General features: G+C 38.5%; 3 protein-coding genes across 6 annotated transcripts in view; 2 read left to right on the forward strand and 1 right to left on the reverse strand.

The window, feature by feature from the left end:
- Positions 1–12,548: 12,548 nt before the first annotated feature.
- LOC103711349 (methylcrotonoyl-CoA carboxylase subunit alpha, mitochondrial) lies at positions 12,549–28,267 on the reverse strand. 2 transcript variants are annotated; one of them, XM_008797459.4, is made up of 16 exons: positions 27,852–28,267; positions 25,417–25,538; positions 25,162–25,309; positions 24,430–24,567; positions 22,685–22,780; positions 22,546–22,605; positions 20,948–21,040; positions 20,635–20,746; positions 18,706–18,810; positions 18,483–18,619; positions 17,588–17,819; positions 17,330–17,496; positions 15,558–15,674; positions 15,150–15,392; positions 14,962–15,057; positions 12,549–12,827 (listed from the first exon to the last, which is right to left on the reverse strand). In XM_008797459.4, the coding sequence occupies exons 1-16, from the start codon at positions 28,209–28,211 to the stop codon at positions 12,819–12,821; spliced, it is 2,235 nt and encodes a 744-aa protein (XP_008795681.2). In that variant the 5' UTR covers positions 28,212–28,267; the 3' UTR covers positions 12,549–12,818. The 2 variants fall into 2 exon arrangements, with proteins under 2 accessions (XP_008795681.2, XP_008795683.2); XM_008797461.4 differs by having other exon boundaries at positions 25,162–25,299; positions 27,852–28,265.
- A 16,206-nt stretch (positions 28,268–44,473) lies between these two features.
- On the forward strand, positions 44,474–54,439 carry LOC103707333 (protein tesmin/TSO1-like CXC 2). 2 transcript variants are annotated; one of them, XM_008791772.4, is made up of 11 exons: positions 44,474–44,855; positions 46,153–46,310; positions 46,402–47,167; positions 48,103–48,575; positions 48,659–48,733; positions 49,784–49,964; positions 50,083–50,178; positions 50,256–50,322; positions 53,393–53,564; positions 53,649–54,055; positions 54,141–54,439. In XM_008791772.4, exons 1-10 carry the CDS (start codon positions 44,802–44,804, stop codon positions 54,052–54,054), a joined length of 2,448 nt encoding a protein of 815 aa, XP_008789994.1. In that variant the 5' UTR covers positions 44,474–44,801; the 3' UTR covers position 54,055; positions 54,141–54,439. The 2 variants fall into 2 exon arrangements, with proteins under 2 accessions (XP_008789994.1, XP_038981982.1); XM_039126054.1 differs by lacking the exon at positions 44,474–44,855 and adding an exon at positions 45,018–45,229.
- A 13,059-nt stretch (positions 54,440–67,498) lies between these two features.
- The window catches only part of LOC103707334 (protein NETWORKED 1A-like), a 9,753-nt gene continuing 5,162 nt past the window's right edge, over positions 67,499–72,089 (forward strand). Inside the window, exons 1-5 of one of the 2 annotated variants that reach the window (XM_039126055.1) lie at positions 67,499–67,831; positions 68,090–68,366; positions 68,481–68,552; positions 68,631–68,935; positions 71,251–72,089. The exon at positions 71,251–72,089 is cut by the window's right edge and continues 939 nt beyond it. In XM_039126055.1, coding sequence (XP_038981983.1) covers positions 68,833–68,935; positions 71,251–72,089 — 942 coding nt within the window. In that variant the 5' untranslated portion in view covers positions 67,499–67,831; positions 68,090–68,366; positions 68,481–68,552; positions 68,631–68,832. The remainder of the gene's footprint in view (positions 67,832–68,089; positions 68,367–68,480; positions 68,553–68,630; positions 68,936–71,250) is intronic. The other variant, XM_008791773.2, reaches the window with a different exon arrangement.

Below are 72,089 nucleotides of genomic sequence, written 5' to 3' on the forward strand. Positions count from 1 at the left end.
CATTAATCTAACTAAGAATCCAATTCAGCACTCAAGAACTAAACATATTGAGATAAGACATCACTTCATAAGAGATCATGTACTGAATGGTGATGTGACACTTCAATTTGTGTGTACTGATGATCAACTTGCTGATATCTTCACAAAACCCCTATGTGAGGATCGATTTTGCATACTTAGAAGAGGGTTAGGAGTGATTGATCCATTCTCGTGATACTCTCCTCTAATTCATAGATTTTGAGGATTAGTCTAAGGTAAACATAGGACTTCTTATCTATGATCATCAATTCAGCTCCTAAATCATGGATAAGTCTATAACTATCTCTAGTGGCACGAAAATAACATGATTTTTGGGTGCGTGCCAGAGTTCGAGTCGACTCGGATACATTTTAGAGTCGGCTCATGGGGGAGTCGACTCGCGCATATTTCGGAGTCGACTCGAGGTCGATGGCATCATGGGGGGAGTCGACTCGCGCATATTTTGGAGTCGACTCGAGGTCGAGTCGACTCGCGACTTACTGGAGTCGACTCGAGGTCGGAAATCCGATGTTTTAACCCTAATCGAAATGTTCAATCGACACTTCTATTCACCGCCGTCACTGTTTCAAAAACCCTAGAGTCGTCTCCGACCCTTGTTAGGCCATTTCCGTCGAGTTTCCCTCCGTCCCTCGTGTCCTTTCCCCCTCCTTAGGTCTAGGATGCCTCGCAAAGCCACTGTCCCGAGCCGGAAAAGGCCCCATTCCGCGAGCGGCACCGAGCGACGGTCAAAGGCTCGGAATGAACCCGCGAGGCCACAACCTCTGGTTCCTTCCCCGCCGAGGCCGGTTCCTCGCGTCCGTGCGCCGGGAAGGCGGTCTCCACCGGGAGAAAAGTCAACTTTGACTTCCTCTCCCGGGAAGGCTTTACCCTAGGGCATCGGTTAAGGGCTCAAGGGTTAGAAAGGTTTTGTTCCCTAGATCTCCCTACTTACCCGGGGTTAGTTAGGAAATTTTACGGTACTGTAGCTAGGGGTAATGGTGGTATTCAGGGAACTGTAGCGGGTGTCCCTATATTTATTTCGGAGGACTTCATTGCTCAAGTCCTTCATCTTCCCCAAGTAGGGGTGTCTCCCTCTCACCCCGCGAATAGGACTGAGGCCCTTACGGCCATACTAGAGAGTCCACCTCAGTCCCCCTTAGAAGAGGTGTCTGCAAATCAGCTATCAGCTGAAATGCGGCTCCTCTTAAGTATCATATCTAGGACCCTCTTCCCCAAGACAGGCCGTTTTGATTTTGTGTCTGAGAGGGACCTAGCCCTGATGTTCTACATACTTCAAGATACTCCAATCAACTTCCCAAAACTCATCTACAGATACATCTGTGAACCATTAGATAAGCCTAGATTGAGTCTCCCGTATGGTATGCTATTCACCCTCATCTTTAGGGAGTTAGGGGTTCCTATTCCTGAGGGAGAACCCTCTCGCTTACTGCGTCACACTGACCGAATGGGTGAGGGGACTCTCCATAGAATGGGGTTCCATAGAGTCGAGGGAGTCTGGGTACGGAGATCGTCCACTTCCACACCTTCTGACTCTACTACTCGACACTTCCCCAGCCCTGATCATGACTCAGATTTTCCCACCTATCCCTCCACTTCAGCACCATCTACTTCAGCCGGACCCTCCACTGCACCACCTTCTCAGCCACTGGAGGTCCGGATATCTTCTGAGCAGCTCCGGGAGTTGCGGCAGGAGATCGTGAGGGAGCTACGAGACGACCTACTGAGGGAGCTCCGAGGTCCTCAGAGTGCTCCCTCCACCCAGCTAGTACCCTCCTTAGCAGCCGTGACAGAGATAGTTGCAAATCTGAGGGAGGAGATATTCAACATCCGAAGCCTAGTTCAAGGACAATACTGGAACATAAGTGACGTCAAGGACGACACAAGGGAGATGCGAGATAGCATCAAAAAGGAACTAGGCAACCAGAGTCAGGGTGCTGAGAGACTAGCCAACACACTGATCTTCAAGCTCGACACCCTCCAAGAAAGTGTGAACAACATATCAACTATTCAGTCTAGAGCCACCTCGGAGATTCTTGAACAACTGGGAAACATCAATGAGGGGCTAAGCATGGTCATCAAACACACTAGACTGAGCAAGGGCTAGAGTTGTATATTTTTCTTTACTTTATGTTGTACAGTCCCTTGAGGACTCACTTGATATGTAATCACACTTGTACTTAATTTTGGATAAATACAATGAGTAGAACTTCTTTTCAAAAATTGTGCATTCTTGAGTTTTTGCATCTTACTATGCTTTCTGCCTTTTTGCTATGATGACAAAAAGGGGGAGAAAATATATTGAATAGACATGTAAAGGGAATCAATAAAAAGAAAACTTTTAAAGCACAAAATAATTTGTTCTAAGTGGATTCGATACCTCGAGGCTCATTATCTCTCTGTTGGGGCTCCTAAAGGAGTAATCTCCAGAATCTATTCAAGGGATATTCGGAGATTAGTTGAATCATACTCAAGAACAAATTGGCAGATTTTTCCTCTAAAACCAAAAATTTAAGTTCAAAAGCTTCAATACACTAAAAGAAAATTCAGAGAATCTAAACAAAGTTGAATGCATGTGTTGAGGGAGAGAATCTGAAATCTTAAGAAAGCAAACTCATTAAATATATATAAGCCAAACAATTGATTGCATGACATGAAGGCTTATATAATTCCAAATGAAAGGGGGAGCTTTAACTTCAGAATTTACTGTTTCACACCTTTCAGTTTTGGATAAATTAAATAACTAGATACTTGAATTCATTTTAAAACTTTACTATAAATCTCCTTTTTGGTTGAGCAATTCACTTTACAAATACTCAATGTTTTGTCATCATCAAAAAGTGGGAGATTGTGGAGTGATTGATTATAACCCTATTTGATTTTGATGAGCTCAAAGCATTTGAGTATATCTTATGTTATACTAATGAATTCAATCTAGTGTTTCAGTCAAATATTTGTAAATTTATGTTCAAGTGTCTCTAGCTTTGGTTCAATACACTTTGGATAAGTAAGGAATTCAATTTGAACCAAAGTCTGAATCTCGAGTCGACTCCGGAAGATTACGAGTCGACTCCAAGCGTATCAGAAGCTCTGGCACAAGCTCGAGTCGACTCCTGCACATTACGAGTCGACTCCGACTGAGAACAGACAGCCGGACAGAAAGATTCATCTCAGAATCTGTCAACGAGTCGACTCCTGAAGAATTCGAGTCGACTCCGATGCTTACCGAGTCGACTCCAGCATAGTACGAGTCGACTCCATGGAGTAACAGACAGAAAGACAGAGAAGCCATATTGGACTCTGAGAGCCGAGTCGACTCCCGAAGAACTCGAGTCGACTCCCGCAAAGTCCGAGTCGACTCTAAGGCAGTTCAACTCCAAAGACAGAAGACCGATATTTCGTGTCTGAGAGCCGAGTCGACTCCCGCAAAGTCCGAGTCGACTCTGAGACAGATCAAGTTCAAAGACAGAAGACCTGTCTTTCAGGCTCTGAGAGCCGAGTCGACTCCAAGGAAATCCGAGTCGACTCGAGGAAGCAAAACCGAGAGGATGAGTTTTGAAGCCTGAAGATCGAGTCGTCTCCAGAAGGAAAAGTCATCTCCGGATAATTGGCGAGTCGACTCCAGGTTCAACCGAGTCGACTCCAGGTTCAGCCGAGTCGACTCCAGAACGGGACGGCACTCGATTTCAAATTTTGAACAGTGGGCGAGTCGTCTCCAGTAAAGCATGAGTCGACTCCAGCAACACTCGAGTCGACTCCTGATCGAGCGAGTCGACTCCGATCCCAACGGGCATTTTGTCAGGAGTTGCAGAATGTGCAGAACGGCCTTGAATCTGTGTCTAACGGCTATTTTTCTTTGGGAATGGCTTAAATAGCCTGAGTGAACAATAATAGAGTAAGAAGAAGAGACTCCATTCAAAGCTAAAGGGATTTCCACCAACCAAAAGCTCTCTAGAGTGATTACACGAAAAAGAAGGAAGAAGTGCATTGAAGTCGACTCTCCAACTGTCTTCTTCACATTCAAGGCTCTCCTCCTGACAGCAAGTCTACATCAAATTCAAGAGGAGTCAAAGAGTTTGAAAAGCCCCTTCCTCCATCTCCAAAATTAGTTTGAGGGCTTCTTACTCTTTCTTGCTTAAATTGTTTAAATACGCTTTTGAGAAGCTTCCTTTTTGTTTGTATCAAACTATTTGTTACTTACTTGATTCAATCAGGGGATTGAATCAAGGGTGTTAAGGTTTGTTGGTGAGCCAAGGTTAAAACCAACGGTGTAAGGTTTGATTGTGATCCCGGAAAAACAATCAGGTGGTTCTAGTCGGTGAGCCTGTGAAAACCGACCGAGTTCGTTGTGATCTCGTAAAACAACAAGTTGGGTTGTGAACTTGTAAAACAACCGGCTGTAATCCGAGAAATTATAGTGAACTCCCAAGTGAGGCTTGGGGAGTGGACGTAGGAGCAAGGGTTAGCTCCGAACCACTATAAAATTGCTTGTGTTTGTGATTGTTTCATTGTCTCTTCCTTTCCCTTCATCCACTGCATATAGCAACTAATTAATCCACTCGCAAAAGTTTTAATTAGTTACTCACAAAGTCTTTTAATTGCAATAATTATTTTAAAACCCAATTCACCCCCCCTCTTGGGTTGTCTATCTCGGCAACAGTTTCCAATATTACATTCTACTAAGCTTGAAAATATGTTCATCCATGCTTGGTTTGTGATAAGATCTGCAAGGCAGGTCTAGTTGATAAGATATGCAAGACACTGGTGGATTGTTAGGAGGGTGGAGAGAAAGAAAACAAGAGAGAGCGTGAGAAAGGGGGAGAGAGAGAGCACGTGAGGAAAAGAGAGGCGTGAGCGAAAGAGAGAGTAAGTAGAGAAATTTCAGAATTATTATTCCTTCCCTCAATTGAAAACGATTACAATTTTTATAGGCGTCGGGCGCCCCTATACCAATTAGACTCCTACCTAATTTGGACTCTTATTATAATGGAAAGACAATATTCTTAATTGAGAAAGACAACGAAATAAAAAATAATTAATTGATTACTCCGAAATTAAGGCAATTAAGACCTAATTCCATCTGAATAAGGAATCCAACGCCTTCTATAGTAGACGTGCACAAGTGGAGGTGGCCTAATTGAGAAGGACAACCAAATAAAAGACAACAAATTGAATAATCCCAAATTAAGGCAATAATGACCTAATTTAGGTTCCAATAAAAAATCCGATGCCTCCAATGGTATACGTGCACAAATGGAGGTGGGCATAAATCTTGGCATCTATCATTCTCCTCCCCTTCAAGACGAACCTTGTCTTCAAAGTTTAGATGAGAGAACTGTAACTTGAGCTTGTCATACTCCTCCCAAGTAGCATCTTCCTTTGGTAATCCCATCCACTGAATGAGGGCCTCTTGCACATAGACCCCTTTCTTTTTAACCCAATGGAAATCAGAGATCTCCATTGGCTCCAAAACCAGTTCTCCTTCTGGAGAAAACGTGGGCAACTGAGGAAGCGGTCTACCTACATCCCCTATTTGCTTCTTGACCTGTGAGACATGGAAAACTGGGTGAATTCAGAAGTCTTTTGGCAGCTTAAGCTTGTATGCCACTGATCCAATCCTCTCAATCACCTAGAATGGTCCATATAAACGAGGTGCCAATTTCTTATTAGCATGGATCTGTATTGAAGTCTGTCGATATGGTTGGAGCTTAAGGTAGACCCAATCCCCAATGCTAAACTCGAGCTCCTGACGATGCTTGTCCAATTGGACTTTCATCCTATTACGAGCAATCGCCAATTTATCCTTAAGAAGTCGTAGGACTTCATCTTTAGCACGCAACTTCTGATCAACCAGTGCTACTGATCTGGAGCCTGGTTCATAGTGGTGCACTAAAGGAGGTGGTCGTCCATAGACTACCTCAAAAGGAGTCATATGAGTAGCGGACTGATAAGAGGTGTTATACGAAAATTCTGCCTAAGGCAACCTTCTCACCCATTGTTTCTGTCGTATGCCTTCAAAACATCTCAGATAGGTCTCCAAACACTAGTTCAGGACCTTCGTTTGCCCGTCGGTTTGGGGATAGTAGGCCATTCCCGTCTTCAATTTTGTGCCCTATAATCAAGAAGTAACCAGTTGAACACGGCAACCCCTTAATGAAATCCATTGAGATATCCACCCAAACCTGCTCTGGAACCGATAACAGCTGCAGCAAACCAGCAGGGAGCATTGTTTCGTACTAGTTATGCTGACAAATATTGCATGCACGGACATAATCGTTCACATCCTTCCTCATACCCTGCCAGAAGAAGTTGTTGGCCAGCCTCTTGTACGTTCTTAGAATGCCAGAGTATCCCCCAATAGGGGTGTCATGGTACTCATGCAACAAGTTTCTCTCTGAACTAAAATCTGAAGGCAACACTAGACTCCCTGGTACCACAGATCTCCATCAATAAGGGCGAACCATTTAGAAGGGTCCTCCCTCGCCTGAACCCAGTGTCGAATCTCATCCAATTGAATGCTCGCCCTCACCTCCTCGCACAAGCTAGCCAACCAATCTGAACGTGGGATAGTGATAGTTGCTAGTTTTCCAGCTTCATGTTGACGAGATAGTGCGTCTGTTGTATTATTTTCATGCCCAAGCTGGTACACAATCTTAAAATCGAACCCCAACAACTTCACCACCCACCTCTATTGGTCCATAGTCGAAGTCCACTGCTCCAATAGATACTTCAAGTTGTGGTGGTCTGTACGAACAACAAATCGACACTCGATCAAATAGCTATGCCACTTGTTGACAGCATGTACGACGACCATCAGCTTCTTCTCGTAGGTGGATCACCCTTGACCCCTTTCTAACGATGCTTCACTATAATAGGCAATGGGTCTACCCTCCTGCATCAGAACAACCCCAATGCCACTTCTGGGTGCACCCGCCTCTACCATAAAGGTTTTGGAAAAATTCGGAAGGGCTAGCACGGGTGTAGAAGACATAGCAACCTTGAGATCCTCAAAAGCCTTCTCTGTTGTGGGTGTCCATTGAAACCCATTCCTCCAGAACAGCTTGGTCAGTGGCTCGGCAATCTTTCTATATCCTTGCACAAATTTTCAGTAGTAGCTAGTCACCCCAAAGAAACCCCGTAAAGCCCGTATATTTTGCGGTCTCGGCCAGTCCACCATGCTCCAGATTTTTTTCTGGATCAGCTGTTACCCCTTGAGCGGATATGAGATGCCCAAGGTAGTCGACCTTCTACTAGTCGAAAGTGCACTTCTTCCAATTTGCAAAGAGGCAATGCTCCTGCAAGGTCTAGAAGACGTATCGAAGATGGCGCAAGTGGTCCTCCCATGTCTTGCTGTAGACCAAAATATCATCAAAGAAAATGAGAACAAACTTGTGCAGAACAAACCTAAAAATGTTGTTCATTAAGGCCTGGAAGGTAACTGGAGCATTGGTGATACCAAACAACATCACCAAGAACTCATAGTGACTGTCATGGGTGCGAAAAGTTGTCTTTGGCACATCCTCTAGAGCAACTCGAATCTAATGATAACCAGACTTTAAGTCTAGTTTAGTGAAGAATACTGCCCCATGAAGCTCATCCAGCAGCTCGTCAATCACTGGTATCGGGTATCAGTCTTTGACTGTGATATCGTTCAAGGTCCGATAATTGACACAAAACCACCACAAACCATCCTTCTTTTTCACGAGCAGGACCAGAGAAGAATATGGACTAGTACTTTGTCTAATGATGCCAGCGTCCAATATGTCCCGAACAATGTGCTTGATTTTCACTTTCTGAATATGCGGATAATGTTGTGGCCTCACGTTAGCTGGTCCAACTCTTGCAACAATCTCGATCCCATGGTCATGCGATCGAGAGGGCAGTAGACCATGTGGCTCCTCGAACAAGTAGCTGAATTTCTTTAGCAAGGGGTCTAGGGGGAATCATGCTCCTCACCGTTCAGGCTCCCTTGTCCACTATGGCCTGCTATCATAATGTATGCATAGGCTCCTTAACATAGGAGTCGCTAGATCGAATGCAAGCTACCCGACAGCACGGGTGCCTTCGAGTCGCCCTCCAATTGGTATCGAATGCCCTGCACCTCAAACTGCATAGTGAGTTTCTCTCAATCATAAAGGACCGGTTCCAAACTCCTAAGCCACTGAATGCTAAGGACGATGTTCGACCCTTGGAGACCCAAGGGATACATGTCAACCTAGAACAAGTACCCTTAAATTTGAACATCCGCAGCCTTGCAGACCGCCTTGCATGCTAAGCAGTTGCCATTAACCACCTTCACCGTGAAAGGCATTGCGGGTGCAATCTTACAATGAAGCTTCCGAGCCAACCGATCATTGATAAAATTGTGGGTGCTACCATTGTTTATCAAAATCAACACCGGTCGACCCTCTACCGTTCCGACTACTCGTATTGTCTGAGGTGAGGTACATCCCGACAAGGCATGAATCGAGATCTTGGGGTGGTCGAGTAGGTCCTGCTCCCCCTCTGCAATCGTCTCCTCCTATACCAACGCCTCCTCTTCTGTCTCCGATATCAGCAAAAACAACTGCTGAGATTTGTAGACATTTTTTCGTAAGAACTTCTCATCACAGTTGTAACACAAGCCTTTCTCCCTATGAGCTTGCATCTATTCCCAAGTCAGGTGCTTGAGGCAAACACCTGTCGGAACCTATGACGAGGCCACCGGGGGTGGGAGTCAGCCTGGCCCAATGTTCCCGGGCCGGTCTGGCCGCTAGCAGGGCCGACGGTGGATTCTGCACTAATGTAGGAAGTAGACCCTGACGAGGTGAGTTGCGTCTCGCGCGAAGGATCTTATCTTCCTGTAGTCGCGCCAAACTCAATGCATGTGTCATCGTCTTTGTTCGGAAAAGCTTAACCTCCAAACGAATGTCCTCCCGAAGGCCGCCTATAAAACTCCCTAGAAGAGCCCCTTCTAGCCAGCCTTGAACCTGGAAGCCAACCGTTCGAACTGGTTCTGATAATCTCGCACCGACCCTGTTTGTTGTAGTTTGGCGAGAGACTTATCAAAGTTTTCATATTCAGATAGCCCAAAATGAACACAGAGGGCTTGTGTGCACTCTGGCCAACTCACTCGGGGATGCATGGTCTCATACCACTGGAACCATTGTAGGGCCTTATAATGGAGATGGAAGGAAGCCAACAGTACCTTCTCCGCATCTGAGGTGCCTTGGTAGCAGAAGATGCTCAGCCTTATAGATCAATCCCATCGGATCTTCACCTGTAAGTTTCAAAAAATCCACCCGTGCGAGCCGTGGTTGAATTGTTTCACTGTTACCCAACAGAATCCGTCGAGTCGGGCTCCCTAGAGATCGAGGAGGCAGACTCTCCCCATTTTTCAAGAGGAGAGTTATGTTAGAGGAAAGGGTCTCTAGGTTGGCATTAGTAGATTCGAAAGCATCTGCATGTCGGTATATGGTAATGTTGATGTTGTGGAGCTCGACCTCTACCCTCGACACGAGATCTTCATCTATAACTGAGCACGTGGAAGCCATGCTAGATGCCAATCGGATACTGTAGCGAATCGGCTACTATAGTGAGTGGACTATTGCAGCAAATTGGCTACTGTAGCTCTGATACCAAGTTGATAAGATCTGCAAGACAAATCTCACTGGTGGATTGTTAGGAGAAGAGGGTGGAAAGAGAACAAAAGAGCATGAGAAAGGGAGAAAGAGAGAGAGCACATGAGGAAAAGAGAGACGTGAGTGGGAGAGAGTACGTAGAAAAATTTCAGGATTGTTATTCCTTCTCTCAATTGAAAACGATTACAACTCTTATAGGGGTCGGGCGACGCTATGCCAATTAGACTCCTATCTAACTTGGACTCTTATTATAATAGAAAGACAATATGCCTAATTGAGAAAGACAATTAAATAAAAAATAACTAATTGACTAATCCACAATTAAGACAATTAAGACCTAATTCCGTTCGAATAAGGAATCGAACGTCTCCTATGGTAGACGTGCACAAGTGGAGGTAGCCTATTTGAGAAGGAAAACCAAATAAAATACAACTAATGGACTAATTCCGAATTAAGGCAATTAAGACCTAATTCCGTCCGAATAAGAAATCGGATGCCTTCTATGGTAGACCTGCACAAATGGAGGTGGGCGCAAATCCTGACGTCTATCAGTTTGTTTAACAGGTTTGTTATTGATTATTGTGAAATGTCATGTTTTTTTTTTCCTTTTCAACAATACAAGTTGGATGGGGGGCAAAATGGATCGTCCAGCCCATAGATAAAAGGCCGTCCAGTTTCGACCCAATAAATGCCAACGCTGACCGGTTGAATCCTCACTTCGGCCCAGAATCAGCTCGACTTCGGATATTTGCCGACTCCTCCGACCAAGTTTGGGGTGTCTCCAGTGTTCGCCGACCCGCCCCGACCAAGCTCGGAGCACTTAGTTCAGTAGTACGCCCCGACCCTCGAGCTCAGGACGCTCCACCGGCACACCTCGGAACCCGGAAAGCCGAGCAACCCTCAGCACCCATCTAGCCGACCTCGCCAGACACACAACGCGACCTCTCAACAGCCTTGGCCTCGCCAACAACCGCATCCACGTGCGTGCCTACGCCCTCCTACGTGGTCGTACGTTATAACACTATCGTGCCACGCCTCCACAGCCGACCCTCAACAGTCAAAGGATGGCACCATGACTACTCCAGCCATATCCTGCTGCGACTGTCAACACCTTACCATTCTCGAGAACGGACAGCACCACACGCCACCAACCAGCCTTAGCTACGCGCCATTTAGCTCACAGCCATGCCCCCTCATGATGAGGGCGGACAGTGTCTCTGCCACCTGGGTCTCTCCACCGGGACTATAAATAGCCCGATCAAGTAACTTCTAAGGGACTCTTGGCTGGATCAAATTTACCCCACTCTAACTTGATCGTCGGAGGGTCCTCACCGGAAACACCGGTGAAGCTTAGTGCAGGTCCGCCGCCGTCGCGCAAGAGGTAGCTCCCGTCTTCTTCTTCCAACCACCGGCGGCTCCTTCAACTCCTCCGGCGTGGTCACCCTCGAGCCAAATTTGAACCACAACACAAGTAAAAATACTTGCGACCGTATTTATACTTGGGTGTTGAATGCTTTGTTGTCAATTGCAGCGGTCTTTCTACTTGGATTGTTGACCAGGTATGTTATTATTGATCATGGCCGCCTTGCTACTTGCCGGTGGGCGTGTTGATGCTGGATTGGTTGTGTTGGAATCTTGGTTTCTTTGTAACATGCTTTCCTATCCTTCTGTTGGAGCCTTGGAGACTTGTCTTAATGCAACTTGGATGGCCCTTGGATATCGTTGCATCCATCAGTCCACTCTAGTGATGATAAAACGAATTATGGTGGAAAAGTTTTGTAGGTACACCGTTGGGTATGTTTCAACTAAAACCATATAACAAGTCCTAACCAACGCACACAGGAGTAGCTCAATATATTTGGGGGCATAAGGCAAACTCAAAGGCTCCAACATAAATGTATTTGGAAGCCTTAATGCATAAATAAGAAAAGAAATAATAAATTTCTTTAGATAAAAAATACGTCCCAACATAAATGCATTTAGAGGCATCAATACATTTATAGCTATAAAGATACATAGCATGCTTCCAAATTCATTGGGTCTACCTTGGAACTCACCATAATAAATGCATTTGAAAGCCGGAACCTTAGGCAACTGCCTCAATCACCAAGCCGGCCCTGAACGAATGCTTCGGCACTTCTGTAGGTTGGTGACATGGTAGACGAAGGTGGTGGCTACCGGATGGAACTTTTAACAAGTCAGGGAGCAAGCATAGTCCATCCAGCTTTTGAACTGCTGTTCGCTGATTACAGTAGAACCTTGTTTTTCTCTTGGAATCTTCTTTCAGATTAACTGGTTTACAGTAAGATGGGTGCCATCTTTTCTTTTTTAATTGAAAATAAGTATAAAATTCAGTTGAAAACTCATCCACCTTGTTACTTATTGAAAGAGTTTCATGAGTCCTATATGCATGATTTTTTAGGATAAATTGTAAATACATGATATGTCTAACATTTAAAAATATTTTTTTTTTTGAAAAAAAATATTGTTTCAAGGATCTAATGTTTGTTGAGAAGGTGTCATATTAAGAAAAGCCTTAATTTTATTTTCAGACAAGAAAGACCAGGAGGGGTTATTCCTCAGCTGCTGCCTGGACTCGAGTCCCAGGCTGGCGAGTCAAAGCTCATGAAACTTGAGCTCTGGGGGTCGAAGTACTTGAAATCAATCTGTGCCCCTTGCCCAGGAGGTGATAACACCCAAGCAAGTGCTCCGCCATGACAAACCAAACACAGCCACAAGCTACTTTATGCGTTAAATTCCTAAAATCAAAGAGACAAAAAGTTTCAGAACTGAGCATGGCATTTGGACCAAACATGCTGAGGCTGGTGGTGACTTCCGCAGAAGGTGCTTTTCTCTGCTTCAAAGGAATCATCATAAAATAAAAATAAAAAATATAAAAAAATGCAAATGCTGCATTGTTTATTTCAAATGCTAGTAATGTTTCTTTCAGTATACATTATTAAAAAGATCGACGTGACAATGGAGAATATACCCTGAAATTTGTTCATCTGCAATACATGGTTCTCTGCAGAACTGTTATTGCCATATTCTCCTCTGAGAAGCAAGTATAATTTTGTTCAATAAATGCTGCAATACATTAAGCCTGTTTGCATAACTGCTTCCGGTATCTTCTTCTACGTCTTCATGCCACTGCTAAGCATGCTACTTATCCTGGACAACAACATATTGTAAATCTTGCAATGCGTGAACAAGAGAAACAGACAACAGGTGATAGAGAACATGCAGAACCACAAGAATACGAATCACTAAAATACAGACTTACTGTAAGTAATTATAAGAACAGATTCTTTCATTATACTGTGTACATTGAAATCTCATCTTCATTTCATAGAAGGTTCAAATAGGATCCATGGTGCAAGTGCACATATCCATATATTAGGTTATGTAGAAATTTCAATTCTACCAGCACAGAATGTTTAGAGCCACTTCCTTAATAGATAGGTTTTAGAGTTGAGGAGAATGGAGAGGAGCCCACATTTTGGTGCGCCCATCCATGCATGAATCATTCTGAACAAATTTTCAGAAGGATAAAATCACCTTTTGAGGGCAAGAGAACAACCTTCCTCAAAAAGGGATGATAAAGAGTCGAATAATGTCGAAAATGAGGGGCTAGTAACATTCAGTCAATAAACTGGTAATATGGAGCCACTCAGTACCATTGATTCAATAGCAATGATGAGGTGCAGAATAAATGTAGCAGCAGATTGGAATAGTTAGATGATATTCCTGATAACAAGGGTCTACATGACAAGGACAAGGATCTACATGATAATGACAGTGTAGATTATGACACTAAAGACAATGAGATGGTAGTGGTTGTGAAGGCAGTGATGGTAAACACAGTAATGCTCTGATCATATATTTGTGTTTTCAGGAGTAAACAGCAACAGCCACAACATTTATGGTTTTCTTGTAGGAAGAGGCTATGATACCCTATTTAACTAACATAGCTTAGTAATTTAATTGAGTAATGATTATTTGTTCATGTCATTTGACCTATTAGAAATTTCTTCAGGTTATATTGCAAAGCAATTATGCAATATATGGTAGCCTAAATTTATTAAGCATGTGAATATTGTATAATTATTGTCCATAAATGGTACCTTAAAATATTGTATAATTATTGTCCATAATAATGATTCCACAAATTTTCTACTTTATTGTGATTTTATATTGGAGAAATGACAGGTTATAGTTCATGTTGGTTAAAACTTTAATTCATAACTAATTTATGCAGTCATATAACCATTTTAAACTTTGAAGCTAGTTTATTCGTATTATAATATAACATCTTATAAAATTATTGCATCAAAAAAACTAAAAGATGATTCTCTCTCTCTCTCTCTCTCTCTCTCTCTCTCTCTCTAAAGTTAGTTTATTTGTATTATCATATATGGTCTTGTAAAATAATTGTGTTAAAAAAAGTAAAAGATGACTCTCTCTCTCTCTCTCTCTCTCTCTCTCTCGCGCGCGCGCGCTAGGATTGGGGCGTTGGGGGGTGGGTGAGGATTATTTCTTGGCCCTTGGTTCAACTGTAAGCATACCCCCCCCCCCCCCCAACACCCACCCCTCCTTTTTTATGCGTACACTGCATTTTAAATAAACCGGACATGGGCCTCTCAGGTAAATGATTTTTTTAAAAGCAGTCATGGAGGTGCAGACGGTAATGGAAGCATATACAAAAGTTGCCCTCTAGTTAATGATTATCTGATGACCAACACCTCCCATTTTCACCATTCCTGGCCTCTACTTTCTTCATCATAACCCATGAGCATTAACCAGTCATTTCAACTGCACTCAAGACAAAAACAGCTGCTTCCAAAGCCACTCTAAATACAAATGCCAGTCCATAAAAGTACATTTTCACTCACCCAAGACTCCAGCTTCAATGGCCTTCTAAACTTAAATTGAGTTTGTGTATAAGGCATTGCATGATTAGGCTATTTTGGGTTAAGAAGCTTGTTTTTCTAACCAAGTTAGTCTTTAAGGTTATCGTTTGACTAATTATACTAGGCTTGGATTGGTCTAAAACCCGACTTGCCCAAGGTGCATTCCTAAAAAAATCCTTACCCATGAGAGTAACTATCATTTTTGGTATTTTCAGTTTTACCTCTTCTACCACGTTGGGAGATAAAATTACAGAGAACTGCAAATAAAGAAGCAGACTACTCAGCATAATGTGATGCAGGTCCCGGATATAACTTTCACCATGTCAATAGATATAATAAATGCAGTATTACATGAAGCATGCAACAGTAAAATGGGAGTAGCGGGAGTATTATACCTTGACACTGAATAAAACGGTGGTGTCAAAAACCTGTTGACCGGCAGCAACTTGAAGCCCATCCACATACCCAGCACGGGGTGACTTGACAACATGCTGAAAAAACAAGGTGATAGAAAAACATTGAAATATGATTGACCAATGAAAGACAATCAGTGAAAATGACTAAAAGGCATGCTCATATTAACCTCCATTTTCATCGCTTCTAGAACCAAAATAGGCTGCCCTTCCTCCACTAATGCACCATTCTCAATCAAAACCTTAACAACCAAACCAGCCATAGGTGCTACAACGCTCCCTTTAGGGTGAGATGCCACCTGACGACTGGGTTGATGCTGAGAGCCATCATCAGTAGATTGTTCATGCCTGACATTTTGTCTATAATGATGATGATGCTTGCCATGCCAAATATGTATGTGCTTGCTAGTATCCTGAAGACATTAGACATGAAGACGCCAATTAACAGAAGGGAAGAGCTTAACGTCTAAAAATTGTTTTCTCAAGGAAGTAAAGTGACAGTTGCTGGCTTTCTAGCACTACTACTAGAGCTCATCAGTCGTTACAACTGTAAAGTGAACAAGAGGAAAGAAACTGACCTTGCAATAAAGTGTTAAAGTAACATAGCTGTGCAGTTGATCAGCATCAACTCTGAAATCATGATTTCCTACATGCTTGACTTTAACCTCCCAACCAGGGGAATCACCATCTTCGATCTAGTCAAATAAAAAACTAGTACATTAAGATCTAAAGCCACAAGTAAATAACAAGACTTCATAAAAACTGAAGGTAACATTAGATGCGTTATGGCATCTAAATTTGTAGGCACATAAATTACCAAGACAGTGACTGGTTTACTAACGTAATGAGTGAGTTAATTAGATGAACTATAGGAGTTCCACAAATTATGGAAGTAATGAAGAACTGATTGAGATGGTAATGAATGAAGATCTGAAAAAGCCTCAATAAGGAGAGAAATTTTAATCTTTGTTTAAGGATTTAGTAAGAGTAGGGGAAGATCACAGCAAATATGGATACAAGTCGTGATTAAGGGCATGAATGTTTGCAGTATCACCAGAGCCAACACTCAACAGGAATAATTGGTGAATGAGAAACCGCAAACCTGACTCCAGGAAGGCTTGACAGTTATAGTTGTACTTAGAGCAACAAAACACTAAATGGTTTAGAATTATCATTGGCAAGAAATGATTCAAAAACAAACCTAGCCATCACAGTGCCTAATGACATAATTATGTAAACTCTACATGGCTAGTGACAGAGAACATATTGACCTACACTCTGTAGCCAGAGTAGCATCCAAGAGACCTGGTTTCCTTCATTGTCTATCTGCCTAGGCTACAGTCCATTACCTAATTGAAATGAATGTTACGTCTACAATCAAGGTACAGAATAATATAAAATAAAATAAAAGGGAAGCATGTAATAGGCATCGCATGAGAATCAGCAAGATGTTTGTGTTCACACTGCTGCAATCAACTTCTGATTAACAATCCTATATTGACTGGCTTGCTGAAGAATAACATATAAGTTGAAGAAGAAGAATAACAGATAAGTTAGAGGAAATCAAATTATCAACATTAAATGAATTTCTAGGTATCGTTTCTTCAGGAGGCACCAGTACTGCTGCAAGCCTCATCGTGGACCTGCAGAGGTCTATGAAGCTTTGAATATAACATAGCAGAAATGAGATCAAATCAATCTGAATCTAAATGAGTTAGAATGGTTGGCAGTAAAGCATAAAAAACCATAGAAAAGTTTTTGATAAATAAAACCATAGAAAAGTTAAAGTTATAAGCATGTATATGGCTACATGATTTTATGAAAATGGCAAGCACTGCCATAGCCATTTTTAGAATACTGTCATGTCTTTAAAATAAATTAAAGTAGGTATTGGTGGCAAAACCCCGTACCAGCACCATGCTAGTACAGTGTCATTACATCCGGTATAAGGGTCGGTTCGGTGTACTAAGACTTGGTAAGTCCCCATATTGAGTCTCAGTTTGGTATTAGTATAGTAGAGTATGCCCAAGATGAGGCAAAATGCACCAGTAAAGCAAAACTTGGGTGGCATAATATGAAAAATGCGCAGTTCATGCTAACACAGTGACATATCTGCTTAGAGATATATAATGCATTTGTCAGATGATATTATCTATCTGCCCACATGAAAAACAAGTTGTACACATTTTTCAAAAATATATATATTTAAGAAAACATCTCCAAATTTACCCATTCAGTTCCTGAATCAAAAAAGCATCCATCCAATACAGAGGTAATCGCAAGTTTAAGTGAAAATGACCCATCATGTATTGTTTTAATAACTACTAGCAGTGACATGGATACGCATTACCTCAATGAAATAGCTTCCATCAGACTGATAGGTAATAACAATTTTCAAAAGCTCCTGGCAGCTACCATTAAGTTCTCTATCCCACTCTAATTCCATTTTCCGCTTGGCAGAGTGATGCATTCGGAAAGGTGGTTGAATATACCAAAGTGAAAGTAACCTGTTACCATCTGTATATGCTGATTAATCAGAAAACAGTAACCTATCATACAGAACACCTGGCATTGCCAGCATGCAGAAGCACAGAGACGATAAACATACCAAGGAGAGTTTCTTTCGAAGTAACATGCTCCTTCTCACAAATACATGCAGCAACCAAGCTTGCACCAAGCTTAGCAGCAGCATATGCTTCGGCAGCTACCTCATCAGCCGTGTCAATGAAAAGATCATTTTTAAAATGTTCAATGAAATGTGTTTCGACTAAGCCCTTCTCAAAGGCCCAATGATTTGCAAGACTCTGGAGGAAAGAGATATTAGTCGGCAAGCCCGCAACCTGCAAAGAGAGCAGTGGTGGTATTTGTATAAAGAAAAGACCTAAGTAAGACAAACAATGAGAAAGGTACACCTTGGCAAGTAAATCCACTATGTATTCTTTGTTATCTGAGTCAACATATGTAAGACTCCAGCTATAAAACTTATTTTATTTTTCTTACTGTGCTCTGAAGAGAAACTCAACAAGACAGAGGGGCATCTGCCAAACTCGCTGAGTCCAACCTCAGGTTCAAAACAAAAGGCAGCAGAAGTTAGTGATGATTATACTTCTATTTTTAAATATGATTATATTCCTATGGATATACATATAGAAATATAAAAATTATTTTTAAATCATGATATAATAGGCATCATGTCTTACGTTAAAAAAGCCATGTGTCTCATATTTATGAGGGTCAGCAGCTGAAAACACATTTTATAATTTTATTTTCTATTTAGAAAATATCTTAGAATTGGAAAGATAATCACTGAATGCACTTAAGACATACTTCTCGTCAAGCTTAATCAAAACAGTAAACAAGCATCAGAATCCAAGACCCTCATCTAAGTAAATGCAACACAGCCCATGGGCTGCACCTTGCTGGAGCTGAGATGAAGCTTGCAGAAACATTAAAAATAGATTACCTATGAATAGCATAACCATGAGTTAAAATGATAGATGCACCTGAAATTTTAACAAGCAGTTCTTTAGTTTAACTAATGCTGCATTGCGATTTTCTCCCCATACTACAAGCTTAGCTATCATGGGATCATAATGCATGCTGACAGCGTCTCCTTCTTCTACCCCCGTTTCAACACGCACTGGTTGGCCATAAACTTTCGATAGTAAGCAGTTTTAGAAAGTATAAGCTATTAAATATGTTTACTACCTTGTTCATGCACATTACCTGATGGTGAAACAGGGACTGGCCGGTAATGATGTAGGGTTCCAGTTGCAGGAAGAAATCCTCTTGAAACATTTTCAGCATATATTCGAGCTTCAAAGGCATGTCCTGACATCAAAATAAAGAGAACATCACAGAAGAATTTGAATTATCACTCAACAACTATGTCATAAACTTGAAAATAGATACGACATCATGCAATATTCTCCAACATTGCAAAACAATAGTTGTGCGGGGATCTGATATCATAAACTCCAAATAGGAAACCACACAAGCACCAGATCACCGAAGGGTACAGAGACAATCAGAAAGGACTCTCAGCACCCATTATGTGCCCAGTAAAGTCATGAGAATAACAAATGGGATGATATTTATGACATCATCAGAAACTCACTATACAGGTGCAACTAAGTGCTGGACCTACACAAATGCATTTCCTCCCAAGGCCCCAGTTGTGGTGTTGCAGCTTTTCATGAGAACATGTATTTCTGTCTAGAGGGAAGCAGTTCGGCAGGGTAGGCAAAGTTTTGGGACCTGAGTAGCATTTCTTGCTCATTGGAGGGACTTGCACTGTGACCAACCAACTGCTCTAGGGCATTAGGCGTGACTATTTTGGGAGTTCCAAACTATAACTGGCTACCCTTTTCATTATCTCCTTCAAATATTTAACACAATAGAGTTTCCCATGAGCAAGATTTTATCCTTTTCTTTTCTTAAAGTCAAATAAAGCTTGGTATCAATAACTATATGTCAGAGGAACAGAGGAGTGTTATGTCTATTAGGAGAGGGCCACCACAATTTCATGTCCAATCGAAGGGACAAAGGATGCATACGAAGTATAAAAGTTGTACATAGCACTGTGTCTTGATTGTTGTTAGCTGTACTTTTCGTACACAGTTGGGCAAATAATAAAATGAAACAAGACAGGTACAAGATGCTAATCTAAAAAATAAATAAATAAGAGAAAAAATTATATCCATAATCCCTGAGAAAACAAGATGCTTAAATAATAAAAATCTCAAATCAGAGATTCTAAATTTCATGAGAATGGAAGTAGAAACTAATTTCGCAAGGCCAACCCAATCTGATAGCTACAGATACACGTGTTCTCTATTTGATCCCTTCCTATACTCTTCTTAATTAATATCATAACCAGATAGACACTATCAATGGGGAAGAAAAAGATCATTTTAGCAGGGAAACATGATAAAGATGAACCAAAACCATGAAGCTGAATTCGTACAGAAATGGAAGGGGAAAAGTTATGCTGAGTGTAGTAAATCAAATCAGATCTTCTTGAACAGCTGAAAGGTCAATAATTAAAGAGTATTAAACATTAATTATATATTTCAAGCACCATAATTTTATATGTCAGGCAACTCATTTATTTGATTCCTGAACTTATGCTTATAATATACAAATTCATCATAAGGCATTATTCCCCTAGGGAAAATTAATTGATCATCATCTGGAGAGGAAAAAAATATTATTAGGATTGTAGCAGGTAAATCTACCATCAGCATTAATATCTTATCAATATTTTCATTTTTTTCTTTTTTTTGAAAATGTTACAAACAGCATGTCAATATTTCAAGTGTGTTCGGTACCCACGCTTGCTGCCTTTTTGCTAAGAGCTTTTAGATTTTTCAATAGATGGAACCGTGGTAAACATCACCTGCAATTCAAATATATGATTCACCGGAGAAAGATTCCTAAAAAGATTGATCCAGCCTATATATATTTGAAAAAGAAATTTATGATTTACAATGTTAGACATATAGCATCACACAAAATGAAGAACATTTAGAGATCAGAATAGCAGATCTTCAATTACATAGACATATACTAAAAGCAAAACTATCAACCCTAAATCTGCAGCAGCATTATTGTTTAACAATATACCATTTAAGATGTACCAAAAAAACAATATACCATTTAAGAGCACTTGTTCCTGAGTCAGTGGTAGAGGTTCTCCATTTGCAACATGAATCTGCCACTCCACAAGATCTTGACCAACAACCATCTCAGTCACAGGGTGCTCAACCTTCGAAGTTCATATATAATGTCATAAGAGCTGTTATTGTACCATAATACTCACTTTGAAATTCAAATATACAGAAGCTTCTTGAGAGAAGGTGCTAGATCAATTACTATGACTGCCTGTTACAGTGCAGTTACACCAACCACCTATTCAATGACACATCACACATTTGAGAATTCATGATAATAAAGTTAATCAAAGTACCTGAAGACGTGTATTCATCTCCATGAAATAAAATTTGCCCGAGAGCGTATCCATTATAAATTCCACCGTTCCAGCATTATGATAACCAACTGCCTTCTCATATAATTAATTTTAAAATCAGAAATCAATTCAACAAAACCACAGTCTGAAAAAGTAAAAACTCGTAAAAACTTGTGACGTGAAACAGATAGGAGGCAAAAAGGGATAAGTGATAGAAGCAAGTGAAAATATATTAGAGTAACTACATATGGCCAAACACCTTGATGAAAAACAATTAAATATAAACAAAACAAAGATACTTTTTTTAAAAAAAGAAAAAATAGACAGGTAAGAATACAGCTATTTGTGAATTTTACCACTCAATCACTAGGGATAGAAATTTGTAAACTACAAAATAATTTTTCTGTATACCTCCAAAAATGACATTTATCAGAGCACTAAAAAAAGCTGTCTGGTCTGACCAACATATCAGCACATTCATCATGAACATCAATAGATTTGAAAAGGCATATTTAGTGGAAAAAATTACTAATTGTCACAATATACAAGCAAATAGGCAAATATGCATCAGAAAAGAAGACAAGAAATTCTAGGACTATTTATCAAATCTGGTGCATGCTACATGCTTGAAAACTCAAAGCAAATTCTAGATATATTATGTAATTATCCTGTGAATCAGAATATCAATGGCTCTGCTACCAGTTCAATTACGAGCCATATTCTGATAAAATCCTTAATGATAACAAATGCTGGTTGTGTGACACTATATTTCTTAATGAAGTAGCAGATAGTCATAACACTCTTGTATTATCTTCTGTATCTTTACCAACTTCCAAGACAACACATGCTGAACTTCCAAGCAACATCTAAGGAAGGTACAGAAAATCTTACAAATAGTGGAGTTTCTTAAATAGTAAATACGGGATGGGCCTCTTGTACACTTTGACGCCAGTGTCTATAAAATCAATTTCCTCAAAAATCAGACATTAATATCAGCAGACATGAAAAAGGAAGAATAGAAAATAACCATTCAACTGCAGAACGCGAGATGATAATGGATGCCAAAAATTCAATCAGAAAAAGGGGAAGGGGGGAGGAGAGGGGGAAGAAAATGGATATCAAGAAGGAATGATGTAATACGTAACACAACATCCTTGTCCCATCCTCTCCTAAAGTAGCATAGAACCATGAATTCTTCCCAAGAAAGTTTTTCTTTTTTTGTACTGACATAATATCTATCTTCAGCTGATGACAAATGTTAGAAAAAAAAAAATAATAAGAAAAGGTTTTGCAACTTGGAAAAGAGGGCAATCATTTTAAGCTGATGAAAATCCTTTGTACGAGCACACAAAAGCATGAGAATTGATATGCAACAGTGTAATTTTAACAGCACAGATTGCATAAGATGATCCCTTTTAGCATATCTTGAAAAGACAGGAATTGTTCCTGATACTATAAGCATGAATCAAGATTTAAATGAAAAGAAGTAAACACATTATAAAAATTTTTAAGTAAGGCGTGCACTATTTGGTTGTCTCAATCCAAACACAGAACTTAGCAAAATTGCATTTATTGAGCAGAATTTAGAAGCACGTCACCTTGGCAGCAGAGACAGCAGCTTCACCCAAGCGGAAGCGGAATTCATTAGTAACATTGGGCTGCACATATGGAGCTATCAGAACTACGTTATTCCTTAAAACAATAATTTAAAGCAGTGACAGGACATGCGAGCTTTACTGCAGGAGCTTCCTCAATTATCTTCTGGTGCCTTCTTTGCACACTGCAATCTCTCTCATTTAGATGTATGACATTCCCATGTTTGTCTCCAAAAACCTGCACCATTCAGAAACCCACAAACAAGCTGTCAACTAAACATGAAAGCAACTCAGCTGGCAAACTCATTCATCATAAGCTGTCAATTATATAGCACAGACCAGTTATAAGAAGGGTAAAGAAGTTTGATTCGTAGCTGTAATGCACATGATAGATGTTTGAACTAGTTTTCTTCCATAATTCAAAAGGAAGAAGCTAATAGGACCAAGATGATGGGATGTTACTTCTATAAATATTATAAACAAGATGAGCACCAATTAATTCGTAACCCGCAAGTACAAAAGTATTTTGAGAAAGTATGTAGAAATTATATGTCAAGGTTAGTTTTCTTTCCAGATCAGATTTCAGTCAGACTGTCAAAATCAGTAGATCATTATCCAGAATGCAATGATAGTAACAATAAATAAAAAACATTAAGATACTTTAATATGCTTGAAATACAAGCATGCAAAAATTATTATTATGTAGCTACAGATTTCCCTCTCTTGGAAGAGTTGTCAAGGATTTCTATAAATTTGGCAGTATGTTTACAAGACAATGTTGTCCACTAAGTCCCACTTTCTATGCAGCCCTTTGTTATACAATGGTTGATGGCAGTAAGTGGTAGCAATATCTAAGATGATGTTAAAATCAAACCTTATTGTAGTGTTGCTTGTTTTTGTCTGGGTTCATATCTCCTCGTTACTTTTCAAATCAAAGAGCCCTTCGTACAGTAAAATGAAAGTTATCTTTCTTTTTCTTTAAACTATAAAAGTATGCTTATGAACCATGTAGGAGAGGTACATAAGAGATTTTAATATGCTACAGCCACCTTCTACAATTGATGCAGCTGTTATGAAAAATACTCGACAAAACTTCTTGTGAGACAATTAATGGACACTTTTATAGAGATGATGAAGAATACAAATACTTCTTAAATCAACTTAGTTAATATACAAAAGCATTTCAATAAGGATAAAAAATACATGTTTATCCAGGTTGAATATAAAGTATTGAAGATGTGTGAGAAAATACTGAAGGTCTGGAGGTAATATATATGTGAGCGGGCCATTGTTATGATGGAAGAGACAGAAGACAAACTTAATGTAACAGAATGAAACTTGATGGGCAATTGGTTGACTGGATCTAATAAACAAATTAGTGCATCAGAATTGTATTGGATGCAGTTATCAATCAATACTGAAAGTACAGTATAAGCCTCATATGCAAAAATTATAATAGAGCTTGTGTGAATTCAGTAAACGGATATGTGGGACCTTTGTATGTGTAAAGAACATTGTGCTTAAAGAAGATGGTAAATGTATGACAACTATAATATGTAGATTAGAGGGCCCTCTGTGACCTGCAAAATAGAAATATAAATTGTTTAAATTGAAAGGTCCTAATTGATGAACTACATAACAAAGACAGATGATTGAGCATTCATGCACTAGTAGAATGGCTGCACACATAAAATTTAATTACATGCTTTATTGTAAAGCATAATGTGACACAGAAGGAACAAAAAACCAGATTGTACCATGCAGAACATATTTCTCTTCAAAAACAAATAAAGAATACAACACATGCAAAACATACATTAGAATAGATGAAAAACTTTTAAGCGTGCATAAAGTACCAAGCAAGGTAAAGGATTTGAAAGCTTGTACCTGGACTTCTATATGCCTGGGCTTAGTTATATATTTCTCTATTAAGATGGTGTTTATGCCAAAGGAAGCAGTGGCTTCACGTTGTGCTCCCAGAAGAGATTCAACAAATTCATCTGGCCCTTGGACTATTCTCATGCCCTGGAGAAGAAGATTATCAGCAGAAAAATAATCCAAGAGACTTTGACAACAAGGTGTTTTCCATGAGATATGTTTCTAGTAGACATGCTTTTCAGTGGACTCCTTTGAGGCATTACTCATTCCCCTTCTGCATTATATTAGCAATGCGACAAGAATGGGGGTTTTTTTTTTCAATAAGTTGAGAATAACAACTACACCACCATGTGCTTCAGCAACATCTCACAGATTACCAGATGAGTATGAAAGATGAATTTAATATTTAATCATGTCCGGACATCTACACAAGGTGTAAACTTTAGAAAAGAAAGTATTTGCTAAACATTTGATTGCAATCCATCAATAATAGCTCTCTAAGCTTGTGCAATGTAGATAACCTAGGTGCAAGACAAAGAAATCTATAGTTCTGAAAAAATTAAAAGATTTTAGTCATTTAAAGTTTTAATTTACACCCGGAACACGATATTGAGATCTTAGCATTCTTCATCAAGATGAAATTAACAGGTAATAGAAACATAAAAAACCACACAACATATAATTTTAACATCACATGCAATGTATAGATACTCACATATGAAAGTTTGTTGAAGAGCATACCTTCCCCCCACCACCATGTGTAGGCTTTATCAAAATGGGATATCCAATCTTTTCAGCTTCTAATTTTAAGAAGTCAATGTCTTGTTCATTGCCATGGTAGCCAGGAACAAGTGGTACACCTGCTGCACCCATGATCCTCTTTGATGCACTAGTAGAGATGTTTTGTCAGAATATAAATGACATCCTGGAGTACAATAAAGGACAGCAATACCATGTAAAAGGAGAAAATGAGAAAAAGACAGAGCCTGGGACTACCTCTTGTCCCCCATGTCTCGGATAGCAGATGCTGGAGGCCCAATAAATGTAAGCCCTTCAGCTTCACAAAGTTGGGCAAAGTCAGCACTCTCTGAGAGAAAACCATAGCCTGGGTGGACAGCCTACAAAATAATAAAAGCATCCTAAGAATTAAGAAAGTTGATCTAAGGCATGAAACGCATCAAGTAATTTGCAGTGAAGCAACACTGACAATTTTTAAGTCTTAAATCCAGATGTAATATTTTTGTTTGCAAATCAAATTTATAATAAATTGATTTTTTTGAATTGTGGAAAAAAAATTCTCAAATAACTTGCTAATGCATTGCCAAATGGTTCTCCAAATTGTTACCAAGTAACTTAATTTTTCATGGACTGTTTAATGATAAACATAGTTCGCAAGTTATTCTCATTTGCTTTTTATAATGTCAATTAAAGATGTTATCCATTACTAGAATTGCGGCCATGGATATCATCTGCTGCTCTTTGCTTCTCTCATGCTTATTCTTGCATCTACTAGTGGGTAAATATACCATTTAGCTTGCATGTTCTTCTCTGATTTCTTTTTTTCATTTCCCAATTCTTCAGAAACTTTTATCAATCTTTCTCAATTTTTAAGATTCTGAGTTGTTCTTTTCTAAACAAATTATTCCCAATTGCGACTGTAGACCATGGATACATCATTCTTGAAACCAGAGCATGGAAATCTTTAAATAATTTCAATTTATTTAATGTTATAACCTCAGCCAGTACATTAAAAGGACATGAATCAAGTGCATGAAGCATGAAAATTGACTGCTTAAGAATTCCACAATACTGTGCACTGTATCTTTCATGACAAGTAGAAGGTATGATGCTTATACTGGACAATATACGAGCTGTGAACTGGATTTCGTGAGCCAGCCAAGTGAAAACCATTATGAAATAATTTCAGTACCATAAAAATGAGATTATCATTTTTTTTGTAAGTAGGGAACGATGAACTGTTAGGTACATTGTTTACTTTTTCTAAAGCAAGGTTCAAAAACCAATATCAGGCATCACATCAGCTAGGGCTGACAGGGTCATCAGAGTACCAATACCAACTCAAGTGACATAATGATGTGAGCAATTCTAAAAATGTTATATCCCTTGCAGTCAAGCTACTGACATCATGAAATGGTCATATACTGTTCCCATGCTCAAATACCAGTAACATCCAGTGTCTACTCCATATTCCATAGACCATGGCAGTCCACTTTGTTATGGCTCTAACTCTTGTTTAGGTAGCCTTTCCATGTAGCAATTCAAAATCCAGTCACATTAGGTGATGTTGCCTCATGGCGACACTAACTCTAATTCCATCAGGTATCACCTTCCAAAGGTGCTTTATCTTTCCCTTAAAAGTTTTTTTCCCAGTACTCCTATTTCGATCCTTTCTAAACCTAAACTAAAGTCATCAGGCTGGCTCTAATACCAAATGTAAAGACACGCCAATAAAACAGAAAAGCTTATCATTGAAAGTGTGTAAATCTTTGTTTTCAACATATCAAGATAACAAATTGGATATGAGCGCCTATTTCAACTAAAAAGAAAAAACTTGGTTACTTCATTCCCACTAATTTTAAGGACAAACCACTTATATAGAATATTATAAAACAATTATATGAATCATAACCACAACAGAAAAAGCTATGCCTCATGAATTTCTTAGCCAATCTCATCAAGGATTAAATAAACTTAATTATTGAGATAATTTAGAGTTCTGATAATATCATATACAGAATTAAAAATGTAAAAAAAATTGAATTGTATTTGACTTCTAAACACCAAAATCAATGTTTGAACTGAAATTGGTGCTGCAGTAGTTTGTCAGAAATACCTTAATGTTCAACACCAACTTTGTTACCTGAACTGAACTGCATGCTGGGAACACAAAAATGTCACTGTATTACCTTTGAGTAGGAAAAGCTCATATTTTTATTAAAAATTTACATAAAAGTTTTCGTATAGCATGACGTTTTTAATAAAAATTTAAAATATCCAACCATGTTTGCCAATATCAACTCACTTATCAAACAATCATGTACTAATTTAATAATTCCAATTTTCATTTTGTGAAGCAGAACACGATCCACCATATGTAAAATTGCTTCTCTCCCAAATACTAAGCTATAAGAATGAGTAAGCTATATACAGTTGGAGTAAAACAAAAAGAATGAGCAAAGCAAATGATGTATAGACAAATAGTACGATCATGACTATGATTAAATTATTAGATATACCAAAAGGTCGCATTATTCAAAAAGATCCCAAAGTTACAACATTAAAGACCCTCCGAGTATCAAAATACAAAATTGAAAAGAAAAGGATCTCAACTAGCATCAAGTTCCGCAAAAATAGAGACAGAAAGAGTAAACAGTGAAAAAGAAAGAGAGCGGAAACCCGCCGGCCCCGACCTGGGCGCTGGTTCGAAGGGCGGCCTCGACGATGGCGGAAGCGTTGAGGTAGCTGGCCCGGGCGGGCGGCGGGCCGATCCTAACTGCCTCGTCGGCGGACTTCACGTGGAGGGCGTCCCGGTCGGCGTCGCTGTATACGGCGACGGTCCGGATCCCGAGCCTCTTCGCGGTCCTCATGATCCGGCAGGCGATCTCCCCCCGGTTCGCCACCAGAATCTTCTCGATCGCCACCGCGCTCTTCTCCCCCCTCCCCTCTGGCGACGAGAAGATGAGCCTCGACGGCCAAATTCGAGGGTTAAGGTTCCAAAACGGAGGTTTTTGGGAGATGTTTCGGCGAATTATTGACGCCATTAGCGCCATGTTTTGGAGCTCTCTCCGAAGTGATCCGAGGGAACAAGTCGGATTGGATTTAATGATTTTGGGGGCGGATTGGGTGTCAGTCTTATATAGCGTTTAGATTTGTGTTTACTATGCGAGCCGATATAAATTGGAAGGTTGAGATCTTTTCGTCGTGGCTCCGAATAAATATGTTTGTGGATAAGGGTCTCCTAGTCCTCGAAAGCAGATCTCGATCCGACGTGGCAGAAGGAGTGCGGATGGGCTGGTTGACAGTACACGCAACAGCGAAAAGATGAACCAGGGAATGACACGTGTAAGAAGCTGGGAGATGCTTCATGGACACGCCTAATGCCTTGTTAAATCCACCATCCATGTTTACTCTATTCACATGATGCAGATCGCATTCTGTTCGAGGAAGATTCAGCTACGGTGATCGAATAGTTTTAGAGTCAGTACTGCGCTACCAGCAGGGTGCCATTACTCTATGATATATGTAGATTTTTAAAAAAGTGTGACTTCTTCCGAACCATACGTGTCTACAAGAAGCACATAGTATAGCTGATTGGGTTGCTTCCTTATATGGCTCATCACTTTCGTGGTTTTATTCACGTATCTGTTTCTTCCTCTTTGCGCATTCTCTTTTTTTTAATCTTGTTGGTTGCACCTACATCCATCGTGTGTGAGGCATTGTTGTATCATAAAATATAAAATATATAAAAAAAACACCGAGAGAGAGAGGGAGAGATGGAAATTTAAAGAATTATGATCAAGACATAAGAAAGAGTGATGTATCCATATAAAAGCCCCTTGCATGATTTTTTTTTTTTTTTTTACTCTATGCTAGAGATATAGGACTGTCCGCATCGTGTAGGTTTATTTTTCAATTATCTAAATATAAAAAAGAAATAACGCTCTTTAAGAAAAATTAGACTAATGGTTGTGATTGAAGAGTGTAATTCCTTAGAATCTATTCGAAACATTTTGCGTGTAGACACTAGTGGAAACTAGAAAAAAATCATGCAAGGAGGAATCATTATCAATCAAAGTATGGTTATAATCTTAATCATAATTTTAATTATCAAAAAATTAATATAAATAAAAATTTAATTAAAATATATTGATTGCTTTCTTTCACTAAATATTTTTAATTTATAAAAAATATGATAAATTAGAATTGCCCTTAATGGATCCTGATATTCTAAAACTTTCTCATGTTTTTCTTGTGATCTCATATATATTTCTAAAAATAATAATGATTCTAAAACTCAAAGCTTTAAAAGCTGTATGGGATTCATCTTGTTGATTTTAAGGCTCAAATATGATACCCTAAAAAAACAAACATCAATTTATTTATTTTAGACTCGGTACTTCGAATCCTACACGTTGCCAAGAACCAAGAGAAATTCTAAATTAATTGAAGATATGTTTTAACTAATCTCTATCTAGTTATTTGTCATCTATCTCCCATATCATTCTCACCATTATATGAATCAAATCCTCATGCACATCAATTCTCCTTTTTAACTTTTTGCTTATTATGCACATAAAAGACTAGTTCTAGAATCACAAACTTGGATTTCACATGACCCAAGAAAAAAATATATTACAAATAGACACAAAATATAAGGCAAACGGGAACTGGAATAAAATGTGAAGGAGACTGAAGATTGAATCGCAGCGAGACTCAAGAAAGAGAACGATCACAAGTGGGGGAGGTGATTTGAGTTATAAGGGAAGGAGGTCAGAAAAGACAATGTAGGAAGCACGCAGGAGGAAGCAAGAGAGACGTGGAAGGAGAAGACATGTCGTGCGGGGCACGTCTAATGCAATGTAACAAGTGGGATTTTAAATGAATCCACCATTAGATCATCCACTGCACAAATATCAAAGTACTCCGAAGTCCATCATTCAATTGCCGGCATAGATCTCAAAATAAGCACATGATGATCCAATGGTAGATTTGCCTGACCCATCCTATGATGGGATGGCAGTCGGGTTAGGTCTGGTCGAAAATGGATCAAGTTGGATGCAAGTTAGATTAAAAATTTCTCAACCCAACCTTAACCACTTTATTAAAAAAACCAAAAATTTAAATTTAAACCTGACATATTTATTAAACTCGTAGCCCAAGCTCAATCCAACCTACATAAATTGTTTATTAGATAGGTTCCAAATTAAATATATTAAGTGGGTTTTTAATAGATTAAATGAATTTACGCAGGATTAAATAGGTTTGACACATCCAATTAAAAAGGACAAAAAGAGGTTAAGCAAAGTTTAAACGGATTAAACAAATCTTAAACAAATTAAATAGTCCGGATCACAGTCCTACTTAATTATTAAATAGGTTAATTAAATGAATTAAAGATCTAAATCCGAATCCCACCTATTTAATAAACAAGTTTGTTGATCTATTTATGATCTAAATTCATTTATATCAAATCTGAATCTATTTAAAGCAAATCCTTTGCCGATCTAATCGATAGATCAAGCCATAAATTACCATCCTTAAATTTTTATCTTACTTTTAATTGTCCTTGAGTCAAAACCACTACGAAATTAGCAGCTAAGGAGGGCGCAACAGAAGAATCAGCGGGCCTGCATTAAGTTTCTTCTAAGGCTTTGAAAGGAGTCGAGATGCGACACGTACGACCATTTTCCAGCAGTAACACCATGTAAACTCACAAAAAATGGAGCTTCTTGTGGTACTTTTGCCTCTTCCAACTTAAATGAAGTGTTTACATCAAAGAAAATAAGAAATGAAAGGAGTACCCTTAATGGTCTTGGATACGCTTTGCTTGGTCTTGAGGCCCTCTTGGTTCCCATTGATTCCTATCGAGGCGTTTTCCAGAGCGTGGAAGCAACCCTGGTGATGGAAGACATGCACGGATTATGGAAACAATGGCCATATAAACTATACATGTGTAGAGTAATTTATAAGATTGGAATCGGATTGGATATAGATTGAATATAGATTGGATATAGATTTGTTTTATTTAACGAATATAGATACGGATACAGTTGTTGTTAGTCGGATGCAAAGGTTTATATTTATATTTATTTTAAACAAGAATGGATACAAGTCGGATATCGAAAGTATGAATATAAATAAGTATTTAAATCAGATAATTAAACTTTATGACTACAGAATCAAAAATATTGCAAGGTGGATAATAAATCAAATTAATAGCATGTTAATATGATAATTTATTTTTATTAAGAGTTCATGAGTGCTATATAAAATTAAATAAAGCTACAAATGGAATCGGATATTTGAATTCGGATTGGATAGTTGTCTATCCATATCCATATCTATTTTTTTACAGATATGGATATGGATACAAATATTAGTCGGATGTTCAAATTTCTATCCATATTTTAATAGTTTTAGATACAAAAATAAATTCGGATGAAAATTATCTGATCCACTTTCACCCTTAGTAACTCATCAAGGTGATCGATGGTCCAAGCGGATTGAGGTCCAGCACAACTCATCTTAGCTTTTCCTTCATCTCTCGACAAGATTAGTAGAACAAAATTTGAGAATGGAATATGATTCTAGGGCGAAACTTCTCTTTTGTTGATATATAGTTCAATTGAGCAAATTGAGTTTTAATTTTGTTTTTTCCTGCAACAAAAGGACACTAGGATCGTGGGTGTCATTCTCAATTTGATGGAAATCATTCTTTTAACTTGTTGGAAATCATATCTTGATTATCTCGGCACCAGATTAGGTAGATATGTGCAGCTATAATTCTTTGATTTGATGAAAATTATTTCTTGATTCTCTTAGTACCATATTGGATGGATATGGGCAGCTCTATAATCCCATGTAATGAAAATTATTTCTTAATTTTGCCAACTATATATATATATATATTTGTAGATCTTTTCTTTATATGGATCATATCGTTCATAGAGATATTGTTCTCTTTGATACAGAAATATTGATCCCATATGAAGTGTATATATAAGCATGACATCATAGCTAATGAAAACCAAACCTTTTGGCTACAAATTACTTCCTTAACACGGATCATAAAACAACCATTAGATTCACATAACAAGATTAACAAGTTCAGTATTATATCATCGCCCACTTCTCTTCTTTGAAAGAAATATGCATACAAGCAAATATTTGGTAGCTTTCTCAATAGTGCTGAAATATGCACTATTCTAGTTGTTCTCCCAAGGCCCAGTTTCCCAATTATCTTTCCCAACAGCCCCAAAAACTTACATTTTAACCCCAAGGGCAAATTTCAGAGACAAATTTTTCTAGCAAGGATCATCACCCCTATCCAATCCTCCAAAAGGCAGTTTACTCTTGTGGTGTAACCAAGTCATTCATGCTCTTTGATCAAAACAACTTAATTGGTTTTATTGGTGGCTTGCGTCACTGCCCAAGTATCTTTTAGGCTTAGACCCTGAGATTTTGGCATCTATCAATTTATGTTAGTGAAAAGTGGATGGTTGTGTTAATAGAGTAAACATGGATTAGCCTAGTGGTACTGAGCAGAAACTCTAACCTTAAGGTCCCAAGTTCGAATCGCTGCGGCGATGATTAAATTGTGGACCGGAGCTCACTACTTTGGCCACTGCTTGGACTTGAGGTATAGGACCGCTCTTGAACCGCTAGTAGCCGGGGTGGTGCCGGGTGTGACGTACTCACACTTGGGACTCGAGTCAGAGCCCAGAGGGGTAGCTGAGCCGGGCCCATGGGTGGGGGGTATGAGCAAAACCGGTCGGGGTGCCCAACACACGGCCATTTCTGCCCACATCGAACATTCTTCTGGCGGGGCGGGGGCCCAGTGGGGGCTGCTACGTGGGGTTGGACTTGTCCCTTCCTCCCCCCTACCCCTTTTCTTTAAGCAAAAAAAAAAAAAAAAAAAAAAGTGGATGGTTGTGTGCCGTAAAAGTTGCTAGTTATAAAAACTGCACAATAATCTAATATTATTTCAAAATGTTTGTGAATATAGATAGGCCTAACTCAGTTTTTTTTTCTTATGATTATGCTGAATTTACTGATCTAATTTATTATTTTTATAGGATTTTCAGCCTCATCATCCAAACAGGCTCCAAAAAGTTGCACCGAAATCTTTCTGCAAATTATGGATGCCATTATTGCAATTTTGGGGGCGGTCGGACTTTGGGGGGAAAGAAGACAATGCGAGATTGCTGTGTTTGGGTGCATGATGGGAGACAATTGTAGAGAAAAAGCTAAGGATCACCCACCAGAACGGCAGAACACCATTCATTTTACTGGTTTGATGTGGGGGCTGATGATTCTTTGGGGGATAAAAGCAGGGCTCGACTGGCACCACCAATCAGTTCATTTGCTAAATACCGGCTCCAAGGCGGTGATCTTATGGTTGATCTCCACCAGCACTTTTTTATCAGTAGATCTAAGACTGCAAATAGGCCGGATTGACCTGTGATCCGACCCACTTAGATCCGATCTGACTCGACTTAAAGAACATGTAGGGCCGGATCGGGTCCTAAAATTGGACCCGTTCTATTTTTCGAGTTGGGTCTAGATTTATTAAATTCTAACCCGACCCGACCCGACATGTTTGAAAGAGGTCTTTTTTTCCTTTCTCGTTGAGAGGAATCATTATTTGGCACTGGCAGGATCGGAGGACTATTCGATGGACCTTGGTGGAGGATTTAATCAAGTTTGAGTCTGTCACAGGGATTGTTTGGGCGATTGGAAAGATGCCGATCGTGCTACAAAGGTGAAATGGGATCGAAGGGTCGGGGCTTGATAGAGAATCTAGGGCTTCTCGATCTACGAGTCGCCGGAGCGGCAGCAGATCAATTTGCCGAAGGAGGAGGAGGTGGCGGAGAAAGGGCAGGAGGAAAAGTTGTGTAGCTCGTCGATGGATGGAATAGTGATTGCTTAGCGGCAGGATTGGGATTAGATATGGAGGAGTCTGGGGAGATGAGGTGTAGAGCAGGTATAAGGGGTCGTTGGAGACCATGGGTGCACTAGAGGAGTTGCTTTCGATCAGTTAGTTTTTTCTTTTCTAGTTGAAAGTTTATAACTTTTTTCTTTTTACTTTTGTTTAGTGATTTTTTTTGCTTTTTTTTCCTTTCTTTTTTGATTAGGGTTGCAATTTCTTGAAACATACTGGAGAATTGTGACGAAAAGTGGTTTCAAAAGAATTATCCATAAAACAAGATGATTTTTTTAGTCTTTGCGATACTTGAAAATTGTTATGGTCTTGATTCTTTATTACTATGTCTCTATGCCGAATTTATTCAGATATGGGTTTATTTTGTAAAGTTGAATGGACTCGGATCCAACCCGAAGCGGACTCGAATTTTTTAGGTTGTGACCGGATTATACATAGACCCGACCCGAATGACCTGTTAGGTCAAAAATTGTAGTTATGAATCTAATCCAATTCGATCTTTTATTGGGTTGGATCTGGATCTATAATTAGAATCCGATGAAAAAACCAAGTTGGATTAGGATTATTTATGATCTGGTCCGATCCGATCCAACTCATTTGCACTCTTAAATATACGAGAGATGATGGGAGCTGGTTGGAAAGTTGAGCTGGTTCTCGGCTAAAAGGAACAACCGGAGAATCACGCGTGTGAGAAACGTAAGGGACGCTGCTGGTCTCGGGGAGTCCTGGTCACGTTTTCCTTTGGTCCGCTGATGTATGTATGTACTCGTTGCACCCAGCGGGCGCTTACCAGCGTGCAAACTTTTACGGCATCGTCGTTGCAGGGTCATAAATGTGGCTTCCAATTCCCAGTCCTCTTCTTATCCTCCTCGTGCGGCAAATGTGAGTTTGTACGTAATATACGGAGAAAAAGCTCTGAGGCATAGAAGAGCACTGGCGATGAAGAGCTTTTCTTGGCTGTTCTACAGGAAAAAAAAAAAACAAAAACAAATAGCAACTGCAAAATAATGGTATCACTCAGGTCACCATTCACAGTTTTTTTTTTTTTTTTTTTTTGGTTCAACACCATTCACATAGTTGATTGTGATGTGTAATTTCATAAGAGTGCCTACTTAAAACATCAAAAATGATGCTTTATTATCTTAAAGACATAGATGTAATTTCCAATATTATAACAATTCTTATAAGTTATGACATGACAAAAAAAAAAGGCATTTAAAATCATTGCATGACCATCATTATGTTACTGCACTTGCTAATGCAAAGAGAGTCGCCACGTTGACCTTACAGACCCATGCACCTGTGCCCAGTTACATGTGCTACTACGGGCCTATAAAGGCCCCACAGTTGCCCAAGCACCTTGAAAGGATGGACTTCTCCCTCTGTCAATTAACCTTGGCACAAGCCCATGAATTAATCAATGAGAGATGACTTTGGAACTTTTCAATGGGGACTTTAAGAATACTTCTTGGTGTGGATGTGGAGTTCGGCAATCAGGTGTTCTTTTACCTCTTTTAACAAGAATGTTTCTACTATGGTATTATATTTAATGTTATACTTGCAATCATTTCATTTAGTAGAAAACATGAAATATTACTATACTATCAGTTGTCGCCGATCCCATGACACAGACATGGACTGCCTCCATAGACCTGTGAGACAACAGCGCCGGCTTGACTTTGGCTAGATCCTTCGATCCTTAAGTTTAGATGCGGACAAAAGAAAGGAGAAAGAATAGAGAGACAGAGTCTTCCTTGGCAATGATAATTTTCACACTACCTTCTTGTTGGAGGACCAATAGATTTATTTATAGCTAGGATCCCGCATCTACAGTGAATTGTATTCCAATAAACTCAGGGTGTGTCTAACAAATTGCAAACGTAGCGTAACAATCTTGAGACCTTGCCATAATAACTTAACACATGATAAGATTGCTGAGACTATATATAAGTTTGAGGCAGAAGGGCTGAGCTGCTTCCTACACGGAAAGATCCTGCTCGGCTTACATGGCCGAGGTGACCGAACTAAGCCAAAAGATATCAGGCTTGGAGGTTCGTCGCTTTAGGTCCGCTAATCTCGACAAAGGAGATCCAACCATAATGCGTTACAGAGTTTCTAGATGCACCTGAGCTACCATGAGTTTTGAGTTGGACAAATCTCATCATGCCATATTATCTTGGTCATTGACCGCCATAACACAATCTATTTAGCACTCAAGTCGGTAAGTATTGTTTAATATATATCAGCTCATCCAAACTCTCATTTCATGTTTGAAAGCTAAAGATTTCCTTAATAAATCTGTGGACCCTTGCATATCTCAAAAAGAAAGAAAAGAAAAGAAAATCATCCTCATTTTAAAAGCAGTAATATTATATCAATAAATTTACTTTACATATTGAAATGAATTGGATATCTTTATCTTGGCAGGCGGTTCCTTTATTCTGATCAGAGATTGCTCTGCTTTACGTTCATGGAACACTCCATATTCTCTTCCATCTAGTTATAATGTCAGGGTCTCTGTGGCAAATATAATGAGCTATTTTGCATTAAATACAAAGCCGCGGGATTGGAAGCTATCACTTAGCCTTGCTAGAGTGATGGCACCAATCTTGTAACCTTGTTCTTCTTTAATTACTGAGTATCTCGCAAATCTCATTGAGATTGAGAAATTAATGGAGAGTTTAGCAATGCTTAGGAAGATGACTCACAAAGCCGAGAAGGTAGATTTAAAGTTTCAAGAGATTGTACTTGCAAGTAATGACACGACAAGCATCCGTTTCATGATCCCATGAATCGACCAAGTCATCCACAATGTTTTTTTTTTTTTTTCATAGCAATTCTAATCGTCCAACAATTTGCAGGCATTAATGCTATAATGGTTTCCATACTTGTCCTACTTTAGATAATCGGATTTAAAAACAGGGGTTTTGCTTCTGTGCATATTTATTATTTTTATTCAGAAATTAAAACAAATGCCACACATGAAGTATATTATAGGAAAAATACTAGGGTAACCTGTTGTCGACTAATTATATTTTCATATTTCTACAAAAAAGTTGAAGTAGAAAACCTCATATCAAAAACCCCTTTGCCTACACCCTCCACCACTTTGGTGGATATGGTTCGATATTGAGAAACCATGCATCAAAAACCCATTAATACCCTGTTAGACTCTATTAATATAGTATTTATGATTGGATTTAGACTCCTAGTTCAATAAAGACATCAAGGCTTAAACAAGAAGAACTTATAAAATTTCATGTGGGCATATTTTTATTCCTACAACGATTATACACCGGAATATTGATACATAACTAATAAACCCAATTAATACCTTTTGTCCATCATTTTGATGTGAGATCTTAGGTTGTGATAGAAGTCTTAACTCAATCAAATCTTTATTTTCTCATCTCGAACAAAATTCTACCTTCGGGTCAAAGCTCTAACTCATAACTAATGCATTTGAAGTTTGGGCAAAGAAATTTGACCCCTTTCTAGTCCCAATTAAACAACCTTTGTCCCAAACCAAGTTGGATTGGGTCAACTTTTATTTTCAGGTTAACAGTTGCCACCCTTTGGGCTAAGATTTGCAGCAATCATTGCAGCAGCATAACGTTATTTAGGGGAACTCGCACTGAACCAGGCCATCCTTGTCGCACTGAATCGCAATGTTTTTTTTTTTTTTTTTGAGTGGAAAAGAGAGGATAAATGGAGCCACCTGGCTTTTATTGATCAAGATGAAATAATCACAACTTAGAAGAGAAGAAGATCAGTTATAAGTGAAGAGAGATGAAAGTATATAGCAAGAAAAAAATTCTAGATTACCAGAAGTACAACTCATGAGAAGGATTGGATGGCTTCTTCCATGTTGTCAACTCTTTCCAAAGAATACTGAAAAAAATTCTAGTAGCTTGATCTTCAGGAATATCCTTGATCTTGTTCCATATCCCCTAAAAGACTAAAATGTTGGCACCATCTTATGATTGAATAAAATAGCCCATTCTTTGAAGTTATGAATACCAACAAAAGATGGAGAAGGGAGGGGTTCTACGCCTATTTTTGTAGTGCCTCGAACGATGTTTTTTACCTAGAAGCTCTTATCCTGAGTTTCCTTAAGGTCAACTTCGATGGATGCATGCTTGATGATGATAGAAGAAGTGTACATGCTTCATCATTAAGGGCTTTGATTCTAGGGTGATTGCTGCTAGCGTTTGCCAAATCTTCGACACCTTTATTCCGGAGGCGGAGTTGAGAGCGGTATGGGCATGTTTGGGTTATGTATGGTGTGTTCTGCAAGCTAGAGCAGTCCTGCTGGAGGGTAACTCAACTACGGTGATCGGCTAGATCTAGAAAGGCACCGATGGCGTGGGTGGGTGCCACCCATGCTCTAGAATATCTGGGCTATGGTGAGAGGTGATGTTGTGTTCCATGTCAAACACATCTACATAGAGGCTAATGGGGCCGCGAATTGGGTGGCCTCGTTCATGACTGATCGCTCTAGAGGAACTCTATAGGTCAGAAAAAGAGAGCTGCCTGTAGCACTTCGTGATGTATTGTTTTTTGAGTTTTTTAGATGTATCCATATAAAAGGATATAAGCTATCCGTTGTAGCGAAAAAAAAAAATGGTAAGAAGAATGCTTGTCGAGAAAACTCCTTGCATTTCTTTTTTCTTGCTCTTTTACAGTATCCTCGCTAGATTACTTCCACTCTTGACAATGTCTTCCATCAATGTCTTCACATAACATGCTTTTGATTTAAAACTGGAGGAAAGCATTATACTTCAATCATATAACTCCACTTAAATCCTGGTCTCACATTCCAAACATCATGCATGTTCTTTTCTTGCCCAATTTTATCTTCCTAAACATCATGCTTCAACCATCTCACCCAAGTTATATCATTGTGTCAAATTCCCAAACCTCATGCTTTCACTCTCTTCTTTCCATCCCCATCTCACAATTTACGCCGAGAGCAGAGTTTGACACTTTACCTGCTTGGTGACATGACATGCAATCATGGAGCCATCAGTACGAGCCCAGAGCACGTGGGAAGCACAAGTTGAAACTCGAAAAGTTAAAAATATTAAAAAAGACTGTGCGTGACTTGAAGTTATAAAAGAAAAAAAAAAAAAAACGCCAAAGTAAACTCACCGAGCTCTCTTTTTCTCGCTTCATCCTCTTCACGTGATTCAGCCCCGCATGCAGGTGGCTGCCATAATTCGCACCTTCCTCCAACCTGTGGGGTTGCATCAGGCCGGGTCACAAAAGAACACGACATCATCATAAAGCTGGCGTGGGCCAACCTCCTCCCAGGGACCACCAAACCTAAAGAAACGAGAGACGACGCCGTACTACAACAACGATGCCTCGACACCCAAAAAAAAAAAAAAAAAACCTCTACGTCGTAAAGGTTTCTTAAGCACCTAAAAAACGAGAGGACCCCACCCAGGGTGGCAGTGGAAAGGGCGCAGATGCTGGCAGTGGAGGCCTCTCGTGCGATCTGTTTGGATAGATCTTTAACAGTTCAGAATATCTGGGGCCCTATATCTGCTTGTAGAGCGTTCCATATAATGTTTTTCACCTGGAGCATCCACCCCCGAGTTTCCTCAAAATCAACTTCGATGGATACGTCTTGCAGGGCGAGGACTGAATTTTAGGATGATCACGGCCGAGGGCTGCCACTTGTTTGATACCTCGATGCCAGCAGCGGAGTTGAGAGCGGCTCGGTCTGGATTGAGCTATATTCGGCGTGTTTTGCTGAGATAAGAAATTCTCTTGAAGGGTAACTCTGTGACAGTCATTGGATAGATGATAGATCCTACAGGCTTCGATTAGGATTGACGGTTACCACTCGCTGTTAAGAGACATTCGGGCCATTATTTATAACAAGATGGTGATCCAGGTAAATCATGTGTTCAGGGAGTCAATGGGGCCGTGGATTGAGCGACTTCCTTTGTTGATGACCACTCAAGAGACTACTTATGGGTGGGCGAGACGGAGTTATCTATTGCTCTCCGTGATGTATTACTTTTTAACTTTTTTAGTTATATCCGTACGCGTTATGTATATTTTTATTTTAGCAAAAAAAAAAAAAGAGGAAGGGAAAAAAAGCACATGAGGAATTCATTATTGCTACAATGCTCCCGCTGAGATCGGTTGGCATTTAGTTAGAGATAAGAATAAGAACAAGCGTTGGGGGACAAGGAAGGGTGGGTAGAACTCTGGGTTGGGTCTTCGAGCCTCTGCTAAGGGAAGGGAATGGAATGCTATTTTCCTTGGAATGAACGATGCGGTTAGAAATGCCAGAGGGCATGCATGTCAGTGCCAATGGAGCAAAATATATATATATATATATATTAATAACAATAAATGAGTTCAAGCCATTTTCATTAATTTAGAAGGGGTGGACATGCCCATTTCTTTTTAAGATGGCACCAAGTGTGATCATGACTGTGAACAGGCAGATTTACCACGACTGATATTTCTGCTAAACAAAAATAGCATATGGCAACAAAAGTTTAGTAACACTCAGAAAAATGCATCAAAATAAATGCTCTTCAATAATGATTTTAGGCAGTATTATAAAAGATGCATAATATTGCAGCAATTCATTAAGAGTGTTGCTAAAAGTTATTATATAACGATGGTATCTTAATTATAACCGCTACTAAAAGGTCTATAATGTCGTGATGGTTATTTATAGAAATTGCTAAAAAAAATTTATATTACGATGGCATCTTGTAAGAATAATATTTTCTGACTAAATAGAACTTAATTGGTAATATATGTAGTTTTATTGTAGAATACTAACTATTTATTGATGAAATAAATGCTGCCATCTATATATTATTGTATAACTAATAATTTTCATTATTAATTATATAGTTTATTTTTATGATAAATTAGTATCATTGCAAACTAATTCAGAGTTTTTGTGATGATAATATTTAACCACTAAATATGTATTTGAATTTTTTAGAAAAGATATTACAAATATTTAATAAATTTTAAAGCTAATAAGATTTCAATTATATATATTGACTACTATATATTCTATTTCTACTTGACAAATTTTAATAGGCTAAATAAGCTTGGTTTAACTTAATTTGGCTAGATCTATTTACTGAATGGGTTGCAAGATTGGTCAAATTAGATAATAGTTGGAGAAAATGTAGGTCAGGTTAGGCTTAGAATTTTTAATCTATTTTATAATATTAGTGATTATTAATGTATTATAAATAATCTATCAATATAGCAAGGAGTATAATATCTTTTGATTTTCTTTAAAAAAATATCTTTGATGCTTATTGGTTATTAGAGGTTAAATTGATTATAGATCATATTTTTACCCCTTTTTTTTGATGGAGTAAATACGCTATTTTCAACTTGATTTCATCCTATGAACAAGTTATGAAGTCAAGATAGTTTAATAATTAAATAAAAGTAATTTTTAATACAAGATCTACTATCGTTATTGCATACAAAGCACCATAACCAAGTAATAGTCTATAACATAATTATTAAAAATTTGCATGGAAATTGATTTAACCAAGAATTTGGATCACCGATCCAACTTGATTTGTATTAAAAATATATACAAAACTTAAAAACTATTTATATAAAATGTACAGTATAGGATATTAAAAAGATTCTATATCAAGTGCCATTTCTTTTTAATTATAGTATGAATAAGGAGAAATGTGAATTATCTACTTTTAAAGAACTTTATAAAAAAATATATACATTTATAGAAATATGTTGAAAATTTTGATATTTTTAAATATTTTAAATAAAAAGGTTTTCAAAATGTTATAAAGAATAAAATAAAGTAATTTATTTTTTATTTTCTTTCGAAACGAAAAGGATTGAATTTTTTTAAAAATAATTATTAAAATTAAAATATCATAATATATTTGAAATAAGTATATTTTACAAGTTTTGAATAAGTATAATAATCCATTACTGCATCATTGAATGCATGAGTTATCTATGCATCTAGACAGGGCTATAGTTTGATTCAAAGATAAATAGATGACAAGGTTTATTTTAGTTACCTGACCAAACAACTCCTATTAAATATAAAGTCGGCGTTTTCGAAAAATGGTTGCCTTCTTTCGGAAATGAGAAGTTTGCATAACAGCCTTGTGGATAGAAGAACTAAGGACATTTTTGGATGCCAGAAGATTTTATTAGCCATGGATTTTGCTTCTGGAAATTATAAGAGAGGAGCATGATTGAAAGAGATGGCGGGGTTCCAACTAGAGTAACCAATCCCTATATCTTAAGTTAAAAATACCATGAAAAAGGGATCATATTTTCTAAGAAGAAGACCCATTGAAACATCTTGATAGATGTATAATTTCTTTCGAGATCCAAACATGCCTTTAGAAATCCCAGTATTTGGTCTAAAGCTATCTCCATTTGCTAGGGAGTATGAAAATTTGTCTCACCAACATTCCTTAACCCCATATCTCATTCCACAAACAAATACACATAAAACACAATAAAACAAATGTTTTATATACTTATTACACACAACACCAAGTATTGGCTTGTATGCTATTATTTCTCACCTCTTAGATAAACAAGAGGTCAGGGGTTCGATTCCAATTAGTATCGGACCTCATTTAAGCCCTTGTTTACATAAGTCCCTATTTTTTGAGATTAGACTTGGTCTCCCTTGGGGCATGGGTTCCAAACTAAGAGTAAGTGAGACTGGTTGGGTCAAATAGTGGGGTGGCTTTTGAGTTTTGCCTCCCCTATTCTCCTGAATAATTACACATTACATACAGATTCAACATTTTGTACCCAATAGGGTCAAATCTCAGATCCAAGTCAAATCTAGAACATGTAGTTACTTAGTTTTAGTTGGTCTACTTTACCATGGATCTTATTTTTGACAATGGTAGGCCATGCATCGCAAATTATTTCGCAAAGTTACCATTCAAAAAGACAAAATTATTCCATAAAGTAGATGAAGAATCTACTCTTACTAAACAATAGATGACACAGCTTCCATGGTCTGCGCATCCAACCCTCTTCACCAATCTGCAATAGTCTTTGTGCCCATCTAAGCTATATTATACTATAAAAAAAAAGGAGAAAGCATATACCTGTGCTCACGAGCAACCTATTGCACCCTGAAAAAATTAGCTTCACATTTAGCTCATCTAAAACAAACAAGGTGGAGCAAATAATAGCCGTGCGTGATGTATCTGAACCATTCTATATCAACATCCCATTTGGCTACATAACTGCAGAAGACTTTCTCGATCACAATTCAGAATTTCATCAAAAAAAACTAGGTGAAAGGTATTATTCAAATTTCTTTATCTTGTACAAGGACTCAAGATTTATCTAGCGGATAATCAATGTGAGACTAAATACACGTCCACACAGATCCTCACAACTCCTCCTACTTAAGTCCTGCCATTTTCTCTAGGCTAATGATTCAAATTTGTTTAAATACAATTGTAAATACCACAATTAGCTCGTGGCCAATCTTCATGAATCCATGTAGCAGTGTCTTCTAACCTACATAAGCCATGAGTCGGATTAGCTTTGATACTATTTCTATTACAGCTCAAAAAGACTGGCCTTTTCTTGATCCTATATAACTAGTTAAGATTTATCTCGTTGTAAGATTAAACACAGTCTCAGCAGATTCTGGCAGTCTCGTTATCCAACCCCTCTCGCGCATGCTTGCATCCTCCACCCAAATCCTTGTGTACGTTTTCACCAACATTTTTGCAGTCTCACAGGAAAAAAAAAAAAGAATGTAGGTTTTGGGTCCACTTGCCTGCTATGGCCTCCTACAGTGCTCCACGATTAACAATTCGTTCACTGTTCGGTGTTCCAAGTGAACAGCTCATCAGTTTATTTTTTTTTTTTTGGGTGCCCTAGTGGCAGAGTCAGGTAAAGAGAGCTGGCAAAAGAGATGCACCGAATCTAACCGGCCGGGTATCATTCCCATTAATCGCAACCGTTACTTGAGAAAAAAATAAAAAATTATGTTCACCTTACCAACAGACCCACAACGATGTTACGACCCTCACATTATTACTGTGGACCCCACCATCATCTCTCATGGCTCGATCCCCGAGTTCCTTTTTGAGTCAACTCCAGGTCTCTTTAATAATTTGATACCAAACAAAATCATAGCGTCAACGTTGCCGCTCCCTCCGCTCCTTTCCCCGCTTGAACAGCGCCCCCGCCGGCAAAGTCGTGCAACGGCTACCGCAAACTAAGGCTTCGTAAGCCTCACCGCGAAGCACCACACCATCTCAGCGATCGGACTCCAAGGAGGACGAGGCGTAACCGGCAGCGAACTTACTGCTGCCGGGTGAGCGGGGGAACTGACAGGCTCTCGAAGGCGGTGACGGGATTCGACTTCGGAGGGGACAAAAGCCATGGGAAAAAAAGGTCCTCTTTACCTACTCTCTCATCCGCCGAGTCGTCGTCTTTTGCTCTTTTCAGCCTCGCCGCGACGTGGAGAGCGCTGGCGATTTATAAATTTCGGGGTGAGATAAAAAAAAAGCGACCGTGGTAGGGACGGGCGAAGTAGAAGGAGAGGAAAAAAAAAATCGACTTCCCGCCTTTCGCATTTCTTGAAATCTAGAGCGGTGGCGTAGAAAGAGACATAGGAGAAGAGAAGACGAGAGAGGAGAGATAAGGGGGGGAGGGGGGGCGTTCCGAGGAGATGGACACGCCGGAGAGGAGCAAGATCGCGGGCACGCCGCTCTCTAAGTTCGAGGTTATCTCGATTCGCTGCCCTTCTGCTGAAGTCTCGCCTTTTCTTTGATATTATTGCCAATTTTTGGGTTTTCTTGTTTGTTTCTTTGGATTTGGAGGGGACGGGGAGGTCTGGTGTTATGCGGGGGTTTTGGTGGAAAATTGGGGTTTCAGTTTGTTCGATCGGTGAAGTTTGTGCCTATGTGGGTGGTCAATTGGTCTTCTCTCAGGATGGTTTGGATGGCTCGCGGCTTCTTTGTTTTTCTGCTCTATTTTTTCGGGCGTTCTGGATTTTTGTTATTGTTTGTGGGGAAAGATTTGCTTAGTTTGAACTGTTGTTGTTAAAGATTCCTCCTTGAAGAGGATGTTATGTATGTGCTAGAAAAGTCCACTTAGGTAGGTTTTATTTTTGGTCTCTGCTTGCACTCTAGGGTTTAATTTCCTGTTCCTTTCCTCTTGTTTGCATTCTGCGAATTGGCATTTTGGCTCGGATGACTTGGTTCCATGGATCTGCAAGGGTTTGAATTTAATGTACACTCCTACTTCCCTCATTCCGTCTTCCAGGATCCGAGTAATTAACTTATGGATCTGAGTATTCCCTACTCTTATTCTTAAAAATGAGGGGATAATCCAAATGATGCAGCAGATATTTTGAGTTTTGCAGGCCTTGGTACCTCTTTCGTTCTTCCTCCACTGATGCAGCCCTTAAAATGCTTTGGATGGCCTTTGTGTGCATCAAATTGCTTGGCCTTCTATCTATCTTTAAGAATATAGTTTGATTAGGATAATATTTGGCAAATCTTTCTATATGAGAAATTATTTTGGCTTTGCGTTCGTGCTGTTACTGATAGCATTTGCTTTGTGCAATAATGATGCGAATGTAGGCTAGTTTTCTCGATTCAATTCACGTCTCATGTTCCATGACTTTTTTCTCATGCGTTTCCTATCATATTACTGGCAACCTCCTTTTAGTCAATGCTGCTGTTCTGCCATTCTGTGATATCTCAATTAATATTCACTGGCCCTTGATCTAAGATAAGAGGATAGTTAGTTTCTATTTTTCAGAGTTCATATGTATTTTTTTTCTCCTTATTCGAACTAAAATCTGGTTGAAGATTACATATCCCTATCAGCTGGTTGAGGATAAGGTTTGTTCCTTCCAGTTCATGACCTCCTTTCTCCTGGTATTAAGTATAGGTGTATAAAACTGTTTGGTTTCTCAGTACCAGAAGTATGGCTTATATAGTATGTTGAATTGCTCACGGAGATTTAACAGGTTTCAGGGGTTATTTTCCTATTGATTTTGTTTATTTTTGCAGGATTCTCCCGTCTTCAACTTCATCAATAGTTTGTCACCTATCCAGCCTGTCAAATCCTTAGATTCCGTACACAGTGCGCAATCATATCTGCCTTCTATTTCTTCCATCTTTAGTTCACCACATGCCAATTTACAAAGGGAATCAAAACTTTTGATAAGGTATATAATCATCTTGGTTGTGCATTTTTATAACCTGCTGTTGCCTATTATAAATGCTTAGCTCTCATTGTGCGTTTTTCTCTTTTCATAGGAATTCTTTTCCAGACTTCTCAAAATATGAGAGTTCTTCTGATAATGTGGATGAAAGCAACCTAAGTACAGGGGCCCTAAATGCTGTTAGACTATCCAGATGCACTGTTATTGCCCGAGAAAATTGCAGTATAATATGCTCACTTAATGAAGCTACTATCGACCCTCCTGATGAATGTTCGACTCTACCTAGTAATTTGTCTCAGCCTGAGCAGTATTACCCTGGTAGTCCCAACCATAATACTGCACCTTGCTTTGGTATCAAAATGGATGTTAAGTTGGATATTGGCCATGCACCACTAGAACTGGTTCGCTTTGTTCAAAATGGTATGGACAAGAGAAAAAGTTTTTATGCTTCTGAAACCGAGTTTCTGGAAAATCATCCACCAGAGCACAACAGAGATGAAGTGGTAGGGTGTGACTGGGAGAATTTAATTTCTGATAATGGTGATAGCCTGTCGATTTTTGATTCCAATAATGAATCAGAGGCTTGCAAAGGGCCTATTGAGAAATTAGGAGATTCTTCAAAGCTTGCAGAGGACCTTGAACGTTCACAGAAAACACAACCTGAAGAATCTTTTGGTCCTTGTGTCCAAACTGCTTCACAGGATCCTCCAGTCAACTGTAGCGAAGAAAATGGTAAGGAAGATGAAACAGATCATACCCCGCAAATTCTTTCAGACACTTGTCAAACTCAAGTTGCATTGAGTGATCAGATCGAGAAGACAGCCAATGGAAACGGTGATCACATTCAATCAGGCCACAAGGTAGATCTTCTTATCAGAAATCATGGATACAGTAGTTGACATTTTCTCCCTGCGCACTTTGTTTCTTGTCTTTAGTTTTTTCCCTATTCTAATTTTGTTATTTCATCATATGACTAGGATGTCATATGGTTCAAACAAATTGCATATTTTTGTAACAGTTTCTTTTTTGGGAATTTAGCCCTTGAGACCCTTCCTCTCATTCTGCTACGAGCCTGATATATTCAGTCTTTTTAGTGGACTTATTTGCTGCTCACTCATTTGGGAAGATGGGTAGATAATAAACTGCATTGGAAGTTCTGTTATTACAGAGCATAGAATTGTAGGTTGTTCCTTGGATCCTTCCTTAAGAGGAGCAGCCTGGGATGATGACTAAGCTGTATGCTTTATTGTTCCTCCTAGAGTTGTGGTGGGTTGAAGGTGCCTTAAAATCATGCTGAAAATAGTACTTTAGTGAATGAATTGCAGCTTAATCTATGGGGTAGTTTGCTTTACTGTTTTGATTGAGATGTCATTCATCACTTATACCCACCCTTTACTTGCAAGTATCCAACTACTCACTGTTGACAAATTGTGAATGATGGCTACAATGAAACATCTCATTTTATTATATTTGTCATGTCCAGATACTGCAGTTTGTGACGTCTAAAATGGTCTTGCCTTCCAATAATTTGCATGTTCAGTGTCCTCCTGGGTAATTTCCTTTTATCAGCCCAATATTTTATAGTCCGACTTCATGGAAGAGCATGTGGATTGGGTCTTGCTTATCCAATTTGACCTGCATCAATTATAAGCTTAAGAATGTGCGGTGACTGTTGCTAATTCTCTTCTATAGTTGACTTGGAAAAGCATGTGATTAGGTCTTGGTTATCCAATTTCAGCTGCATAAATTATTTGCTTAAGAATATGCGGTGACTGTTGCTAATTCTCTTCTATAGGTTGACTTCCAACAACAGCGTGGCATGCGAAGGCGCTGTCTGGTTTTTGATACAGCTGGATTTTCTAAGAAGAATTTGCAAGACAACTCAAACTTCCATTCCTCAACCTCATTGCTGTCAAATGAGAAAATGGCTTCTGATGATAAATGCTCCAGGCCTGGAACTAGTCATTCACCATGTGTGTTGCCTGGTATTGGGTTACATTTGAATACTCTTGCAACAACCTCGAAAGACCGACTGGTCACTCAAGAGACATTGGCTTCTGGGAAACAATTAAAGAGCATGCCATGTTCTGTTGGCCCCTTTGCCCCGACAACATCTGGGCAGAAAAGCAAGTCCTTGGCTGTTGAGAAGGATATGAGTCCTACTGGAAATGAAGTCCAGAACCTTCAGATTGTGCATGATGATGCATCTCAGGTTCCTGCACTTGGAAATGGTGAGGAGCTAAATCAAGGCAGTCCAAAGAAAAAAAGGTATATTATCAGCTGCCACTGGATTATTGCCTCGTTATCTCTGTCTTTCAATATATAACTGGTTCTGAAAAATCATGAGCCAGGCGCAAGTCAGAAAATGGTGGTGAAAGCGAGTCATGCAAGCGTTGCAATTGTAAGAAGTCAAAATGCCTGAAACTGTAAGATTCCTTCTGGCATTTCATATTTATGTAAATCTGGAGTTATATAACATAAATCTTGCAATTAGTTGATATATGCCATTCTTTGTCCCTCATGTTTTTCATAATGTGTCCCTCATGTTTTTCATAATGTCGGGCTAATACCAAAAAAATTCTTCATTATACTAGGAAATTCCTGAACCTGATAGCTTGATTTATTTTTCTTACTTAGGATACTCTTGGGCAGGTAAATTGAAATTCCAGTTATCTTAGTACTGCTTATATAGTTAAAAATTCTAAATCTTAACTAGATTTTTTCTTCACAGTGTTTCATAGACTCAAAGATTAATCTTATCAGTACAAGTTATGCTCGGTTTTTATGTTGATCAAGCCTTACCCCCTCCCCTTATAATTGTTGGAGAATGTATCTTCTCTGACCTGTGTGGCATCTTTTAACTTATAGCCTTTTTTTATTATTATTTTTTGGTTGGAAAGAGACCTGCAGGCAATGGGCTACACAAACATGCTAGCCCCCTCTGCCAAATGCCCCTAACCTTTCCATCTCTGCTAAAGGCAGGATAAGAACCTAGATGTCAGGTACAACCAACAAGAGACCTTACAAGCAAGGTGAACTGGTACCTTCCTTGTGAAAAGAGAAGGCAAGGGCTATAACACTTTCTGTAATTACATTTTTTCTATGAGCTAAGTCATTTCTGACGTAGTTCTGCCTTTTGTATTATCTATCCCCTGATTTGATATTACTTCTAAAGGAGATAAGTTTTGCATGTTCCTTTTCACCAAATTTACATTAAAATGGTCAGCTGCTGGTCAGATATTGTTGGATGTTTGGAAGTATCTTGTTTTTTTTTAACCTTTTTGTTAATGTTGGTTTGATTTCTATGATAAAATTAATCTTCTGGGAGAGGAGTTTGTGTTATTTGTGGTGTTTTAATGTTATTGTCAGAGCTTCTTGTATGCATATCTTAGAAGTTAGTGTATCTTTCTTTTTAAAGCAAACTTGTTTCATAGTGTAATGTAAAATGGTCTATTATTCTATGACATTTCATACAGTTACTGTGAGTGTTTTGCTGCTGGAGTCTACTGTTCAGAGCCCTGCTCATGCCAAGGATGTTTTAACAAGCCAATTCATGAGGAAATGGTTCTCGCTACTCGCAAGCAGATAGAGTCCCGCAATCCTCTTGCATTTGCTCCTAAAGTGATTCGGACATCTGAAACCGGCCAGGAAATTGGGGTAGGTAGTTTGCCTGACATCTTTTCCTACTTGCTTCTGTCCCTCTCTTTCCCCCATCTGTTTCTCTCCTTATCCTTTTCTCTTGCTATTAACGAGATCACGTTTTGGTACCCTTCAGGAAGATGCTAACAAGACTCCAGCTTCAGCCCGCCATAAAAGGGGATGCAACTGCAAGAAGTCAAATTGCCTGAAGAAGTACTGCGAGTGCTATCAGGTTCTGCCTCTTGGCTCTCTAAACATGCTTTCTCTGTTGTATGTTATCTGATACTGGAAGCTGGTTTCTCTTTTAAGGGTGGTGTTGGATGCTCTATCAGCTGCAGATGTGAGGGATGCAAGAATGCCTTTGGAAGGAAAGAGGGTGAGTGTTGTGCGATATATCCACACCTTAGATTGTTTGTGACTACTTGAGTGCCACTTTCCCTGGATGAGTACTTATGTTCCGCTTCCTTTCAAATTTGCAAACAGCTTTACTAAATGATTCTTTGTTTCTGCTTTGTTGTCATGCCTTTTTTCCTGCACCTGTATCTTATTTGATTACCAGATTTGGCTCAATTGCCATCATGTTTTGTCAAAAATACTTGGTTTTCTGCATTGCAATATTCTGAAGTTGGAGATCATGAAAAGTGATTTATTGAATTCTTAGTTCTCACTCATTCCCTTGGCATTTAAGGAATCTTGGAATCAACCATTATGTTATCACTTCACAAGTTCACATGCTCTTTAACATATTTGTAGTTTCCTTTTATTATTTTTTTCCAGCTTGGTAAACATTTCGATGGTGATGGAATGGGAGTTAAAATTGACACTCAGGAAGCAAGGGGGCTTTATAATATTTCAAGATGCTTCTCATTATGTTTGGTTTGATAGGATGAAAAGGAGTAGAAAATATAGATGATATTTTTTTTTGGGGATGGGAAGAAGATTTAAATGATACATAGATGAGACAATTATGTAAAACATGCAGAGTGTTTAACTTTCTTCCAATATATGCAAGAAGAACTTGAATGAAGAAACCGCAAGGAGGGCCCTGGGGAAGATTAAGATTGATAAACAAGAGGAAAGAGGTTGATCTCAACACCTTTCAAAAGATGAACCTATTTCTGTCAGTATCAAATATTTAACTGCAAATTTGGAAATCCATATGTCCCGATATTTAACAGTGTATAATTACTTTAGAGATTGTTTTTAATGCAATATATATCTTTTGAGTTTTTTAACTTAAAATTCATGATCTCAATTCCACACTTTTCCCAGATTCCAAATTTTTTATTTTTGGTATTTTTGATTTTTTAGGAGGTGATCAGTTGTTAGGAGATAGCTCATTAAAAAAAGTCAAAGAAGTAAAACTCTTAAATTTGGAAAATTCTTCTAAAGTTGAATATTCCAATTCCGTGGTTTCCAGAATCTTGCAATCTTTTATTAACACAAGCGAATGCCATTACTGTCTAAAATCATATCTTTGAATTACAAAATTATTTTAAATAACAGGGTACATGATTATGTATACATCTGAAAACATTCTAAAACACTAATTTTCTAATTAATGAACTACTGACTCTCTAGGGTTCTCAGCACTGTCTTTGTTAGATAGTGATTCATTAATGTGTAGTTAGATTGTAGAAATAAAGTAGTCTTTGCACATTACATGAGAGGACCATAACCCATTAAAGTTGTATATATTGGTATGTCACTTCCTCTTTTTATGTTAATGGCATTGCTCCAACTCCTGCTTTCTAGATTTTATGACGTCATTAGTGAAAATTGTCATCTTGAAAATGAATGTTGAGTTGGATATCTCTGCCATTGACTCTGTCAACTGTAATTTTCTCCTGCTAATGAACATTTAGCTCGCTATTCCAGACGATTGGATCGTTGGTTCACCTAGAGGGAAGTTGACTTTCTTTTTAGACCATACTGATGGCTTAGTTCCTGAGCGTATCTATTTTAAAACACTAAACTTGACATATCCAGTTCCTCTTCTGCCTTCTCATTTTGGAAAGGTGGCACTGAAATTTAGAAGGGTTGCCATGATCTCTAAAGAGCCATATGAATGTTCTTTTATTTCTAGGGATCGGATAACTCATTTGTAAGGACATGCCACTTCAGGCTTTGTTTGCAGCATAGTGAGAATAATGGTGGAGGGTTTACGGGTATCTTATCACAGTGAGTTTTCAGTTCAATATCCTATTCACATGTCTCATTATGCCAAGCATTTTCTTGTGGTGCTGGTCATGCTATCACTGCCAAAAGGAACTTTTATGATAGAGAGTGTCGATAACTTACATTGTTTGATGCACTTATACTTTTGAGTTTCAGCCACATGGTGCTTTTTATTTCATTCAAAGTCTTTTGCTATGTTTTGATCCCCTTTTTTTTGTCTTTTTAATGTCAGTGTGGATGGTACCTGCTTTCATATTTAAGTATTCTATTATACTTCTGCAGCCATCTTAGACATTGTGTTATCCAAGATCTCTCATCTTTTCTGTATTTTTCAGTTTTCTGACTTGCTTTCCTCGGTGTGTTTTCTCGCTCATGCTCTCATGCAGAGATATTTTTCTCCATTTTTCCTATGATGACTAACAAATGTCTTCTGGTGCCTTGTGTTAAATCTTACTATCACCAACTTTGGCATATGCAACAAGAGTTTGGCTGCTGATTAAAAGCTCCAGCAATATGTTCCTTTCCAGTGCTTGCCACTTCTGGTATGCCTCTCTAGTTAAGCAAATTGGACATGAGGCTACTGAAAGTTTGGTGTCATATCTTTTTTATGCCTTCTCCTTGTCAATTCATAGCCTTGTAAATATGTCTTAAGAGACCAAATTGAAAACCAATTTGTGTTTTCCTGTCGGAAATTCAAGACTACTAACATACATGGGATTACATGGAGTCTACAATGAAATTCATGAGAGTGCCAAATGGAATAAGGGAGAAGCCCAAGGTCTGGTTTCCTCACACAGAGATCTGTGTTAAGTTCTAGTGATGTGCTTATTACTGTGGAGCAGATAATTGACTGGGTCATGGTGAGGTTAAAGGGAATTAGTTATATAATTGGTATTAGGTACATTGTTATGATGTCTGGATGTAACAAAAGTTGGTATCTTGTAGTATGCCTAGTGTCTAGGGCCTCGTATCCCGGAACCTTAGGACCCTAGTGCTCATGAGTGGTATCCCAGATGAGCTGTTAGTGTGGGCGGCCTGAGGATTTGGGTCATTAGATTCTGGGCCAGTGATATGACAGAGTGATGGTTTGCATCTTTTATTTGCCAGCCCATTAGGGAAATTCTCCTATGAGATAGAAGAGATATTTCTTGTTTCCCATGCTGTTTTTAGCTTGTTTATGGTTTTAGCGCCCCCAGCTCCTCTGTTTCCCATTCTGGTTTTAGCTTGTTTATCTTTAGTTGCATTCTTGCCTTATCATGCTTGGACAGGTATTGTTCCGATAGGAGCTGAAGAAATGGAACAGGGACGGGAGGAAACAAATCCTTGTGAGAGGGAAAAGGACAAACCAGATGATGATGGCCAACAGCATGCTAATGTGCAGATTGAAGATAACCATTCTTCTGAAAATGTTTTATCCGTGACACCTTTGCAAACTCGCAGGTTCAGCATTTTTTATGTGTTTTCCCTATTTTGGTTTCAGTAATCTTTTCTGAAAAATAAATACTAGAAGCACCATTTTTTCAGGCCATGTGTCAAACTTCCACTCTTTTCAAGTGCAAAGCCCCCAAGATCTTCTACACTTTCTGTTGGGTTCTCTCCTTGGCTATTTACATCTCAGCCTATCCGAAAGTCTGAAATCCCACTTCCTCAACATAAGCTTGAGAAGCATGTAAGTACCGTTCTTGAGGACGATACTCCAGATATCCTGAGATGCGATGCATCACCAAGCAATGGTGTGAAGACTGCCTCCCCTAACCGAAAGAGGGTTTCACCTCCACATAATGGAATTGGGTTGTCCCCAAGCCGCAAGGGTGGCAAGAAATTGATCCTAAAATCTATTCCTTCATTCCCATCACTCGCAGGTGATATATGTGAAGATTATCCCATGAACCATTCCAACAGTTCTTTTAGTTCATCTACATGTAGCTGAGGTATGCCCCTTTTTTATGCTGTTTAGTATTTTTGCAATATTTTCAAGTTTATCTTTGAGGCATTCTTTATATCTTTTTGAATCAGGTTGTGAAGTTGCAAGGCTGGGTGGCATGTGATTGATAAAGACTGCCATAAATTGCCATTTCTCGCTCCATAAGAGTCCTTGCTCTGGGCCAAAACTTGAGTAGTGTAACCTGGTAACATGTGAAGTATAAACAGCAACGATTTGCTTCAATCAATGTTAAATAACTGAGCTCTGTTCTTGGATGTACCTGTTTTGAGATGCCTGTCTGATATTACTGTTTATTTTCTGCCTCTCAGCACGTGTACTGTTTTCCTACGTCAGTATATTTATGACGAGACCATGGCACATCTCTTTTACATTTTATCCTTCTAAATAGAAGATGATAGATGCCTAGTTCTCTCAACTGTTCTACTGCCATTCTATCTGGTAAGATGATGCATAAACCTTCTGCTTTTGGGTTGGCAATTCGTTGAAGTTGGTAAATTGCTATTTGTTCAAGGTGGTAAATTTGTGCATATGCACGCAAGTGTAGCCAATGCCCCTTTGGTGCATCTTCCCTTTTTATTGTTCTTGATTTGTGTTCCTTTTTCTGAACTGGTCGATTGATGTCCGCTACGATAAATGCAGCCATGTCTCCTCTATGTAGTTAGTGGCTAAGTGGAGATATAATTCAACTTATGGACTTCTGTGGGGTTCTGTTCTTTGGCTGTGCAGATTCTTTATCCAGGAATTTGTAAATAGAGAATCATGGGAATTGAATGATGATGTCAAATATATTAGTCATGGATGTGGATGGATTGAGTTGGGAATTGTGTGAATAAGCTTAAGGAAGCTTCCAATGATTGGTGTTGATTGTGCTAATTTTTTTTTCTTCTAATTTTGTAATTTTCAGATATAATTACAGGCTTATCTGTTTGAAAGTTCTAGCATTAAGTCTACGTTTGGTTGCTTGGAAAAGACTTAGGAAAAGCTCTGTTTCGGGAAGCTGCAAGCCATCGTGATACACAATGGTAAATATGAATTAGAACTTGCAAAACATGTCCTGCAATGAGCGGCTTTTGCTGTGGCATGCAACAGTTGTATATTATTGAAAAAAAAAATGTTTCTAAATAGTATCGATTGAGTTTAGCTCAAACTATAGAGATTGATTTCTTAATGATAAAAATATGTTTGAACAGGCTTGATTCAAAGAATTATTGGCTGACATCTCAGAAAGTTTTTTTTGTCTCCTGATTGCATTGGAAATCAGAATTGGCGCATACTTTCTTAAAGGGAAAGGTCAAAAATGATTAATGACCAATGTGCCTGCAATGTGATGGAACCATGATCCAATCTCCAGGTTTATACAAAAAAAATGTTCACCTCCAAGCCTCTTCCCTCATACTTAATCATCATCTGCTCTCAACCTAGCAGTAAGGTGAGTTCATGGTTGACTTTCTTTTTGGGGGGCAAATGATTCCATTTTAGCTTTTACTAATATTTGCAGCCGGACACGTGCGATGCATGTTAAAAATAAATTACTAGAACAGGTTCAAAAAATTTGGGACGAGATATAAAAAGTGTGGATTAAAGGAACAGTATTAATGTTTTGCTTGTTTGTATTTGAAGAGTTCAATCGGTTGAGAACGCCGATGAGAGGTGGGTAGAGATTTTTTTTTTTAATTTTTTATTTAAAGACTGATTTGAAGTGTTTATGAGAAACAATTTAATCAAGAGATAAAGCTCCGATTCGAGGTGAGTCTTATCATTGCCCATACTTACTCTGTATCCGCTGCTATGTCTAAGTATTAAAATTTATCGATTTATGATTTTGGTATGTTTTAATATCTAAAAATCATGATCAATAAGGTGGGTTTTTAATTCTGATGCTTTTAGTATGTATTTTGATATTATAACACAATGAAAACTATCTATTTATATATCCTTACAGGCTACAGATTATCAAGATATATAATTTTTGATTTTTAGTTATACATAGTAGTGTAGATCATGTTCAACGCTGTGGATCTTCTATTTGGATATTTATTATTTATTTTGGAATGAGAGGAATAGATACCCTCCCCTCTAAAAGAAGCAAAATCTTTCTCTCTCTCTCTCTCTCTCTCTCTCTCTCTCTCTCTCTCTATATATATATATATATATATATATATATATATTATATTGCTTAAGAGTATATCTACTTACTATCGTATGATTTGGATTCACTGCTGCCAATCTCCATCGCAGCTTGTCAGTTGGGTTGGATTGAATATAATCCAGCTGGCCTGGTATTTTTTTTAAAAAAACAAAATATAATGAGAGAAATTTATTGATCGAGATTACATTTGCAAATGGGGAAAACAATATGGAACCTCTCATTTCCTCGAGGCAAGTCATCTTGGGTTTATCCATCAAGAGAGAATAGCCCAATGGATCAAAGCCCAATTTAGATATTGAAAACCATCAGAGAAATGTAAATACATGGCGAGCAAGAGAAAGTGAGAGGAAAACAGAGAATGAATCGGACCAAGATGCTCCCTTAGAAGTCGTGTATTTCCAAATATTCGTCATTCTAGCATCATCAGGAAAAAATTGGTGAACAAACAGAGTAAGAAAAGATAGAGGAAGAAAGAAAAAGATGATGATACAATCAGTGTAGAGGAAAGAAATGGTACATATTATTTGACAGACTCCACTAAAAGTGTTAGTGGGCCAAGCCATCACCAGGCCCAGTAACTCAATGCATACATATTACTCATGACTTCATTTAGGTTTTAGCTGGCTCAATCCAACCCGATAAACTTGATGGAAAAATAAATTAAAAGCTGAACTTATGTGGACCTAAGCCAAATAGCAATAGATTTGTTTTGATTTGATTGGTGGAATCATTCAAGAACCGATTGCTTGCAAGAAGTCTATAGAAGTAAGTATCAATGTTGCAAGTTGCCGTGCTAGCGATCGCAAACTGGTCCCTGTCCTAAATTTTCTCCATCTAAGGGATTTGTATCAAGGATGAAAGTGAGTTGGACGACAGTCCTTCGCCCATTTTGTGGTCCAACGCAGCACCAACCATGAGTCAGCGTTGAGTTACTTGAAGGTACAACTTTTTGAAATAGGTCTACTTTCACAACTTTCACAACTCTTGATGCACGATCATAGGTCCCGGCCCGGTTGCCAATAAAGTGAAAAAGACTTTGCTCACAGAATCCTCCTCTTTCTTTTTTTCTTTTTCTTCTTGGCAGCTCTCATCATGCTTGCATGTCTCCTTTCGAGCTACGCATATACGTCTTTTCTTTTCCCATCAATAACTCCAAAGGCATTATTACAAGCTTGCATGGGATCCTAGACTTGGGACTGTTCATCAATCCAAAATTTCTACGCAGAAAGCATTAGATGACAAAAAGTGGGAAAGGAATAACTTTCTCCAAGAGGATCAGATCATCAGGTCGGTGCTTGTCCCACTGCACCGTAGCCACAATTTAGATCATTGCAGGATGGCTGATGATGACGCACACCTAATTATTTGCACCTCTGTCTTTGTAGTTCTCACTGCTAGGCTACAACGAGATGAGTCCCATCTGTGTCTCCGGAGACACCGAGAGGCACATGCCATGCCAAAGGTGACGCTCATCACCACTTACGTACGTATTCGCTGCTTTGTTCCCATGCATCGAACGTGACAGGAGAGGATTGGTGTGATTCACGACGAAGCACTGCAATTATTAGGAGATTAGGACGTTTACCGAGGCTTGTATCATGTTGGTCGAAATGGAGAAGAGAAGATGGTATGGTAGGGCATAGCATCGTTGGTGTTGATCAGAGGACAGAGGGGCAAAAGATGCTGATAAGTGCATGAAAATGACTAGGATTGTGAGTGCTTGGAAAAAATAACAATAGTGAGGTAAGAGGTGTTGGAGTATTTCAAAATTTCAAGCATGTTCTACTTTTATCTTGTGTACTTTTTTTAGTCCCATATTGAAAAGAGACAAAACTCAAATGGTCCTTATAGAGTCTTTAATCTTTTTAACTTCATGAAACAAAGAAAGTAAATAGCCTACGTGCGCATGAGCCCAATGGAGATCCAAGCTAAAATTGGCTGATTCAATCCAAAAACGGATTAACCGGGCACGTTGCGCTCGATTATTGCGTGTACGCTTGGAGTGACCCGGTTGTTGTATCATAGAGGATAGGCCGTCATTACCTGCGCATGAGCTCAATGGAGATCCAAGGCAAAATTGGCAGATCCGATCCGAAAACGGGTTAACCGGGCACGTCGCGCTCGATTATTGCGTGTATGCTTGGAGTGACCCGGTTGTTGTATCCTAGAGGATAGGCCGTCATTACTTGCTGCACCGAGATTTTAACAATCTTAAGAATAGATCACTATGGATTCTGCTATGATTACTGCTAGATCAATTCTTGATACTTCTAAAATTAAGAGTTTCAATGACATGCATTTTAAGAGATGGCAAGAACGTGTTTATTCTACATTGGATATGATTAATTTTGCTTAGTACTTAAATCAGTCAAAACTGATAGAAATGTACGATCTATTCTTAAGGACAGTGACAACACGCCTCAACCGATAAGTTCTTTCTTACCATTTATTCTCTTTTCTAACAATCTTAAGAATAGATCACTATGGATTCTGCTATGATTACTACTAGATCAATTCTTGATACTTCTAAAATTAAGAGTTTCAATGACATGCATTTTAAGAGATGGCAAGAACGTGTTTATTCTACATTGGATATGATTAATTTTGCTTAGTACTTAAATCAGTCAAAACTGATAGAAGGGTCTGAAGATTTTGACTCTAAACTCAAAGAGTGGGAACATGGAAATAAAGTATATAGGTACACAATTCTGAGTACACTGTCAAATGAACTTTTTGATGTCTACTGTTCATACAAAAAAGCTGAATAAAAAATATGTGTTAGAAGATGCTGGAGTACAGAAGTATGCTATAGAAATTTTCTGAACTTTCAAATGTCCGAAGATAGGGATGTGTCATCCCAAATCCGTGATTTCTAAAGGCTTCGAGGGGCGCGATCTATTCTTAAGGACAGTGACAATACACCTCAACCGATAAGTTCTTTCTTACCATCTATTCTTTTTCTAACAATCTTAAGAATAGATCGCTATGGATTCTGCTATGATTACTGCTAGATCAATTCTTGATACATCTAAAATTGAGAGTTTCAATGGCATGCATATTAAGAGATGGCAAGAACGTGTTTATTCTGCATTGGATATGATTAATTTTGCTTAGTACTTTAATCAGTTAAAATCGATAGAAGGGTCAGAAGATTTTGAGTCTAAACTCAAAGAGTGGGAACATGGAATTAACGTCTGTAAGCACACAATTCTGAGTATACTGTCCAATGAACTTTTTGATATCTATTGTTCATACAAAGAAGCTGCAGAAATTTGAGAGAATCTAAATAAAAAATGTGTTAGAAGATGCTGGAGTACAGAAGTATGCTATAGAAAATTTTCTGAACTTTCAAATGTCCGAAGATAGGGATGTGTCATCCCAAATCCATGATTTCTATAGGCTGGTCATTGATCTTAAAAATGAAGACATAACACTTCAAGAGGTTTTTCTAGCCGGTTGTTTGATTGAAAAATTACTGAAGTCTTGAAAAGATTATAAAAACAACATGAAGTACAAAAGAAAACACATAAGTCTTGAAGATGTTATTGTTCATATTAGAATTGAAGAACAAAATCGTGTTAGAGACCGAGAACAATTGGCCAAGAAAATATCTTCCAAGGCAAATGTGATAGTCAGCAAACCAGGTGGGTCTTATTCAAGGCCTAAGAAGCCTTATCTCAAAAACGATAAGAAACCTAAGTTCTAATGTCCTGGTTTTAAAAGAAAAAGAACTTATTTTATTTGTGGAAAACCTGGACACCATACTCACCAATGTAGGTTTGAGAAAAGAATGATATATCCGCTAAACCAAATGCTAACTTGGTAGAGACAGCTATTATTACGCACCGCTCGGCCTACAATGGAGTCCGAGTTTGTTGCTTTAGAAAAGGTAGGTTCTGAAGCTGAGTAGCTTAGAAGTCTTGTGGGGGATATTCTATTATGGACTAAACCAACACCTTCTGTGTCTATTCTTTATGATAGCCAAGCTGCTATATATCGAGCTAAGAATAAAGTTTATAATGGAAAGAATAGACATATAAGGTTGAGACATAATATTGTAAGGCAGCTGCTTGATGATGGTATTATATTCCTTGATTTTGTAAAGTTAGAGTTGAATTTGGCCGATTTTTTGACAAAACTACTAGGTAGAAAACTAGTGAGTAAAACATCGAGGGGGATGGGACTTATGCCTATACCTAAGTTAATAATGACGGAAACCTAACATGTGTGATTGGAGATCCGATGAATTATGTTCATATGGGTAATAACAAGTCGCTAGTTGACAATCAGTGCACTATCATATTTAAATTTGAGAATCCCTCCCTATAGTGTAGATAGTGCAAAGTGTAGTGTATGAAGAGGAGGTAAAGCTCTTAATGGATACCATAGTTCTTTTGGATGGTGTGTCTACCTGCAGTATATATTTGATGGATCCACCTATATGGGTGTGGGAGTGGGGCCATTTTCTATCAGAATTAGGCAGTTCTCTAAAGCACTCATGAATATCCATGTAAGGTGCATGGCCTATTCGCACTAATCTGTTTAGAACAAGCTCAGAACTTGGGAGGTCAATTTGGTCTATGGGTCACTGATTTACATGAAGGACTTTTGGTTCATAGAAATTTTATATTTCACCAAAGATTTGTAAGTCATACTTAATAGTCCTAGAAATGATTCATAGTTTCAAAGACACCATTTTGATGCATTGAACTCTTGCGCTCTTTGATGTCTTTTATTTTTCTTATTGTCTTATTAAATTTTGAAATATGTGGGGGATTGTTGTAGTATTTCAAAATTCTAAGCCCACCTACTTTCTTTAGTCCCACCTTAGAAAGAGATGAAACTCAAATAGTCTTTATAGAGTCTTCAACCTTTTTAACCTGGTGAAGCAAAGAAAGTAAGTAGCCCACGCGTGCACGAGCCCAATGGAGGTCGAAAGCAAAATTGGCAGATCCGATCTGGAAACGGGTTAACCGGTGCGTTGCGCTCGATCATCGCACGCAGGGGGGACCTCTCCTATGCTGGTGCGGGAGTTGGGCTTGAGTCTGGCTTGTAATTGTGTATTGGTAAACATCGTATCCTTTTAAAAATGTCTCTTCCTTCTCTTTTTAAACCCTATCAGAACTGAGGTTTAACATAACAATAAACATATCCATATCTTCCTCATCTAAACGAGAACGTCGATTTAGCAGCTCTTTCCAAAAGGCGTGAATGCAAAAAAAAGGAAAGCAAACTGAAAGCTCTACTGACGAGCGTCCCTAACTTGACTTGCCCGAAAGTGGAGCGATTTAAGTTAAAGCTAGAATCGACATGGTCGAACATAAAAGGATCTCCTTTCGCTGAGACGACCCTCTTTTTTTTTTTCGTTGATTGTCCATATCATTGCCTCATCAGCTATTCGATTGAAGATTGCTAGACCGTTTGGCTCTATTAGAAGGAAAGTAATGCCCTCAGGGAAGAAAGAGGAAAGTAGGGAACGAGGCAACGCCCATGAAGCTCCGGGTGGATAGGTACGGATTACAGTTGAACGGCGAAGAGCTTGAACCATATAACAATCCCCAGGGACACAAGGAGGGTTCCCAGAAGAGAAGAGCAAAAAAGGATGCCCCGAATGTTCTCTTTAATAAGGTCGCCTTGACCGGGCTCTTCACCGTAGAACTCGTTTTTCATAGAGAAAATCCACGCTTCAAAAAACAAGTGAAGTGAGGCTTTCCAAGCCGAACGAAACGAGGACTTTCTTTTTCAAACTTGTAAGGTCTCCCCCTGAGGGGGCAGAGGCATTCGAAGAAGCTATTTTTTCTGAGCGATTCTGGGTTTTTCACTAGTCACTGCATCTGCGAGTGTACACTTGAAGTGACTTGGTTGTTGTATCCTGGAGGATAGGCCACCATTAGCTGCTACACCGAGATTCATTATCCAAAGAGCGCGATCTATTCTTAAGGACAGTGACAACACACCTCAACCGATAAGTTCTTTCTTACCATCTATTCTTTTCCTAACAAAGAGTTCATCTCTTTATAGAGAAAAATTGGTGTGAAAATGCACACATCATGGAAGCATGCAGCTGAAATTGAGTTATACCAACTTTTGTGGGCATGGTTGAGAAGATTGCATATCAGCATATATCAGAAACCTATGGCATAATAATATATGTATGTCCTAATGATGTTATAGATAAGATATATTAATTTTGATATACAAACTTAATTTGCACTAGAAGTCTTTGGATTGAGTTGAGTGTAATATAAGATGCATGGTTAAATTCTTTTTCTCTAACCTCCTCCAATGAACTCTGCCACTGGATAGCAACATGTAAATAAATTGAGAGAATTAATGAATTTTACGAAAGCATGATGTGGAAGATGTATCTCCAGCCATGATTGTTCAAATACTAAAATTAAATTCTGGATGATATAACACAATCTAAAGCCTTTACTCTTGGTTATGCAATGGAGAACTTTGGGCAATATTTTTGGCTTTCTCTGTATTTTCTAAGAGTTTATCTCTTTTTTTTTGGTGGTATTCACAGGCTTCCTTTTATCAGAGAAATCAAGACTCTTGCCCACATATGTTAACCCACTTTCTACCATCAAGGAAATGGTAACTGCCCACTCTATCAGGAGTGGTTAGTTTTTTGACTGAGTAAAATTCTCATCATCCTATCCATAATATCTCAAATTTAAAAATAAGGATAATATACATAATATATAATAAGCTTAAAACACATGGCATGTGGGCCACCTTTAGTCTTCTAATAGGACTTGGTTAACATTTTTCTACTTGGCCACATGCTACACCTTAGCATGGATAATAGAGATTGAAAATTGGACATGGCCACAATTGAAATTACTCAAACTTTATTAGAGATATACAATACATAAAATACGGTGGTTATGTAATTCCTGTTCACATTTCCTTCCATGTATCATGGTGCATGTTTCTTCCTAAGAAAACTTTAAGTGGTACCATTCCCTATAAACAACTTTCTATAAGTTATTTAGGGTTCCATTGTCACAAAGACAATACAAATGGAGCAAATACTTTATGTGCACAAAATAAAATACTGCATGGACAAAACAAGTACAAAATGAAATAAGAAATAGTTTAGGTACAAAATGAACCAACCAATCCCATTCACTCTACATGTTTAGAATAAACATTTATTGAGAGCGCTTTTGTCATGGGATCTGCAACCATAAAATCTGTGCCTGTATGCTCAATAACAACCTCTTGTTTCTTGCCGGATAGTGAGATACTTTATGTCAATGTATTTACTTCTGTTCCCACTTCTGTCATTCTTTGAAAAGAATGTCGCTGTCGAATTAACACAGTAAATCCTTATTAGCCTTGATATTGACTCCACAACTTGAAGCCTTGTGATAAAAATCTTTAACCATTTAGCCTGTGAAGTTGCTTCAAAGCTTGTTATGAATTATGCCTCTATGGTAGATGATGCCATTATGGTCTGTTTGGTACTTCTCCAAGATATAGCACCTTCAGCTAGCATAAAAACATATCCTGAAGTGGACAATCTGGAATCTTGACAACCAGCAAAATTTGAATCTGAAACTAAGACCCTTGCCCACATACGTTAACCCATTTCCTACCATCAAGAAAGTGGTAACTGCCCACTCTATCAGGAGTGGGTAGCTCTTTGACCGGATAAAACTCTCATAATCTTATCCATAATATCTCAAATTTAAAAATAAAGATAATATACATAATATATAATAAGTTTAAAATACATGGCATGTGGGCCATCTTTAGTCTCCTAATGGGACTTGGTTAACACAACATGCATTTTCTAGAGCTCAATCAACACTGTCATCAAAATTTTTGCTCGAAACCAATATCATCTTAATGATATAGATCTTTGTTTTTTTTAGGAAGAACCATGCATAAACCAAATCATGATTAAGATATAGTTAGTTGCATCTTAGAAGTAAATGGAGCAAAAGAGTATGACCCCCTCAGGCAAGGGGCTGGTGCTTGATTTCAAAGGGCGTGGGCCCTTGCTTGGATCTCTATTATATTAAGTTGTGGTTCCATGAGCTGCGTCTCGGTTTGCCCAAAGGACTAGGCTCTGAGCTGGTTTGGACGAGTGCAAGGTGGTAGGTGGGGAATAGTTCCATTCTGTCTATAAAAAGAGAAAAAAGTGGCACAGCCGACAAAAGTTCCCGGGAAAGAAAAGCTACCACCACGAGGGCTGATCCCGGACCAGTAGTAGTTGGTGAAAATTGTAAAGGAGGTTGCAAAGAAAGGCATATGATAGAAGTATCTCATTACTGGTTTTTTTTATTATTTTCTCTCAGAATTATCCTATAAAATCTAGATAAAAGACCTCCTAAGATGTTCACGCATCTGTATAAATTGGACTTTCACAGCTTTTTCTCTCGACTTTTTCATTGGAGTGGGTTTATCTAGTTGTGAATGCAATTTGTGCGCATGATGCATGCCCCTGATCTGCCTGTCGCAATCATCATGCTGATCATGGACGACTGTGATTGGAGGAAGATCTTCTCCGGTCCAAGTTGGGACCAGACAGAATCTAATAAATGCAAATGAGCCTACTAGCTTGCGGGCTATTCGGGCTCGACTCAACTGTACATAGCTCAAGTAGCTTGAATAATTTTTCAAGTCGAGTTTGAATAACAAAATATTTGGCTCGAAGGCTCGCGAGCCTAATTGTATATATATATATATATATAATAATATTTTTTATTTTATTTATAATATATATTATTAATTTAATATTTTAAAATATTATATGATACTATATTATATTTTAATTATATCTTTAATTATGATCAAGGATCGAATTTGAGCTCCAACTCGAGCTTAAATATGGTTAGCTTGATATTTGAGTTGATTGCTTTTTTTTTTTTTGTCCCAACCGAGTCAAGCTCAAACTTGGATATTAAGATTTGATTTATCTTCGATCGAGTTTTGAGCTTGAATATTTTGAACCGAGTTGAGCTCAAGCCTCTATCTATTCGACCCAGCTTGGCTCAATTGTACCTCTAGATGAGTGTGATAAAAAAATTTTAAAAAATCGTGCAATACTTCCTAGCTAATTAATTAAGAAGAGTAGATCTTTTCCTCGTTAACTTTATATTTTTACCTCGAGATCCAAGCCAATTATTATTTTTTATTTCCCTCACAATCACAAAAAAGAAAAAGCATGAAAATTTTCCTCTTAAGGCCTAACTGGCTCTAGGTTGGCTGTCGGCACTCGCATCCATCGAACCCGTTTGAAAAAGGCACGATATGTGATCATCTCTTATAATCCCAGGCTCACATATCAATATATTATCCTCACTTCTCTGTCACGTACCTAAATAACTTTGATCTACTGGAAAATGGCGTTGAAGCCACGCATCACAAAGGAAATGGTTGGGGGACAGTGACTGCTGGTGATTGTAAGCTAACCGTGACCACGTCTTCTTCTTCACTAAGGGCACTGAAGAAGAAACTTAGTTGGACGGTCAAGATCAACCGAATATTGTGGCACACCTTGGAGATTAAGACCCCTCCACCAAGAGGAGTATCCTATGCTTAACTGAGAATATTATCAATTCTAAGAACAATTTTATTTTTTTAAATGATATATATGTTTTTTATCAACAGGAAGAGCCATACAATCGTAGCATGAACACATCCAACAAAATTAGAAAATAAAAAAAATATCGAAGAGAAAAAGAAATAGTATCGTGATTTTTCTACTTAAATGCTCCGCTATATAAGAGGCAACCCAGTCCGCAACACTATTCGCCTCCTGATAAATGGCATGAAAGGATATGCAACTTTCTACGATCCACCCAATCTAAATGGTATTTTTGTAAGAAAGTAAAAAAATAAGTTCACAATATATGGATATTATGATAAGAAAAGTGGTTGATCATGAAATTATCATAGACATATATGTTATCTAATTCATAAATTATAAGAATGCTTTATTGATCTCCAGTTGCAAGTCTAGATGATTAATTAATATGCCTTTTTCTTTTACCTTAGATATCATCAAGAAAGTATTCTTTATCTACATCTACGACAATGTAGATAGAACTTATTGTCTCTAAATATGCCTCCTATTTTTCGTGTGTCTATCTCCATAGAATTTATCATAATGTGCCAGTTTACATTAAAAAAAATTATTATTGTGTAACAGTTGATCTTCTTATATGTAGCTGATTCATACAGTCCAGGAAGCATGAAGACATACTTTTTCTCCTCATGTAACTACATTGTCAGAAATCATGGCATTCATTGCCAAATAATTCTTGCTATGATCAATGTTATAAGTCATGTTGAAGTATATTCTCATTTTAGTTGTTTCTCATCTGCTATACCATCTAGGAATGATGGCCACTAGAAAAAGATAACCACATCATATTAAGCAAAGCTACTGCAGTAAACCAAGTGCAGTACTCCAATCGAAGTCAGCCATCCCAACTAGTTGAATCTAGGCTGCATGAGGAGGTTGGGGGCCAAGCTCATCATCCTAGAAAGAGATTCAGCCACAGCGATCCACTAGATACGGAAGGAGGGATTGAGGGGGGAGGGGAGTCCCCCGTTTTGCGACATCAAACTGATGATGAGAGATTGTAGCGTCTTTCAGATAGTGCACGTGTACTAGAAGATAAAGAAGGCCGCAAACTGGATTGCATCCTACGTTGCGCAGCACTCTAGAGAGGTACTTTGGCTACACTGGAGAATCCTTTCTTCGTACCTAAGTCAAGTTGTAGCTTTTAATTCTATTGGTTGCTCCTACACTAAAGTAAGGCAAGTAGCCCTTGTAACAAAAAAAAAAAAAAAAAAAAAAAAGCAACAGTGATAGCATGAAAAATCTCGTTCGAGTGAGTGTTGGTCAGTCAAGCTTTTCTTGCCATCTCGTGAATCATATCAATCCATCAATGCCATATCATCATGAAAAGCTTTTTGTAATGACCTGGGGATGCATCTCAGTATTAATCATCTATCATTCGTTAATCACATCATTACCAATTCATAAAGAAATCTATCCATTAGAAAAATTATTATAGGTAGGAAGGAAGCTTGAGTGCTCAAATTTAAAAAAACGCAACTACAACCAACTCGATGTGATGACAAAAGACAGCAATTCAATCTCTATATTTTTTGTTTTTTGTTTGAATGATGTGATGAGACTATAATGGTAAAGATTCAGTGCGAGCCGGATTGCCGGAGTTGGTGGTTATACGTTTCCTAATTTACTGCATTATTATTCCGAGCCGTTACCGCCCGGAATTCCTCGAATTACAGTCTCAATCCCAACAAATCTACCAATCCTGGCACCCAGAATTATAATTCCCACAGTGTTTCCTTTCCTTTTGACTCATCCGCCTCGCTGCTTTGTCTTTTTTATTCTCTCTTTTCTTCTTTTCCTTGGTCCTGTTTTGTTTGGGTTTGCTTTCCTCTTGCCAGTAGAGCAGAAACAGGGGAGGTATTAAAAATAAGAAGAATCTTCACTCAGAGGGGGGAGAGAGAGAGAGAGAGAGTTCTATTTTGCTACGGGGATGGGTTGATAGTGGATGGAAAAGCGGCTGGATCTTTCGGTACAGCTGCTTAGCGAAGAAAGATTCGCTCTTTTCCACGGTAAAAGATTTTTCTTCCATGCCTTGATTGTTGTTTTCTATGTTTTGATTGAAATTCAGTTGCAGAGATATCGTTTCTTGTGCGCCTCTGTGTTTGTTTCATTTTCGGTGCCTTAGATTCGGTAGTTATAATGTTTCGACGGAGATTTAATGTCTTGGATTTTTTTTTTGTTCTTTCATCAATTCCTAACACTGAGTCAATTGGTTTTGTGGTGGCTTGGTTATGGTTTCGGTTGATCATGGAGTCTTGTTGCTGCAGAAAGTAGGATTTTCGGGATATTTCTCCTGGGTTTTGGCTCTCAAGCCGCAATTGTTATCTGTCCCTGTGTCTGATTTCTTTTTCGGTTGAGCTTCTATTCTTCGAGCAATCAATTTGTTCCATGTTTTGATCGAAACTGAGTTGTAGATGGTGGATTCAGTCTCAGGATTACCGAGGTTTTGAATGTGGTTGCTGAAATTATGTGAACTGCTGTTGAAGGAGGAGTCTTTGTTTGCTTTCTTCAAAGGAGGTCTTGTTTCTGCTTCTTGATGTGGAGGTGAGAAAAAAAAAAATTGATATTCTTTATCTTTCCTTTGTCTTCTACTGATATCTTTAACATTACTCTACAGTGACCTACTTCTTGTTTTCTGATGTGATTGCTGTTGATCAGGTGATTTTTGGTGCAAGCAAGCGATTATTCAACTAACTTATTGGGTTCTTTTACTCTTTACTACCCAATAAGGTCTTCCTTATGCTGCACTGAGAGTTTTATATCTACTTTTGCATTTCCAAACCTGATCTCATCTGCATTGCTTTATAGGTGGTTTGAAATTCATCCAATTAGGAACACAAGGCTTCGCATACATTTTGTTGGCATTCATTGAGTTGAGTGGCTTTATGAATTGTGTTTGGAAAATATGTTTTGCTCCTGGCTTGGATCTATTACCTAGGGTTTTATATTGGTGAAAAGATTGAGGCTTTGGAGACTAGAACAGTTAGCATTGGTTTGTCTGCTTGGAGTCATGGAAACGTTGCCACGTGCTGAATCCAGGTGCTTGTATTCATGGTGGTGGGCTAGTCATATCAGCCCAAAGAATTCTAAATGGCTCCAGGAAAACCTTGCAGGTAAGCATTTTCTCTGTATGGTTGTTTTGTTACCATTTGATGCCACAAATAGAGTTGCAGTGGAGAAAGCTTTTACAAAATTTTGAACACTGTACTGCCAAAGTTATTCTTCTTATCAAACTCAAGACTGAGTTCTCTTTCACAATCAGATTACTGTATAATGCCTCCAGTTATAAAATTGAACAGCTGCATTTGGTTTTACAGTTCAGGATCAGGAACAAAACTATTAAGAGACTTCAAATCCAATAGATAACAGAGAACAACATTGTTAGTTTTATTCAGTGACAGGTAAACTTGGATGAAGTGTCCAAAAGCAAATTCTTGCATGAATGAGTTTTTAAACGAAGGCAGAGAATCTGTATTGCATTTAACTCTTTGTAAATCATATTTCTAAAAGTTATAGGAATCACTGCAGTAATTACCATGAGTCTACATATATTCAGATGTTCAATCATCTGAAGTGCTGGAAAAGTACATTTGACCCCCCTTTTGTGTTGATTCTGAGAGTAACATCCCACCCTCCTCTCTCTCTCTTTCAAGAACTAGGACAGGTGGAAGATTGCCTTGAAACTGGGTGAGAGTGGGATCTGGACCCAGGTCACTGGCATCAGTCCTCATTGACTTTGTCAACTGAACCAATTGGCACCCATAGTGTGGGAATACATTTCATCTTAGGACTATGAACTTTTCGTTCTTCATACCTCTCGTCAGATAGTGTTTAGTTGTAACTTGACCCAAATGGATGTAGTGTTTATGCGTAAAGCTTCCTTGGTAGACTTGCTGGGAGTCCTCCAATGGGTCAGTTGAACCCTATCTATCATTTACTGATTCTTCCAGCAGCTGAATAACTTTCTTTACCCTGTTTCCTTCTTCCTTATATAAAGTTAATGAAGCCAGGGAACCTGTCTTTTCCTTTTAAGTGTAAAATTGTACAAAATGGACACTTCCTGTTAGTATTTTCTGTGTGCTAATTACATGGTCAACCATTTTCTGGTTAACAAGAAACTTGTAATTTGGTGAACTTGATAAGAAAATAATACTAGTTGAGATTTGGTAGAACATGATTGTACTTGCTCTTCTATATTTCAACTTCCTTTAATGCTTCTAACAATAATACATATATAACAACTGGCACAAATTTATCCATAGACATCTTGTCCGTGCATGCATGCCTGTAGAAATATTGTGGACATTAAGTACCACATTTTTTACTTTTCAAAAATTAATTAACTAGGTTTTACAAAATTGAATCTGTTTAGGCATATCTATGTGTCTTTGGAGAGATGAACGAAGAGTGGGCCTAACACCATTTAGATATATTGACAAAGAGGTGGCTACAGCCAGAGCAGCATTGTGGAATGTTTGTGCAAGGAATAAAACTAGGATAAAGTAAATCCATTAAAACCTAGGAATGTAAAGTATGATGTTGCTATTTAGCTTCTATCTTGGCAAAATATGCTGGTCATAGACAGTACTGAATTGATAAAAAGGTAGATTTCACACTTCTCAAAGAGAATGATGTTGCCTTGGTTTTCCCCTTTATGTTTCTCTTTCAATCTCATATTTAGCAGCACAAAAGGTATTCCTATATTTCACCATGATGATACAGAATGTTCAACCAAGGCAAAAAATTTGTGCCATGGACAGGTTCTATGATGGCTGTACAATCTTTGGCTGGCTACTAATGGTTGTTAGTTAGGTAGCTCAGAACTCATAGAGCAGTCCATAGCTTTCCTGATGAGATAAATAAAAGTAGTACAGAGCATAACTCCACTTGTTGCCAATATGGTTCTATCTTTGTTGCTTCATCTATAGTTTGTTATCTATTAAAGTATGCTTTCTTAATTGATATCTATCCATTATGTATGCATGTACATGGGTTTCTTCAACTTTTCATCATTAACAAGGTTTGAGAATTTTGTTCAAGCTCATAATAAAAGGAATACATTCTCAGTGACAAGTTTGCAGGAGGATTTTTGTTTTATTTTATTTTAATTTGATGTAAAAATTTGAAGGATCATGTTTAAGGAGATTTTCATTGTTGAAGCTTTTCTCCAAAGACTTGTACATAGATGTCAGTTGATCGATCATTTAGAGCCTACTCCTTTGTTATTATTGCTTGGCATTTTGCATGCATGGCCTCCTTTTCATAATTTATGTTAACAAAAGTGTATTTGTGCACTTATTGTTAACTTAGTATTGAAAACTTGTCTTGGCTTCCCTCTTTTTTTTTTGTCTTATCATTTTTTGGTTATGGAATGTTTTTGCATCTTTATATATTTTCACTAAGATTATGCACTTACTTACCTCGACAGACATGGACAACAAGATCAAAGAAATGATCAAGCTCATAGAAGAAGATGCTGATTCCTTCGCGAAAAGAGCAGAAATGTTCTATAGGAAACGCCCTGAGATTATGAAATTGGTGGAGGAATTTTACCGAGCATACCGTGCTTTAGCAGAAAGATATGATCATGCAACTGGAGCACTTCGCCAGGCTCATCGAACAATGGCAGAAGCATTCCCCAATGAAATCCCATTAGTGTTGACCGATGAGCCCCCACCTGGATCTTCTGCCTTGCAGGAGGATCCTTATTCTTTTAAGATGCCTCCACCCATTCATGAACTGTTCAACCCTGATGACTTACAGAAGGATGCATTGAGTGTGCCCTCACAGTTGAATGAGATATTAGCAGTTGGAGAGGAGACTACCTATCCAAATACCACTAAGGAGAGGGTAAGACGAGGCTTGAATTTCCATGAGGAACAAGGAAAAGGGTCAGAATATAAGCTACTGAAAAAAGAAATTTCCCGGTTACTGACAGAAAATCAAGATCTTAAGAGCCAAATTACATCAGAGTCAGTCCGTGCCGGCAGAGCTGAAACTGAAGCACAAAGCCTGAAAGACACCATGTCTGAAGTAAAATCTGAAAAGGAAGCTGCCTTTCTTCAATACCAGCAATCCGTGGAAAGGATAGCTAACTTGGAGATGGAAGTCTCTCACAACCAAGAAGACATTACAAAGCTTAATGATGAGATGTTAATGAGAGCTAAGAATCTGAATGTTGCACAGGAGAAATGCCTTTTACTGGAGAAAGTAAATCAATCGCTACAGTTGGAACTCGAGGCTCTTAGGCAGAGAGAAAAAGAGCAA

The sequence above is a fragment of the Phoenix dactylifera genome, chromosome 4 (assembly GCF_009389715.1).
Source record: "Phoenix dactylifera cultivar Barhee BC4 chromosome 4, palm_55x_up_171113_PBpolish2nd_filt_p, whole genome shotgun sequence".
NCBI lineage: Eukaryota > Viridiplantae > Streptophyta > Magnoliopsida > Arecales > Arecaceae > Phoenix > Phoenix dactylifera.

Excerpts from the sequence above, each read along its gene's own strand:
- LOC103711349 (XM_008797459.4), bottom strand. The coding sequence starts at position 28,211 with ATGGCGCTAATGGCGTCAATAATTCGCCGAAACATCTCCCAAAAACCT. Across the intron at positions 21,041-22,545 it reads CTGCTGTCTCTGCTGCCAAG|GCAGTTGGTTATCATAATGC; the intron begins GTGACGTGCTTC and ends TTATATGAGAAG. Across the intron at positions 15,675-17,329 it reads ATGGAAGCTATTTCATTGAG|ATCGAAGATGGTGATTCCCC; the intron begins GTAATGCGTATC and ends TTATTTGACTAG.
- LOC103707333 (XM_008791772.4), top strand. The coding sequence starts at position 44,802 with ATGGACACGCCGGAGAGGAGCAAGATCGCGGGCACGCCGCTCTCTAAG. Across the intron at positions 46,311-46,401 it reads GAATCAAAACTTTTGATAAG|GAATTCTTTTCCAGACTTCT; the intron begins GTATATAATCAT and ends CTCTTTTCATAG. Across the intron at positions 53,565-53,648 it reads ACACCTTTGCAAACTCGCAG|GCCATGTGTCAAACTTCCAC; the intron begins GTTCAGCATTTT and ends CCATTTTTTCAG.